Genomic DNA, 68,226 nt, shown 5'->3' on the forward strand with positions numbered 1-68,226 from the left:
AAAAAAACCAAACAAAACAAAACAAAAAACTAATCCAGAAAGCAGGAGGAATAGAGAGGACCTAAAGCTGTCACTGGAGAAAAAGCAGTAATGACTCACACCAGCTGAAGAAGGGATGTTTATTCTTCTGTGTGTGTGGTTGCGCAGTGCGTTTTTATTTATGCAGAGAAGATTACTGATTGGAATTATTTTCTCCTTCCCTCAGTCACAGAGAGAACTCGTCTGGATCTTCTGTGAACCTGTTTATGTTCAAGTAATCCAGGCCAGCTACCGTGGGTCTCAGGGCTTATTTTTTTTTGGGACAGTGTCTCGCTCTTGTTGCCCAGGCTGGAGTGCAATGGCGAGATCTCGGCTCACAGCAACCTCTACCTCCCGGGTTCAAGTTCTTCTCCTGCCTCAGCCTCCTGAGTAGCTGAGATCACAGGCATGTGCCATCACACCCAGCTAATTTTGTATTTTTTTTTTTTTTTTTTTTTTTTTTTGAGACGGAGTCTCGCTCTGCCGCCCAGGCTGGAGTGCAGTGGCCGGATCTCAGCTCACTGCAAGCTCCGCCCCCCGGGTTTACGCCATTCTCCTGCCTCAGCCTTCCCGAGTAGCTGGGACTACAAGCGCCCGCCACCGCGCCCGGCTAGTTTTTTTTGTATTTTTTAGTAGAGACGGGGTTTCACCGTGTTCGCCAGGATGGTCTCGATCTCCTGACCTCGTGATCCGCCCGTCTCGGCCTCCCAAAGTGCTGGGATTACAGGCTTGAGCCACCGCGCCCGGCTAATTTTGTATTTTTAGTAGAGATGGGGTTTCACCATGTAGGCCAGGCTGATCTTAAACTCCTGATCTCAGGTTATCCACCCGCCTGGGCCTCCCAATGTGTTAGGATTACAGGCGTAAGCCACCACGCCCGGGCTTTTTATTTTTTTTCTTCCAAATGCTGCACCTAACCACATTTAGGTGGCAGGCAAAAGGATATTGCTTAGCAGCTTTGCTACAGAAATGGTAACTCTTGGGCAGGGCGCGGTGGCTCACGCCTGTAATCCTAGCACTTTGGGAGGCCAAGGCGAGTGGATCACCTGAGGTCAAGAGTTAGAGACCAGCCTGGCCAAAATGGTGAAACCCCATCTTTGCTAAAAATACAAAAATTTAACCGGGCGTGGTGGCGGACGCCTGTAATCCCAGCTACTCAGGAGCCTGAGGCAGGAGAGGCGGAGGCGGAGGTTGCAGTGAGCCGAGATCGCGCCATTGCACTCCAGCCTGGGCAACAAGAAAGAAACTTCGTCTCAAACAAACAAACAAACAAGACAACTTTTGATCCCTGAGGCTGCTAATTCCAACTGTGTGCATGTGCTTAACAAATACCTCCGCACCCAGGCCTGGAAAGCTGGCTGCTTTGTTTAGAGCAAATACAGCAGGCCTGATGTAGCAGGAACTGACGATAACGAACTGGACGCGTGTTTCTCCTGCAGCGAAGGTTATGGTGCTGACAGCCTCTGCCTTACACTTTGTCCCTGGGAATCAGGCCTGTGGCCAGTCCTGCCTCCTGGAAAGCCGCGGTGCGTGAGAGGACCTGATGCGGAGAGGGACCCCGTCCTCTCCGTACTTCCCCAAGACCCGGCGGCACAGGCTGCCTGCGCTCCTTAAGCTAGGTCAGTTCTCAGGTCCACAGTTCTCGTTCTCCGGCCCGGAGTTCTCGTTCTCCTAACATCCTCCGCAGAAAACTACGTTCATTTTTCCCTCTTGCGCCGGTCTTGAAACGGGGCGTCCTTTGGGCTCACGTTGCGGCGCTCAGCGGCCTCAACCGTCAGCCGCCTCCCGGGCCTGAGGAGCAGTGGTTGGGGCCCGCCCTCCAGCGCCCGGTGCTCCGCCCAGCCCTGCTCCGAGCGCGTCACAATGGCGTCGCGGCCCCGCCCCCGGACGACCGGGCGCGGTCCCAGCCTCCTTCGGTTTCGTGGGGAAGCCGGACTGCGCCGTGTCTTCTAAAGAAGGTTGGGGGAAGAGTCCGGCCAGCGAACAAGAGGGCAGCTGGTAGCAGGGTGGGATGCCAGTGGCGTAGGGACGAGGCCCAGCCAGGCACGCGGGAGCGGCAGGACTTTCGGAAGCGCAGGCAGCGCTCGACCCGAAGGGGCCCGGGACTGGCGCAGGCCCCGCCCCTCGGAGGCCCCGCCCAGGGAGCGCTGCGGCAGTTTCCATGGTGAGATGGTCAACAGGCCCGAAAGTTCCTCAGCTACGACGACCACCAGGTACCTCGGGTTCCTCCCTCCTCCGAGAGACCGCCGAGGTGCGGGCTGTAAGAGCGGGAGCGTGGAGCCTCCGAGGCTGAGGTGAGGGGCGGCCGGCGGGCAGGGGCCGGGTCTGAGGTCGAGGGCCGCACACCCAGGGTCGAGCGGGGACCGGGCCCGTTAGGGGTGGGGACGGGATTTGGGATCAGGGAGAGTCATGGCAGAGAGAACACAGAGGATCCTTGACTCCATGCCGGAGCGGCCAGCCCACCCTAGAGAGGCGAGACAAGGGCAACCAGAAGTAACCAAGTCTGCGGAAGCGCTTCCTCCGGGCATGGATATTGGGAGAGTCCTGGACCAGTGACCCTGGACCTAGGAGGCATGAGAGGTCTACGCACACTTGCAAGGATACCTTCATGGTTATTGAGTTGTGGTGAGAAAAGAGGCTCTTTTTAGTTTATTTTTTAAGGCAGTACATTCACATACTTAAGAGTCAGAAACTTACACAAGGCTTTATTACTCAAAACTCCCTTTTCCCAGTTCCTTCTGAGGAAATAGTTTCAAATCTTTGAACTTTTTTCTCCAGAAGTTTTATTTCTTTCTCTTACATCGGCAGCTCTTCCCTGTGTTCTTCCTTCATTAGCTTTACTAAGTTTGTATTCTTTGGTCGGAAATATTTATTTATTTATTTATAAATAGAAACATGGGTATCATTAATGTTGCCCAGGCTGGTCTTGAACTCCTGGGCTCAAGTGATTCTTCTGCTTTAGCTTCCCAAAGTGTGGGGATTACAGGCTGAACCACGGCCTCTCGCCGAAATAGTTCTTCATTGATTTCCTTTGCCTCCTAGTCTTACTTTTCTGGTGTGTGTGTGTGTAATAGCCATTTGTTTTTTCTTTCTCCTTTCTAGTCATATCCTTAAATACATTTTGCACTAATTCCTTTTGAAACCTCATCATGGAAAGAACTTGAATTTAGCAGATTAGGGGTGAGTGCAGGCCTTTGTCTTAGCTTCCATATATATATATATATATATATTTTTTTTTTTTTTTTTTGAGATGGAGTCTCCGTCTGTCGCCCAGGCTGGAGTGCAGTGGCGTGATTTTGGCTCACTGCAACCTTCACCTCCTGGATTGAAGCAATTCTCCTACCTCAGCCTCCCAAGTAACTAGGATTACAGGCACATGCCACCACACCCGGCTAATTTTTGTATTTTTAGTAGAGACAAGGTTTTGCCCTGTTGGCCAGGCTGGTCTCGAACTATTGACCTCAGGTGATCCACCCGCCTAAGCCCCACAAAGTGCTGGGATTACAGGCGTGAGCCACTGCACCCAGCCCCCATATATTAAGAAATATATCCTTGTGTATTGTTGGTAAGAATGTAAAATGGTACAGCAGCTGTGGAAAACAGTATGGCAGTTCCTCAAAAAATTACATAGAGAATTGCTATATGATCCAGCAGTACCACTTCTGGGTCTGTATCCAAGAGAAATGAAAGCGGGGACTCAGTTACTTGTACATTCATGTTCATAGCAGCATTATTTGCAGTAGTCAAAAAGTAGAGGTAACCCCAGTGTCCATTGGTAGATGGATAAACAAAATGTGTCATATACAATAGAATATCATTCAGCCTTAGGAAGAAAATCTTGGCTGGATGCAGCAGCTCATGCTGGTAATCCCAGCTCTTTGGGAGGCCAAATGGGAGGATTGCTTGAGTCCAGGAGTTCCAGACCAACCTGGGCAGCATAGCGAGATCCTGTTTCCACAAAAAATAAAATAAAGAATACAAAAATTAGCTGGGCATTGTGGCATGTGCCTGTAGTCCTAGCTACTCTGGAAGCTGAAGTTGAAGGATTACATGCGCTTAGGATGTTTAGGCTTCAGTGAGCCATGATTGCACTGCTGTACTCCAGCCTGAGTGACAGAGCGAGACTCCATTTGTTCAAAAAATAAAAATAAGATTGCCGGGTGCGGTGGCTAATGCCTGGAATCCCAGCACTTTGGGAGGCCGAGGAGGGCAGATCACCTAAGGTCAGGAATTCAGCCTGGCCAACATGGTGAAACCCTGTCTCTACTAAAAATACAAAAATTAGTTGGGCGTGGTGCCGGGCGCCTGTAATCCCAGCTACTCAGGAAACTGAGACAGGGAGAATTGCTTGAACCTAAGAGGCGGAGGTTGCAGTGAGCCAAGATTGCACCACTGCACTCTAGCCTGGGTGACAGAGTGAGACTCCGTCTCAAAAATAAATAAATAAATACATGAAAATAAAAATAAAAAAGAAAATGTTGTCATATGCTGCAACATGGATGAATGTTGACAATATTATGTTAAGTGAAGTAAACCAGTAATGGACAAATATTGCGTGATTCCACTTATATGAGAATCTAAAGTAGTCAAATTCACGTAAACAGAAAAGTAGAATGGTGGTTGCTAGAGGCTGGGGTAAGGAGGAATGGGAAGTTGTTTAATGGGTAGAGAGTTTCAGATTTGCAAGATGAAAATGTTCTGGAGATCTGTTTCACAACAATGTAAATCTACTTAAGATTGAACTGTACACTTTTAAAAGGTTAATTGGCAAGTTCTGTTACTTGTTACCCAGGCTGGAGTGCAGTGGAGACATCTCAGCTCACTGCAGCCTTTGCCTGCCTGGCTCAAGCAGTTCTCCCGCCTCAGCCTCCAGAGTAGCTGGGATTACAGGCGCCCGCCACCATGCCTGGCTAATTTTTTACATTTTTAGTAGAGGCGGGCTTTTTTTTGGCATGTTGGCCAGACTGATCTCGAACTCCTGGCCTCAGGTAATCCGCCCACCTCAGCCTCCCAAAGTGCTGGGATTACAGGTGTGAGCCACTACGTCCTGCCTATATTTCTAATCAAAAGAGTTTAAGGACAGGCACAGTGGCTCACGCCTGTAATCCCAGCACTTTGGGAGTCTGAGGTGGTAGGATCACCTGAGATCAGCAGTTTGAGACCAGCCTGGTCAACGTTGTGAAACCCTATCTGTACCAAAAAATACAAAAATTAGCCCAGCATGGTAATGCCTGCCTGTAGTCCCAGCTACTTGGGAGGCTGATGTGGGAGAATCTCTTGAATCCGGGAGGCAGAGGCAGCAGTGAGCTGAGATTGCGCCACTGCACTCCAGCCTGGGCAACAGAGTAAGACTCTGTCTCAAAAAAAAAAAAAAGAAACAGAAGACTACCCTCATATTTATGGTCCTTTGTGTAGTTTTTCTTCATGGCTCCCTCCTTTGCCCTAGGGTAACCACTGTCTTCAACTTTATGCTTGTCACTTAAGTTGCCTTTCTTTATAATTTGACTAAAATTGTTTGTATCCCAAGAAAAAGACATATTGAGTAGTTTTGCATGACCTTGGACTTTTTTTTTTTTTTTTTTTGAGACAGTCGCTCTGTTGCCTAGGCTGGAGTGCAGTAGTGTGATCATAGCTCACTGTAGCCTCGATCTCCTTGGCTCTAGAGATCCTCCCACCTTAGCCTCCCAAGTAGCTGGGATCACAGATATATGCCACCACACCGGGCTACATTTTTTTTTTTTTGGTGGAGACAGGGTCACCCTGTATTGCCCAGGCTGATCTTGAACTCCTGGGCTTAAGCAATCCTTCCACCTCAGCCTCTCAAAGTGCAGGTATTACAGGTGTGAGCCAGGCTGCTCTCAAACTCCTAACCTCAAGTGATCCACCTGGCTTGGCCCCCAAAGTGCTGGGATTATAGGCATGAGCCACCACACCAGACCAGTTTGCCTTTTTTTTTGTTTGTTTTTTGAGACGGAGTCTTGCTTCTTCGCCCAGGCTGGAGTGCAGTGGCAGGATCTCGGCTCACCACAACCTCCGCCTCCCGCGTTCAACTTCCGCCTCCAGGGTTCAAGCAATTCTCCTGTCTCAGCCTCCCAACTAGCTGGGACTATAGGCGCCTGCCACCGTGCCCGGCTAATTTTTTGGATTTTTAGTAGAGATGGGGTTTTACCTTGTTGGTCAGGTTGGTCTCGAACTCCTGACCTCAGGTGATCCACCTGCCTCGGCCTCCTGAAGTGCTGGGATTACAGGCATAAGCCATCGCACCCAGCCAATTTTTGTAGAGACAGGGTTTTGCCATGTTGCCCAGGCTAGTGTCTAACTCCTGAATTTGAGCCGTCCGCCTGCCTTTTTTTTTTTTTTTTTTTTTTTTTTTTTTTTTTTTTTTTTTTTTTGAGACTGAGTCTGGCTCTGTCGCCCAGGCTGGAGTGCAGTGGCCGGATCTCAGCTCACTGCAAGCTCCGCCTCCCGGGTTCATGCCATTCTCCTGCCTCAGCCTCCGGAGTAGCTGGGACCACAGGCGCCCGCCACCTCGCCCGGCTAGTTTTTGTATTTTTTAGTAGAGACGAGGTTTCACCGTGTTAGCCAGGATAGTCTCGATCTCCTGACCTTGTGATCCGCCCGTCTCAGCCTCCCAAAGTGCTGGGATTACAGGCTTGAGCCACCGCGCCCGGCTCGCCTGCCTTTATTATGAGTGCTGAGATTACAGGCGTGAGCCACTGTGCCACACCGAGCCTTCTCTTGCCTTTTCTTTTGCTCTCATGCTCTTTTTTTTTTTTTTTTTTGAGGCAGGGTCTCACTCCATCACCCAGGCAGGAGTTGCAGTGGTACGATCTCAGCTCAGTGCAACCCCTGCCTCCTGGGTTCAAGTGATTCTCCTGCCTCAGCCTCCTGAGTAACTTGGATTATAGGTGCATGCCACTGTGCCTGGCTAATTTTTGTATTTCTGATTGAGACAGGATTTCACCATGTTGGCCAGGCATGTCCTGAACTCCTGACCTCAAGTGATCCACCCTCGTCGGCCTACCAAAGTTCTGGGATTACAGGTGTGAGCCGCCATGCCTGGCCTTCCCCTGCCTTTGCATATACATTTTAGAATAAGGTTGTTTATAAAATATCTTGCTGTGGTTGGTCACATAGGCTTATGCCTGTAATCTGAGTGCTTTGGGAGGTAGAGGCGGGAAAATCAAAGTCAGCAGTTCAAGACCAGTCTGGGCAATGTAGCTAACCCTGTCTGTATGAAAAAAAATTTTTAATTTAGCTGGATGTGGTGGCACATGCCTGTAATCCTAGCTACTTGGGACATTGAGGTGTGAGAATTGCTTGAGCTCAGAAGTTTGAGGTTATAGTGAGCTATGATAATGCCACTACACTGTACCCTAGCCTGGGCTACAGAGGGAGACCGTGTCTCAAAAAAAAAAAAAAAAACAACTCTGCTGTGAATTTGATAGGAAAAATGTTACATTTATATATTGTTTTGGAATTTTGGAGAGCATTGATGTCTTTATTATCTTGAGTCTTTTAATGCATTAATATATTACATCTCTTCATTTGCTTAGATTTTCCTGAATTTATTTTGTAAGCATTTTGTAGTATTCAGGGTATAAGTTGTGTTCAGCATACAAGTCTGATATGTATTTGTTAGATTTATAGCTAAGTGTGCTTGCTTCGACAGCGCATATACTAAAATTGGAATGATAGATTAGCAATTTAAAGTATTTTTAAAATTTATAGCTTAGTAATTTTTTCAGTTATTACAAATGGTGTTTTATTTTTAATTTAGGTGTCCATGTTTTATTGCTAATATATAGAAATACAGTTGATTTTTTAGTTGAGCTTATGTTCTATGACTTTCTAAACTTACTCGTTCTAGCCTTTTTTTTTTTTGGAAACAGAGTTTTGCTCTTGTCGCCCAGGCTGGAGTGCAATGGCACGATCTCTGCTCACTGCAACCTCTGCCTCCTGAATTCAAGCAATTCTCCTGCCTCAGCCTCCCAAGTAGCTGGGATTACAGGTACCCACCACCACACCTGGCTAGTTTTTATATTTTTAGGAGAGACGAGGTTTCACCATGTTAGCCAGGCTGGTCTTGAACTCCTGACCTCAGGTGATCCACCCACCTTGGCCTTCCAAAGTGCTGGGATGACAGGCATGAGCTACCCTGCTCGGCCTAGTTTTTTTTTTTTTGAGACGGAGTTTCGCAGGCTGGAGTGCAATGGCATGATCTCAGCTTACCACAAGCTCCACCTCCCAGGTTCAAACGATTCTCCTGCCTCAGCCTCTTGAGTAGCTGGGGTTACAGGTATGCAGAGACAGGGTTTCCCTATGTTGGTCAAGCTGGTCTTGAACTGCCAACCTCAGGTGATCCACCTGCCTTGGCCTCCCAAAGTGCTGGGATTACAGGCGTGAGCCACTGTGTCTGGCTGGTTTTTTTGTTTTTTGTTTTTTTTGAGATGGAGTCTTGCTCTGTCGCCTAGACTGGAGTGCAATGGAGCGATCACAGCTCACTGCAACCTCCCCCTACCGGGTTCAAGCGATTCTCCTGCCTCAGCCTCCCAAGTAGCTGGGATTACAGGCACATGCCGCTGCGCCCAGCTAATTTTTGTATTTTTAGTAGAGACGAGGTTTCACCGTGTTGGCCAGGCTGGTCTCGAACTCCTGACCTCAGGTAGTCTACCTGCCTCAGCCTCCGAAAGTGCTGGGATTACAGGAGTGAGCCACCGCGCCCGGCCTGTTTTTTTTTTTTTTAATCAATTTTTTTTGTAGAGATGGAAGTCTCACTATGTCTCCCAGGCTGGTCTCAAACTCCTAGTCTCAAGCAATTCTCCCGAGCTCAGCCTCCCAAAGTGTTGGGAGTACAGACATGAACCACTGCACCTAGTGGAGGAGTTGTCTTTTTGTATATTGCTTGAATTTTTTTTTTTTTTTTTTTTTTTTTGAGACAGAGTGTTGCTGTCACCCAGACTGGAGTGCAATGGCACGATCTTGGCTCAGTGCAACCTCTGCCTCCCGGGTTCAAGCGATTCCTCTGCCTCAGCCTCCCGAGTAGCTGGGACTACGGGTGTGCACCACCACGCCCGGCTAATTTTTTGTATTTTTAGTAGAGACGGGGTTTCACCATGTTAGCCAGGATGGTCTCCATCTCCTGACCTTGTGATCCGCCCATCTCGGCCTCCCAAAGTGCTGAGATTACAGGCATGAGCCACCGTGCCCGGCCTTTAAAAGTTTTCTAACAAAGCTCCTTCTCTCCTTGTCCTTTGGCTAGAAAGCGACGGCTCTCCTTAGGCTTTTAAAATCTGTACCCATTGATGTTTTCAGGTTGCTGGCTTCTCTAACATCTAGTCTGGAATATATGAGGCAAAAAGAATACCCAGCGAACCTAGCACCGTGTCATTCTTTGAGTTCCAAGATCCCGTGCTGATCTGCCATTTTCTACCTTTCAGTCCGTATCATGTTTATTTATATATACAATTTCCAGGGTGTTTAGCTTTACTTTATGGGAGGAGTATGAAGCAGTACCCTAAACTGGAAGTGTTGCTTTCATTTTTGAAAGACATTTTTGTTGCCGGGTGTGGTGGCTCACACCTGTAATCCCAGCACTTTGGGAGGCCCAGGTGGGCGGATCACGAGATCAGGAGATTGAGACCATCCTGGCTAACAGGGTGAAACCCTGTCTCTACTAAAAGTACAAAAAATTAGCTGGGTGTGGTGGCGGGCACCTGTAGTCCCAGCTACTGGGGAGGCTGAGGCAGGAGAATGGCGTGAACCCAGGAGGTAGAGCTTGCAGTGAGCCGAGATCATGCCACTGCACTCCAGCCTGGGCAACAGAGTGAGACTCCATCTCAAAAAAAAGAAAAGAAAGAAAGACAATTTTGCTAATCTCTAGAATTAGATTTTGAGTTTTTCTTTCAATATTTTAAAGATTAATTCCATTGTCGTCTTTTTTTTTTTTTTAAGAGATAAGGCCTCGCCATGTTGCTCAGCTGGAGTGCAGTGGCACAATCATAGATCATTGTAGCCTTGAACTCCTGGACTCATGTAAGTTTCCCACTGCAGCCTCCTGAGTAGCTGGGACAACAGACACTTGTCACCATGCCCAGCTATTTTTGTAGAGACCAGGTCTTACTATGTTGCCCAGGCTAGTCTTGAACTCTTGGACTCAAGCAATCCTCTCATCTCGGCCTCCCAGTGCACTGGAATTACAGGGATGAGCCATCAGGCCCAGCTCTGATTTAAGATTTTAAAAATCACTTGTTTTAAGCAATTTGATTATTTGACGTTGCCTGATATCATTTCCTTCATGTTCCTTTGTTTAGGTTTCATTGGACTATCTTGGAATTATAGGTTTACAGGTTGTTGTTTTTTGTTTGTTTTTGAGATTGGGTTTCACGCTGTCACCCGGGCTGGAGTGGCATGATCTCAGCTCACTGCAACCTCTGCCTCAGGGCTCAGGTCAGCCTGTCATCTCAGCATCCCAAGTAGCTGGGACCACAGGCGCACACCACCACTCCAGGCTAATTTTTTTATGTTTTTGGTAGAGATTGGGTTTCACCATGTTGCCCAAGCTGGTCTTGAACTCCTGAACTCAAGTGATCCCCCTGCCTCGGCCTCCCAGGCAGTGTTGGGATTACAGGTGTGAGCCACTGCACCTGGCCTTAGATTTATGGGTTTTTATTTTAAGGGTGGAAAGATTTAGGCCATCATCTCTTCGAATATTTTTTCTGCCCACAACCCCCCATCCTCCTTCCAGTTATGTGTATCTTAGGCTGCTTTATTTATTTATTTTTTTTATTTTTATTTTTTTTTGGAGATGGAGTCTCACTCTGTGGCCCAGGCTGGAGTGTGGTGGCTCGATCTCAGCTCACTGCAACCTCCACCTCCTGGGGGGTTCAAGAGATTCTCCTGCCTCAGCCTCCCAAGTAGGATTACAGGCATGTGCCACCACGCCTGGCTAATTTTTGTATTTTTAGTAGGTACAGGGTTTCACCATACTGGCCAGGCTGTTCTCGAACTCCTGACCTCAAGTGATTCACCCGCCTCAGCCTCCCAAAGTGCTGGGATTACAGGCGTGAGCCACCGTGCCCAGCTTTCTTAGGCTGCTCTAAATCATCACATAGCTCAGTGATGTTCTTTTCATGATGTTCTTTTCATTGTTTTGGATTTTTTTTCAGAAGTGAACTTAGTTGCCTTCAAGTTCAATTATCTTTTCTCTTTTTTTTTTTTTTTTTTGAGACGGAGTTTTGCTCTGTAGCCCGGGCTGGAGTGCAGTGGCCGGATCTCAGCTCACTGCAAGCTCCGCCTCCCAGGTTCCCGCCATTCTCCTGCCTCAGCCTCCGGAGTAGCTGGGACTACAGGCGCCCGTCACCTCGCCCGGCTAGTTTTTTGTATTTTTAGTAGAGATGGGGTTTCACCGTGTTAGCCAGGATGGTCTCGATCTCCTGACCTCGTGATCCACCCGTCTCGGCCTCCCAAAGTGCTGGGATTACAGGCTTGAGCCACCGCACCCGGCCTCAATTATCTTTTCTTCTCTAATATCTAATCTGCTGTTCATTTCATTCAGTGTATTTTTCATCTCAAACATAGTTTTCATTTTCAGAATTTTTTTTTTTTTCTTTAGAGACGAGATCTTGCTAGGTTATGCAGGCTGGTACCAAATTCCTGGGCTCAAGCAATTTTCCCACCTCAGCCTTCCAAAGTGCTGGGATTATAGGTGTGAGTCACCACGCCTGGCCCATTTTCAGAATTTTGAGTGGATGTTTTTATATCTTTCCTATACTGTAATTCTCATTGTAGGTCATGTTTTCTTGTCTGTTTGCATGCCTGGTATCTTATTGTATGTTAAACATTGTGAATTTTACTTTTTGGATGCGGGATATTTTTGTATTCCTGTGAATCTTCTTGAGCTTTATTCTGGGATATAGTTAAGTTATCTGAAAACAGTTTGTTCTCTATGGTTTTTGTCTTTTTAGGATTATTAGGCAGGTCCAGGGCATTGCTCATTCTGGGGCGAATTATTCCTCACTGCCAGGCTAGATCTTCCTGAATACTTTACCCAGTGGACCATGAATTATGACATTTTCTTTTCTTTTCTTTTCTTTTCTTTTCTTTTCTTTTCTTTTCTTTTCTTTTCTTTACTTTCCTTCACTTCCCTTTCCCTTTCCCTTCCTTCTTTTCTTGAGACAGAGTCTCACTCTGTTGCCCAGGCTGGAGTGCAGTGGCACGATCTTAGCTCACTGCAACCTCTGCCTCCCGGGTTCAAGCGATTCTCCTGCCTCATCCTCCTGAGAGCTGGGATTACAGGCATGTGCCACTATGCCCAGCTAATTTTTGTATTTTTAGTAGAGACAGGGTTTCACTATGTTGGCCAGGCTAGTCTTGAACTCCTGACCTCACTCAAGCGATCTGCACGCCTCGGCCTCCCAAAGTGCTGGGATTACAGGTGTGAGCCACCACGTGCAGCCTGAATTATGACATTTCTAATCTGCCTGGTAGGAACAGGCACTATTCCATGCCCTGTGTGAGCACTGGGCACTGTTTCCTCTGATCTTTTTAGATGGTTCTTTTGCCAGATGTGGGTAATGTCCTTATACTCATGTGCTGATCAATATACTGCTGAACTCTCAAGGGGTACACTGCAGGTCTCTGAGGTTTTCTGTCCATGCAGCTCTTTCTTCTCTGGTGCTGTGTTCTATGAATTCTAGCTGCCTGTGTTTCCCCAGACTATCAAATCTATCTTTTCAACTCAAGGAATCTGCCAGGCTCTGCCGTAGTTATTTTTCCTTGTAGCACATTCTATAAACTACCCAAGTCAGTAAGCTGGGGCACTTGTAGGACTCATCTCATTTGTTTCCTATCTCTCAGGGATTCCTCTTTGTTGTCTGATGGTCAGGGTCTTGGAAACTGTTTTTATCTTTATATTTTGTCAAAAAAATTTTTTCAGGTGTAATCTGATCCTTACTCAATTTGTCTTGCGCAGAAGTGGAGAATTGAAGATGGGGCATCAAGCATTCATTTAATCTCTTATTGAATTCTAATAATAAAAGTACAGTTGACCCTTAAACAACATGGGTTTGACCTGTGTGGGTCCATGTATATGTGGACTTTTTTCTTTTTTAAAGAGACGGGGTTGGCTGGGCTCGGTGGCTCCCACCTGTAATCCCAGCACATTGGGAGGCTGAGGCGGGTGGATCACTTGAGGCCAGGAGTTTGAGACTGACGTGGTCAACATGGCGAAACCCCATCTCTACTAAAAATATAAAAAATTAGCTGGGCCTGTGGCACACACCTGTAGTCCCAGCTATCGGGAAGGCTGAGGCAGGAGAATCGCTTGAACCTTGGAGGTGGAGGTTGCAGTGAGCCAAGATCATGCCACTACACTCCAGCCTAGGTGACAGAGGAAGACTCCATTTCAAAAAAATAAATATATGAAAATAAAAAAAATGAGCTGGGCATTGTGGCGGATGCCCATAGTCCCAGCTACTGGGGAGGATGAAGCAGGAGGATCACTTGAGCCGGAGATAGAGGCTGTGGTGAGCTATGATTGCATCACGGCACTCCAGGCTGGGTGACAGAGTAAGAACCTGTCTCAAAAAAATAAAAAATATAAAAAATATAAAAAGCCGGGCACAGAGGCTGATGCTTGTAATCTCAGCACTTTGGGAGGCTGAGGCGGGCAGATTACCTGAGGTCAGGAGTTCGAGACCAGCCTGGGCAACATGGTGAAACCCTGTCTCTACTAAAATATACAAAATTAGGGTGTAGCAGCATGTGCCTGTAATCCCAGCTACCCTGGAGGCTGAGGCAGGAGAATCGCTTGAACCTGGGAGGTGAAGGTTGCAGTGAGCCAAGATTGTGCCACTGCACTCCAGCCTCGGCAACAGAGCAAGACTCTGTCTCCAAAAAAAAAGTGAACTGTATATCTAATGGTACTGAAAACAGAGAAACCACAAGACCCTGGTATATATTGACATACACAAGTTACAGAGAATAGAAATGTACTGGATGTTGAAGCACAGTGATGCGTATATTATTAGTCAAGTCAGCTCACTATTTAAAGCTAATTTCATAGGAAAATTCTACTTAATTCAGTCTAACATTATGTAAGTAACCAAGGAACAGTTAACAGCTGTGTTACAGAAGTGGAACTGTGCGCTTGTGAAATCAGTATTTAAAAAAAATTCCTTTTCAGTATTTTGTAATGCTTCAACATGTATTTTGAGCTTATTTCTGTTTATGTTGTTGTAATGTTCCTCAGCAGTTAACATCTATTGAAGCTTTTTTTTGTTTGTTTGTTTTAATGAGACTGAGTCTCACTCTGTTGCCCAGTCTGGAGTGCAGTGGCACAATTTCAGCTCACTATAACTTCCACCTCCTGGGTTCAAGTGATTTTCCTGCCTCAGCCTCCCAAGTAGCTCAGATTACAGGCACCCGCCACCACGCCTGGCTAATTTTTATATTATTAGTAGAGATGGGGTTTCCCCATTTTGGCCAGACTGGTCCCAAACTCCTGACCTCAGGTGATCCACCTGCCTCGGCCTCCCAAAGTGCTGTGATTACAGGTGTGAGCCACTATGCCAGGCCTGAATGTTTACTTTTAATTTTAATCTAAGTTTTAATTTAAATACTGATACTTGATTCAGTTATTGGAAAACTTTTTTTTTTTTTGAGACGTAGTTCTGCTCTTTTTGCCCGGGCTGGAGTGCAATGGCGTGATCTTGGCTCACTGCAACCTCCACCTCTCGGGTTCAAGTGATTCTCCTGCATCAGCCTCCCAAGTAGCTGGGATTTTTTTGGCATGTGCCACCACGCCCGGCTGATTTTGTGTTTTTAGTAGATACAGGGTTTCTCCATGTTGGTCAGGTTGGTCTCGAACTCCCAACCTCTGGTGATCCGTCCGACTTGGCCTCCCAAATGCTGGGATTACAGGCGTGAGCCACCAAGCCTGGCCTCTTTTTTTTTTTTTTTTTTTTTTTTTTGAGATGGAGTCTCACTCTGTTGCCCAGGCTGGAGTGCAATGGTGAGATCACCAACCTTTGCGGAGACCTCAAAGGTTGAGGTCACCACAACCTCTGCCTCCTGGGTTCGAGTGATTCTCCTGCCTCAGCCTCATGAGTGTCTGGGATTACAGGAGTGTGCTACCACACCTGGCTAGTTTTTTGTGTTTTTAGTAGAGATGGGGTTTCACCAGGTTGGCCAGGCTGGTCTCGAACTCCTGGTCTCAGGTGATCTGCCCGCCTTGGCCTCCCAAAGTGCTGGGATTATAGGTGTGAGCCACCGCATGCCCAGCCGGAAAGCTTTTAAGTGCCCAGAATAATTTGGGTATGTGAATGCCTGTTTATCCATAGTCAATTTAATAAAATCTAATTATAGATCAAGTATTTCTGATGAAAATTTATCATCCAAATTTAAATGGCTGTTAAGTGTGAAATAATAGTAGATATCAACAATTTAGAAGAAAAAGAAGCCTTAACATCTCTATTTCCTTATCTCTAAAGGTGATAACACTTGCACTGTGGTGATCCTACTAGTAATACATTTGGAGCCACGTTGGAAACCTCAAAGTTTGCACCATTATTATTATTATTTTTATTATTATTATTTTTTTGAAATGGAGTTTTGCTCTTGTTGCCCAGGCTGGAGTGCAATGGCGTGATCTCGGCTCACTGCAACCTCCATCTACCAGGTTCAAGCAATTCTCCTGCCCCAGCCTCCGTAGCAGCTGGGATTACAGGCATGTGTCACCACACCCAGGTCATTCTGTATTTTTAGTAGAGATGGAGTTTCTCCACGTTGGTCAGGCTGGTCTTGAACTCCTGACATCAGATGATACACCCACCTCGGCCTCCCAAAGTGCTGGGATTACAGGCGTGAGCCACTGCACCTGGCCAAAGTTTGCACCATTATTATTATTATTATCATTTTTCTTTTGAGATGGAGTTTTGCTCTTATTGCCCAGGCTGGAGTGCAGTGGTGTGATCTCGGCTCACTGCAGCCTCCATCTCTCGGGTTCAAGCAATTCTCCTGCCTCAGCCTCCTGAGTAGCTGGGATTACATGCATGGGCCACCATGCGCAGCTAATTTTGTATTTTTAGTAGAGATGGAGTTTCTCCATGTTGGTCAGGCTAGTCTCGAACTCCTGACCTCAGGTGATCCTCCCACCTCAGCTCGCAAAGTGCTGGGATTACAGGCGTGAGCCACTGCACCCGGCCAGTTTGTACCATTATGGGAGCACTTGCAGAGCCTGCCAACTGATAGTAGGGTGGAAAAGAAGAGGACAACTAGAAGAGAGTTCCTACACCACAAAGTAAACTTCGCTGGCTCTGCGAGGAGCAGGAAACCTGCATGATGAGAACAAGGACTGGGTGGCACTGCAGGAAATGCTCAATTCCAGTTTCACTTCCTGTGTTACGACTTTTTCTTTGCTGCAATTTCATCTTTGTTGGCCAATTCTCTCTTAATTTTCCATTTTTTGTATGTTCTATGTAAATGTAGTTTTTATGAACTAGAGAGTCTGACTTCATATTTGATCTTTGACTACTGACAGCTTTTAAACCCCACCTCTTCCCGCCCCTTCTGTCCCACACCTGGATGACTGATTTGAAAGCCCAGGTGCTTCCTCCTTTGGCTCTAAAGGCAAGTGCAAGCCACACAGGCCCCAGCATGTGCATTGGAGCCTTCACTTCTGCCCCATTCCTTGACCTTAATAACACCCAAAGCCAGTCTCTCCTCCCTGCTCTCGAGCCATTTTTTTTTTCTTCTTTTTCTTTTTCTGGAGACAGGGTCTTATTGTGTCGCCCAGGCTGCAGTGCAGGGCCATGATCACAGCTCACTGCAGCCTAGACCTCTGGGCTCAGGCAATCCTTCCAGCTCAGCCTCCCCAGTAGCTGGAACCACGGGGGTGTGCCACCATGCCTGGCTAATTTTTAAATTTTTTTTGTAGAGATGACGAGTGCCACTATGTTGCCCAAGCTGGTCTCAAAACTCCTGGGCTCAAGTGATCCTCTCTTGGCTTGGCCTCCCAAAATGCTGGGGTTACAGGCGTGAGCCGTTGCACCCAGACTCAAGCTATTTTTGAACCTGTTTGGGATTCATCCCTGTTCTACCCCAGAAAGCCTCATGTGAGTCATAAGCCTTTACATATTCTCTCTGTGTGTGGGGGGCTGTCACCAGTTTTGAAAAACCAGGTTTTGGGTGGGGAATCTATCTCGTATCTTTGGGTAATATCAAAGATAAACACAGCAGACGTTAAAGTGGTGAAAACATTTTATTCAGTAACCACTGACAGTAGAGGAAAGAGCTGAGCTCCATTCTGATTTGTGCAGTGATGATTGGGCTTTTTTTCTTTTTTTGATGGTTGGATATTTCATATCTTTTTTCCATTTTCTTCCCTTTTTTTTTTTTTTTCCAAATACTCTCCACTGAATGTAGTCGATTGGTGATTTTAAAGGGGGAATGAGGGAGTATGGAGGGGTACGAGTGGGGGCTCAGTAGAGTTGTGGATATGAAAAATTACAAGGGACCAGTGTAAATGTGATGAGGCCAGCGGTGTCTGCCTGCTGGCAATGATCAAAGTTAGGATTCTGTCCTCCCACAGAGACTGGGAGACAGAGGCCTTATCTTTCCCAGTCACTACATTTCAAAGCAGTGGCTCCTCGAGGAAGCAGTGTTCCTTGAGAAAGACACTTCTGAGCTGTAGGAGATACACACATGCATACACATACACAACGTGTATCACATAAACATCTCAAAGGGACAGAGGAAAGATTCATAATTGTAAGTCCTTTTTACTAAATGCTCTAAGAGAGGGCAGTCAGGGGCTTATGGTCCGATGTTGGCAAGAACAGTAAGTTACCCTGGCAGCACTGAGATTTCTCAGGGAGGCAGTTTAATGGTGGGGACTGGGGTCATCCTGGGAACACAGGCTATGCTACTAGAAACCATGCCAATTTGTCTCTCAGTGCAGAGTTTCAGATGGAGTTATGTGGGGAGAGTTCTGCAGTTCTCAGTAACCACAACATTGTATATCACTGGAAGATGAAGCCCACACAACTACAGATGTTACTGTTTCTGAGTGAGCTGAATAACAAACTTACAGTGAGCAGTCACCAACAGACAGAAGTGATGTGACTGGTTACTGATCATGACATGCATTTGTTTTTTTTGTTTTGTTTTGTTTTTTACATGCATTTGTTATTAATATAATGATGTGTAGACTGAAGAGCTAGCAGCCAAGCCTGCACTTTATGCGAAGACTCACAGTTAATATACTGTGTACTTGAAATTTGAGTTGTGTTGTTGGGGGACTGGTGTTATTAAATCATGGTGACTGAAATTCGTGTATATTAGAACTGTACAAAGCAAGGGTTGCCTGATGAGTATAATGCTCTCATGTTTTATGGGAATTTATACAGATTTAAAACAACATGAATAAATATTTGAAAGTTGTATGTTATGCACAAGGTTTGAAATAATGCAATTCTTTTAATATTTTAAAAAATTGTTAGGACTCAGATTTTCTTTTATCTCTTTTTTTTTTTTTTTTTTTTTTTTTTTTTTTTTTTTAGGGACGGAGTCTTGCTCTGTCGCCCAGGCTGAAGTAGAGTGCAGTGGCATGATCTCAGCTCATTGCAACCTCCACCTCCTGGGTTGAGGCAGTTCTTCTGCTCAGCCTCCTGAGTAGCTGGGAATACAGGTGCACACCATCATGCCTGGCTCATTTTTTGTGTTTTAGTAGAGATAGGGTTTCACCATGTTGCCCAGGCTGGTCTCAAACTCCTGAGCTCAGGCAGTCCTCCCGCCTCAGCCTCCCAAAGTGGTAGGATTACAGGCGTGAACCACTGCGCCTGGCCCTCGACTCACAGATTTTCAAAGTACTTTTGAACAGTAAGCCGAGGACAGTGTTTATTATGACTATACTGGTCTCCTTTCACTAGCTTACAAAATTTAACTCCATCACTTGTCAGTCTCCTACAAATGCCATCTATGTGCTTTGAAACTTGTGAATGATCTGCTGATTTGTGCTATTTTAATATTCAATGTTGTTGAAAGAATAGTTTTTAAACCAAGTAATGCAAAAATTCATTTAGTGTAACATTAATGCTTGTGCTGTAAAACATGCTGGAAAATCGATAGCTCTGGAATAAACTTTGGATTTTTAATTAAAATTGATTTTGATGTACTTGATGCAGTTAAATTGGTAGAGACTAGTCTGAAAAGCTGAGAAAAGATAAAGCAGAATTAAAACAAAATTTCCCTTATTCGTAGAACCATGTCAAGAATGCATTCTCTCTACACCTATTCCAATGGGAACATTAGCACTTGATTATGCAGGGAGTGAATCATGCCAAGTCTTCACATACACATTGCTTCCATCACCGCTGTGCAGTTAGCCGTGACTGCGCCCCTGCACTCAAGCCTGGGCAACAGAGCCAGACCTTGTCTCCAAAAAAGTCCTTTAAGGGATACGAGGCTGTGTGTGATAGTCGTTTTCTTTTAGTTTGCACTTTTATTCACCCCCAAATTCTGTGTATTGCAAGTAAGTCTCAAATTTTGAGAAGCGAGCACCATCCCATTGGTATTGTGATTACAGCTGCATCACAAAGCCGCTTTGCTTTCCGGAGGAATCCATGCGCCACGGGCTCTTTCGCTTTTCCATGCCTGCCGTGCAGGCGTCCTTTGCGGTCTTTTGTCTGCGACCGGGTCAGCGCCTGACGCGCCCCCGCCCAGCTAGAGGACGCGGGGCGGGGCGGGGCGAGGCGAGGGTTCGTAGCGGAGCCTGACGGGAAACGGCCCCCCTAGGTCCCTGGTGCGAGGCTCGCCTGTGACAGCGCCGGGCACTGCCGCGCATGCGCTGCCCATTTCCCGTAGTGGCAGGGCTGGGCCGCGGTCGGGTCACCTTTGGGGTCAAAGAGCACGCAGAGCTCGCGGGAGGGTGGGGCCGCGGCCTTGGCCCTTTGGTGCGTAGGAGACAGCGCGCCAGGCTGGCAGCAGGTCATGGCGGCATTTGCCGCTCTTGTGCCGACGCTACTGCGCACCCTAGTGGGGACTACGGGGATGCTTCGCGCTCCAGAAGGGAGGCGGGCACCGCCCGCTCTAGCACAGCCCGGGAGCTGGACCTCGGGGCTCACCGCTCTGCCTGCCCACTAAAAGCCCATTCGGCGGAAGTCCAGCGTTGCGTCGTTACAGCACTGAGCGCCAGACATCGTTGCCAAGTATAATGCCAGCTCCGTTTTTTCCTGGGGCACTTGTAGTCAGGGTTTGTGGGCCCGCATTTAATAATGGAGGGCCCCAGGCCTCGTCTGAACCGTCCAGCCAATGTGTCCTCAGTCGTCTTAATGGATTTTTGAAGGACCAACCCGAGATTCTGGGGCACAGGGAGTCCCAAGACTTAGGGCCCTGATGTAAGCCCCAAATAAAATGATTTTGGCCCCTAGGGCCAGTTCCTAATTTCTGAAAACAGAGCAGCACTTGTGAGGTAGAGGAAGCATGGCCCACCTGAATGGAAACCTCTCACCAGAGTTTTCACAGCAGCAGAGGACGAGGCTGAGAAAGAACACGACCCAGGTTTGCACGGAGAGATGCAATATGTAATGCTTGTGCTCCACAAGCCATCCCAGCTGACTCAACGGGAGTTGTGCTCCAGCTGTCAGAGAGGTGAGCTGGACCTAAGGCTAGGGTCAGGCTTGCCCAGGAAATGTCTCTCCATCTTCAGGGTTGAGAGAACCTGGTTGGGAGGGAAAGAAATGCTACCTACTTCTAAGAAAATTATTTTTTTTTTCTTTTGAGATGGAGTGTAGCAGTGTCGCCCAGGCTAGAGTGCAGTGGCACGATCTCGGCTCACTGTATTCTCTGCCTCCCGGGTTCAAGCGATTCTCCTGCCTCGGCCTCCCGAGTAGCTGAGATTACAGGCGCATGACACCACGCCTGGCTAATTTTTGTATTTTTAGTAGAGACAGGTTTTCCCCACGTTGGCCAGGTTGGTCTCGAACTCCTGACCTCAGGTGATCCGCGCACCTCCACCTCCCAAAGTATTGGGATTACAGGCGTGAGCCACCACTCCTGGCCAAGAAAATTCTGTCTTAAACACCCCAACGGCCTTTGAATTTTTCTGAATTATCTACTCTTTCCAGATCCTGAGCTCCCTGTGCTATTCCCGTTACCACAGTGGCCTTGAGAGATGTGGGTGCTTCCACCATGCTTACTCAGAAAGTAGAGGAGGAAACAGCTTCCTGGATTACCAATTTCTGCCTGACATGAAAGATGAAAACCATTGAACTCCAGAGGGGTGAATGTCCAGGTCATCCCATTCATTAGGTATTCCAGAGGCTGAGGCAGGAGAATCCCTTGAGCTCGGAAGGCAGAGGTTGTAGCGAGCTGAGATAGAGCCACTGCACTCCAGCCTGGGTGACAGAGTGAGACTCCATCTCAAAAAAAAAAAAAAAAAAAAAAAAAAAAACCAGGGGGGGGGGCTCATGCCTGTAATCCCATCACTTGGGGGGGCCGAGGGGGGGGGGGGGGGGGGGAGGCTGCAGGATCACAAGGTCAGGAGTTCGAGACCAGCCTGGCCGACATAGTGAAACCCTGTCTCTACTGAAAATACAAACAATAGCTGGGCATGGTGGTGCATGCCTGTAATCCTAGCTACTCCAGATGCTGAGGCAGGAGAATCGCCTAAACCCGGGAGGTGGAGGTTGCAGTGAGCTGAGATCGTGTCACTGCACTCCAGCCTGGGCGACAGAGCAAGACTCCGTCTTGGGAAAAAAGAAAAGAATTTCTCATGAGACAGCTTGAACATGCGAGTTGGAGGTTGCAGTGAGCCGAGATCATGCCACTGAACTCCAACGTGGGCAACAGAGGGAGACTCCGCCTTAATTTAAAAAACAAACAAACAAAAAAGAATTCTTCATGAGACATTAAGATTTACAGCTCTTTGCTGGGTGCGGTAATCCCAGCACTTTGGGAGGCCGAGGCGGGCGGATCACGAGGTCAGGAGCTGGAGACCATCCTCGGTAACACGGTGAAACCCCATCTCTACTAAAAATACAAAAAATTAGCCAGGCATGGTGGTGGGCGCCTGTAGTCCCAGCTACTCGGGAGGCTGAGGCAGGTGAATGGGGTGAACCCGGGAGGCGGAGCTTGCAGTGAGCCGAGAACCCGCCACTGCACTCCAACCTTGGCAACAGAACTAGACTCAAAAGAGTTACGGCTCTTAGAATTTGTCTAGCAGGCTTTCCACTTTTTGCCAGTGTGAACCCAAAATATCTGAGATGGGCCTCAGTTAATTTAGAAACTTTATTTTGCCAAAGTTGAGGACATGCGCCTGTGACAGCCTCAGGAGGTCCTGATCAGACATGCACCAATGTGGGCAGAGCACACTTTGGTTTCATACATTTTAGGGAGACTTGAGACATCAATCAATATATGTAAGATGAACATTGGTTCAGTCCGGAAAGGAAGGACAACTGGAAGCAAAGGTGGGACAACTTGGAGGGCAGGTGGCTTGCGGGATCTTAGGTAGGTAAGAGACAAATAGTTGCATTCTTTTGAGTTTCTGATTAGCCTCTTCAAAGGAGGCAATCAGTTTTGCATTTATCTCAGTGAGCAGAGGGGTGACTTTAAATAGAATGAGAGGCAGGCTTGCCCTTAGCAGTTCCCAGCTTGACTTTTCTCTTTAGCTTAGTGATTTTGGTGCCCCAAGATTTATTTTCCTTTCACACTGGAAAGCCCCTTAAAAAAAAAAAAAAAAAAAAAAAGAGTTATTGGCATTGAAGTCTAAAAAACATTCTTTTTCCAGTTTTCCTGTAGATGGCTTAGTAGACAGTCTTCATTCTTTCAATGAGTACCAGAAATCAGTGCAGTCTGCTGCCTGTAATTGAGTACTTCGTGCGGGTGGAGTACTCCAGTCAGTGCATTTCTAGGGATGGAGGCACCTTGGTCCCATAGACCTCTTTCTGATGGTCCTGCTTGATCCAGGCATAGAAGCTGAGATAGCTGCATGAAAGAATGGATTATATCACCTTCAGATAAACTCCTTAAATGTATGTATAGATTGTACAACAGCAAGGTTAAAGCTGTATTTTCTGGCAAGTATCTCCACGTTTCCCTTTCTCATTTTGAACAACATGGCTTGCTGGTTCTGCCTGGTAGGGGTATCCAAATGTCATGGATACTTTAGTGCTTGCCTTAATTGAGTATTCTGTCCAGTTGATGTTCATGTTTAATCTCCCTAGAATGTCTTCTCAGTTGGTTTCTGATCTATTTCTTCCTCTGTAATTATTTCTTTTCTGTCTTGTCAGTGAAGTCTTCTTCCTCTTCCTGCCTCTCATTATTGCTGTTTCCAAGGTATCTAGTCTCTCTCTCTTCCTCTCTCTCTCTCTGTCTCTCTTTCTCTCTTTTCTTTCTTCTTTTTTTTTTTTTTTAGGCATAGTCCCACTTTGTCATCCAGGCTAGAGTGCAGTGGCATGGTCTTGGCTCCCTTCATCCTCTGCCTCCCAGGTTCAAGTGACCCTCCTGCCTCAGCCTCCCGAGTAGCTGGGACTATAGGCATATGCTACTACACCCAGCTAATTTTTGCACTTTTAGTAGAGACGGGGTTTCGCCATGTTGGCCAGGCTGGTCTCGAACTCCTGACGTCAGGTGATCCACCCACCTTGGCCTCCCAAAATGCTGGGATTACAGGAGTGAGCCACTGCACCTGGCCCTTGGTTTGCTGAGACTTTTTATCATCCAGTGGGTACTGAATTTGAACTTTTTACGAAAAATTTTTAAGTCGGGTCTCACTCTGTCACCCAGTCTGGAGTGCAGTGGTGCGATCACAGCTCACTGCAATCCTCTGACTTTAGTCTCCCAGGTAGCTGGAACTACAGGTGCACAGCACAATGCCTGACTAATTTTTTTATTTTTTCTACAGACAGGGTTTTGCCATGTTGCTCAGGCTGTGAGTTTAATTATTATTATTATTATTATTTTTTTTTTCTGAGATAGAGTCTCACTCTGTCGTCCATGCTGGAGTGCAGTGGCTCAATCTCGGCTCACTGCAAGCTCTGCCTCCTGTGTTCACAACATTCTCCTGCCTCAGCCTCCCGAGTAGCTGGGACTACAGGCGCCCGCCACCACGCCTGGCTAATTTTTATATTTTTAGTAGAGATGGGGTTTCACCGTGTTAGCCAGGATGGTCTCGATCTCCTGACCTCATGATCTGCCTGCCTCGGCCTCCCAAAGTGCTGGGATTACAAGCGTGAGCCACTGCGTCCGGCCGTCTAATTATTATTATTTGTTTTTAGCTAATAGACCAGAAGAATGAATTTAATTATTATTGAGATGATTATATTGTTTTCTTCTTTTTCAGTGGATTGATTGATATTAACCTATGGATCGAGTTAATTTTGTTAATGTTTTGATTTTCAAATGTTAAACCAGCCTATTTTCCAGGAACAAAGTTATATTGTTGTTTTATCCTTTTAAAATATATTCCATGACAAATTGTTAGATATTTTTGTGTCTTTGTTTCTGAAAGAGTCTGTTGTTTTCTTTCTTTTTTTTTTTTTGAGACCAAGTCTTGCTCTGTCACCCAGGCTGGAGTGCAGTGGCATGATCTCAGCTCATGGCAACCTCTGCCTCCTTGGTTCAAGTGATTCTCATACCTCAGCCTCCTGAGTAGCTGAGATTACAGGCGTCTGCCACCATGCCCAGCTAATTTTTTATATTTTTAGTAGACACGGGGTTTCGCCATCTTGACCAGGCTAGTCTTGAACTCCTGACCTCAGATGCCATCCACCTCAGCCTCCCAAAGTGTCGAGATTACAGGTATGAGCCACCACGCCTGGCTGTTATTTTCCTTTCTTAAAAGTCTTTTTTTTTTTTTTTGAGACAGAGTCTCACTCTATTGCCTAGTCTGAAGTGTAGTGGCGCTATCTCAGCTTACTGCAACCTTCACCTCCTGGGTTCAAGCGATTCTTGTGCCTCTGCCTCCCAAGTAGCTGAGATTACAGGCATGCACCACCAGGACTGGCTAATTTTTGTATTTTTAGAGAGACACAGTTTCACCGTGTTGGCCTGGCTGGTCTTAAACTCCTGTCCTCCAGTGATCTGCCCATCTTGGCCTCCCAAAATGCTGGGATAACAGGCGTGAGCTGTCAAACCTGGCCTCTTCTAATATTTATTTATTTATTTTTTGAGACGGAGTTTCACCGTTGTCGCCTAGGCTGGAGTGCAGTCGTGCGATCTCTGCTCACTGCAACCTCCACCTCCCCGGTTCAAGCGATTCTCCTGCCTCAGCCTCCTGAGTAACTGGGATTACAGGGGTTAGCCATCACGCCCGTCTACTTTTTGTATTTTATAGTAGAAACAGGGTTTCACCATGTTTGTCAGGCTGGTCTCAAACTCCTGACCTCAGGTGATCTGCCTGCCTCGGCCTCCCAAAGTGTTGGGATTACAGGTGCGAGCCAACGTGCCCAGCCCAGCCTTTTTGTTTTTTTGAGACAAAAAACAAAACTTGCTCTGTTTTGTTTTTGCTCTGTTTGTAACTTGCTCTGTTACCAGGCTGGAGTGCAGTGGTGTGATGATCATAACTCACCTCTCCCTTGAACTCCTGGGCTCAAGCAATCCTCTGATCTCAGCCTCCTGAGTAGGTGGGACTACAGGCATGTACCATAATGCCTGGCTAATTTTTTATATTTTTTTTAGAGATGGTGTTTTGGTATGTTGCCCAGGCTGGTCTTGAACTCCTGGGCCCAAGTGATCCTCCTGCCTTGGCCTCCCAAAACGTTGGGATTACAGGTATGAGCCACTGCCCCTGGCCTTTGTTAGGTGTTTATATTAATTTTATGCCTGTTTCAGAAAATATGTTTAGTATTTTCTCTTTATTCTCCATAAGTGCTTGTGTAAGTTTGGTGCTATTTATTCCTTATTGCTTGTAAAATTACAGCAGTGAATTTTTCTAGGGTCTGGCTTTTCTTTTTTTTTTTTTTTTTTTTGAGACGGAGTCTCGCTCTGTCGCCCAGGCTGGAGTGCAGTGGCCGGATCTCAGCTCACTGCAAGCTCCGCCTCCCGGGTTTACGCCATTCTCCTGCCTCAGCCTCCCGAGTAGCTGGGACTACAGGCGCCCGCCACCTCGCCCGGCTAGTTTTTTTGTATTTTGTAGCAGAGACGGGGTTTCACCGTGTTAGCCAGGATGGTCTCGATCTCCTGACCTCGTGATCCGCCCGTCTCGGCCTCCCAAAGTGCTGGGATTACAGGCTTGAGCCACCGCGCCCGGCCTGGCTTTTCTTTATGAATAGTTTTAAAATTATAGATTTAATTTCTTTATATTAGGGAAATTATACTTTAGAACTTGATACAAGTCCAAGTTGTTTCTTTCTACCTTGTCATTTGTCATCCCCAGGTGGGTGGCAGGTGTGTTTGTTCCAGGGCAAAGCTATGTCTCACACACACTAATTCGCATAACCCCATTCAGACCAAAACTTGTTCACAGTTTACTTTGCTTTTTGTCTCTTTATCTCCAAGGTTGGTCTGTAGGGAACTCAAAGCCTTAAGGCTATCCCAGTCCTTAAGGCTATCCCAGCAGTGACCTCTAGTGGTGAAATCTTCAGTCTTCCTCTTAACATGACTTTCTTTTTAAAAAATTAATTATCTAGTGAATTACTCTTTCTTTTTGTTTGTTTGTTTGTTTTTGAGACAGAGTCTTGCTCTGTTGCCCAGGCTGGAGTGCAGTGGTGCGATTCCAGCTCACTGCAACCTCTGCCTCCCAAAGTGCTGGGATTATAGGGTTGAGCTACTATGCCCAGCCCGTCTTACATGGCTTTCTAGCCACATTTAGTATCATTGATTACAGGCACACCTCGTTTTATTGTCCCTTGCTTTAATGTACTTTGCAGATATTGCGCTTTTTTTCTTTTTTCTTTTCTTTTTTTTTTTGTTTTTTTAACAATTGAAAGTTTGTGGAAACTCGGCATTGAGCAAATCTGTAGACACTATTTATTTATTTATTTATTTATTTATTTATTTATTTATTTATTTTTGAGACAGAGTCTCCCTCTGTCACCAGGCTGGAGTGCAGTGGCTTGATCTCAGCTCACTGCAACCTTGGCCTCCTGGGTTCAAGCGATTCTCGTGCCTCAGCCTCCTGAGTAGCTGGGACTACAGTTGTGTACAGTTGGCATCAAGTGATCTTCCCACCTTGGTCCCCCAGAGCCCTGGGACTGTAGGCATGAGCCACAGTCTCACAACTATTTTTCTTTTTTAGCATGTGCTCATGTTGTGTGTCTGGGTCACATTTTGGTAATTCTGGCACTATTTCAGACGTTTTTATTATTATCTATTATGGTGATCTGTGATCCGTGATTTCTGTTATTATTGTAATTGTTTTGAGATACCCTAAACTGTATATAAGTCAGTTAAAATTAACAAATGTTGCCTGTATTCTGACTGCTTCACTGACTGGCTGTTCCCCTTTCTTTCTCCCTTTCCTCTTGCCTCCCTATTCCTTGAGACACAACAATATTGAAATTAGGGTAGTTAACTACCCTACAGTGGCCTCTCAGCGTTCAAGTGAGAGGAAGAGTTATACATCTCCCACTTAAATTCAGAAGCTAGAAATAATTAAGCTTGATGAGGAAGGCATATATCAAATGCCAAGACAGGCCCAAATTAGGCCTCTTGTGCCAAACAGCCCAAATGTAAATGCAAAGGAAAACTTTTTTTTCTTTTCTTTTCTTTTTTGTTTTGAGACAGAGTCTCACCGTGTCACCCAGGCTGGAGTACAGTGGCACGATCTCAGCTCACTGAAACCTCTGCCTCCTGGTTCAAGTGATTCTTCTGTCTCAGCCTCGTGGGTAGCTGGGATTACAGGTGCGTGCTACCACGCACGGCTAATTTTTTGTATTTTTAGTAGAGACTGGGTTTCATCATGTTGGCCAGGCTGGTCTTGAACTCCTGATCTCAGGTGATCTACCCGTCCTGGCCTCCCAAAGTACTAGGATTACAGGCATGAGCCATTGTGCCTGGCTGGCATATTGTTTATAGCATAGTTTGCTGAATTTTTTTTTCTTTTCTTTTTTTTTTTTTTTGAGATGGAGTCTTGCTTTGTCGCCCAGGCTGGAGTACAGTGGCGTGATCTCAGCTCACTGCAACCTCTGCCTCCCTGGTTCAAATGATTCTCCTGCCTCAGCCTCCTGAGTAGCTGGGATTACAGGTGTACACCACCACCCCCAGCTAATTTTTGTATTATTAGTAGAGATGGGGTTTCACCATGTTTGTCAGGCTGGTCTCCAACTCCTGACCTCGTGATCCACCCACTTCGGCCTCCCATAGTGCTGGGATTACAGGCATGAGCCACCATGCCCAGCTGGTTTACTGATTATTTTAAACAAATTATTGAGTCCTAATGTTCTGAAAAAAATATTTCTTCAAAATGTTACTGCTCATCAACAACTAGTCACACAAGAGCTATGAGGTATGAAATTAATGTTGTTTTCATGCTTACTAGCACACATACATTCTACAGCCCATGGATCAAAGAGTAATTTTTTTTGTTTTTTTTTTTGAGACAGAGTTTCGCTCTTGTTGTCCAGGCTGGATTACAATGGCATGATCTCGGCTCACTGCAACCTCTGCCTCCTAGGTTTGGCAATTCTCCTGTCTCAGCCTCCTGAGTAGCTGAGATTACAGGTGCCTGCCGGCTAATTGTTTTGTATTTTTTTCAGTAGAGATGGTTTCACCATGTTGGCCAGGCTGGTCTTGAACTCCTGTCCTCAAGTGATCTGCCCACCTCAGCGTCCCAAAGTGCTAGGATTATAAGCGTGAGCCACTGCGCCTGGCCAAGGAGTAATTTTGACTTTCAAGTTTTATTTTTCATTTTTCTTTTTTTGAGATGGAGTGTCGCCCAGGCTGGAGTGCAGTGGCATGATCTCAGCTCACTGCAACCTCCGCCTCCCAGGTTCAAGTGATTCTTCTGCCTGTGCCTCCTGAGTAGCTGGGACTACAGGCACACGCCACCACTCCCGGCTAATTTTTGTATTTTTAATAGAGACAGGGTTTCACCATGTTGACCAGGCTGGTCTCAAACTCCTGACCTCGTGATCCACCCACCTTAGCCTCCCAAAGTGCTGTTATTGCAGGCGTGAGCCACTGCGCCTGACCTTCAACTTTTATTATTTAAGAAATAAATGTGTGGCCAGGCGTGGTGGCTCATGTCTGTAATCCCAGCACTTTGGGAGGCCAAGGCGGGTGGATCACCTCAGGTCAGGAGTTCGAGACCAGCTTGGCAAACATTGTGAAACCCTGTTTCTACTAAAAATACAAAAATTAGCTGGGCATGGTGGTGCATACCTGTAATCCCAGCTACTTGGGAGGCTGGGGCAGGAGAATCACTTGAACCTGGGAGGCAGAGGTTGCAGTGAGCCGAGATTGTGCCGCTGTACACCAGCGTGGGCAACAGAGTGAGACTGTATCTCAGAAAAAAAAAAAAAAGGAAATTTGTAAGGCTATAGCCGCCATGGATAGTGATTCCTCTGATGGATCTGGGCAAAGTAAATTGAATACCTTCTGGAATGGATTCACTGCTCAAGATGCCACTAAGACCATTCATGATTCATGGGAGTAGGTCCAAATAACAACATTAATAGGAATTTGGAAGAACTTGAATCCAACCCTTATGGATGACTTTGAGGGATTCAAGTCTTCAGTGGAGGAAGTCACTGCAGATGTGGAAATAGCAAGAGAAGTAGAATTAGAAGTGGAGCCCAAAGATGTGACTGAATTGCTGCAATCTTATGGTAGAACTTGAACAGATGAGGAGTTGCTTCTTATGCATGAGAGAAGAGAAGAAAATTGTTTCTTGTGATTGGATCTATTCCTGGTGAAGATGCTGTGAACATTGTTAAAATGACAACAAAGAATTTAGACTTAAATAAACTTAATAAGGCAGCAGCAGGGTTTGAGAGGATTGAATCCAATTTTGAAAGATGTTCTATGGGTAAAATTAAACAGCATTTTGTGCTATAGAGGAATCTTTCATGAAAGGAAGAGTTGGCCGAGTGCAGTGGCTCATGTCTGTAACCCCAGCACTTTTGGAGGCTGAGGCAGGTGGATCACCTGAGGTCGGGAGTTTGAGACCAGCCTGACCAGTATGGAGAAACCCCGTCTCTACTAAAAATACAAAATTAGCCGGGGCCGGGCGCGGTGGCTCAAGCCTGTAATCCCAGCACTTAGGGAGGCCGAGGCGGGCGGATCACGAGGTCAGGAGATCGAGACCATCCTGGCTAACATGGTGAAACCCCGTCTCTACTAAAAATACAAAAAACTAGCCGGGCGTGGTGGCGGGCGCCTGTAGTCCCAGCTACTCGGAGGCTGAGGCAGGAGAATGGCCTGAACCTGGGAGGCGGAGCTTGCAGTGAGCCGAGATCGCGCCACTGCACTCCAGCCTGGGTGACACAGCGCGAGACTCCGTCTCAAAAAAAAAAAAAAAAAAAAAAAAAAAAAAAAATTAGCCGGGCGTGGTGGCACATGCCTGTAATCCCAACTACTCGGGAGGCTGAGGCAGGATAATCGCTTGAACCTGGGAGGCAGAGGTTGCAGTGAGCCGAGATTGTGCCATTGTACTCCAGCCTGGGCAACAAGAGTGAAACTCTGTCTCAAAAAAAAAAAAAAAAAAGAGTCAATCAGTGTGGCATACTTGTCATTTTATTTTAAGAAATTGCACAGCTATCCCAGCCTTCAGCAAACCACCACTCTGATGAGTCAGCAGTCATCAACATTGAGGCAAGACCATCTACCAGCAAAAAGATTATGATTCACTATAGGCTCAGATGATTGTTAGCATTTATTTTATTTTACTTTATATTTTGAGACATAGTTTGGCTCTTTCACCCAGGCTAGAGTGCAGTGGTGTGACCTTGGCTCACTGTGACCTCTGTCTCCTGGGTTTAAGTGATTTTCCTGCCTCAGCCTTCCGAGCACCTGGGACTACAGGCGTGCACCACACCCGGCTAATTTTTGTATTTTTATAGAGACGGGCTTTCACCATGTCGGCCAGGCTGGTCTCGAACTCCTGACCTCAGGTGATCCACCAGCCTCGGCCTCCTAAAGTGCTGGGATTATAGGCGTGAGCCACTGCGCCTGGCCAACATTTATTTATTTATTTTTAAAAATAGAGATGGGGTCTCTTATGTTGCCCAGGCTGATCTTTGACTCCTTGGTTCAAATGATCCTCCCACTTCAGCCTTCCAAAGTGCTAGGATTACAGGCATGAACCAGTGTACCTGGCCTGCATTTTTAGGCCATGGAGTATTTTAAAATTAGAATATGTCTGTATGCAGTGGCTCATGCACTTTGGGAGGCCAAAGTGGGCAGATCACTTGAGGCCAAGGGTTTGAGACCAGCCTGGCCAAAATGGTGAAACCCTGTCTCTACCAAAAAATAGAAAAATTAGGTGGGCATGGTGGTGTACTCCTGTAATCCCAGGTACTCGGGAGACTGAGGCATGAGAATTTCTTGAACCTAGGAGGCAGAGGTTGCAGTGAGCTGAGATCACACCACTGCACTCCAACCTGGGCAACAGAGCGAGACTCTGTCTTCCAAAAGAAAAAAAAAAAAATTAGGACATGTACATTGGTTTCCTAGACATAATGCTATTGCACACTTAATAGACTATAGTATAGTGAAAACATACCGTTCAAATGCATGGGAAACCAACATACTCATGTGACTCAAGTGACATTTGCTTTATTGCGGTAGTCTGGAACTGAATGCACATTGTCTTTTAGGTATGCCTGTGTTTTTCCCTTCTGGTTGATTTTCTTCACTTGGCTTACAGGACACCACACCCTTTTAACTTCCCCTTTTAATTTTGTTTTGGTTGGGGGAACAGTGTTTTACTCTGTTGCCCAGGCTGGCATGCAGTGGTGCCATCACGGCTCACTTTAGCCTTGAGCTCCCTGGGCTTCGGTGATACTCCCACTTTAGTCTCCTGAGTAGCTGGGACTACAGGTGCATGCCACCACGCCCAGTTAATTTTTCTATTTATTTATTTAGAGACAGAGTTTCGCTCTTGTTGCCTAGGCTGGAGTGCAATGGTGTGATCTTGGCTCACTGCAATCTCCACCTCCCGGGTTCAAGCGATTCTCCTGTCTTAGCCTCCCGAGTAGCTGGGATTACAGGCATGCGCCACCACACCTGGCTAATTTTTTTGTATTTTTAGCAGAGATGTGGTTTCTCCATGTTGGTCAGGCTGGTCTTGACCTCTCGATCTCAGGTGATCCACCCACCTCGGCCTTCCAAAGTGTTGGGATTACAGGCGTAAGCAAGCACGCTGGGGCAATTTTTCTATTTATTGTAGAGATGGGATTTGCCATGTTGCCCAGGCTGATGTGGAAGTCCTGGGCTCAAGCACTTTTCCTAACTTGACCTCCCAAAGTGTTGGGATTATAGGTGACAGCCACTGTACTTTGCCTTAACTTTTTCCTTTCTTTTTTGAACAGCGTCTCACTGTCACACAGGCTAGAGTACAGTGGCATGATCATAGCTCATTGCAGCCCCGACATCCCGGGCTCAGATGTAGGTGTTCAAGTGATCCTCCCACCTCAGCCTCTCAAGTAGTTGGGACTACAGGCATGCACCACCACACTAATTTTTGTATTTTTTTTGTAGAGACAGGGTTACACCATGTTGCCAGACTTAACTTTTAACTTTCCTTCTCTCATTGTTTGCTGGTTCCTCCTTTTCTTCCTGCCACTGAATGTTTATGTGTAGTCCTTGGTCATTGCGATGCAGGATTTTTCTTGGCCCCTTTGTTGGACTCGTGACAGGGCTGTCCCATTTAGTCAGCCCACCGCGCTCAACCCCTTGCAGGATGGAGCACGTGAGTGAGTGCAGGATCTGGCTGGCTGCTCTGGGCACTGGCAGGAACAAGCTCCGTGTCCAGAATGGCTAGCCAGATCCCGCACTTGCTCGCACACATGGATGGCGGTGCCAAGGTGAGGGTGCCCACAACCCCAGAACCCTAGAGGAAGTATTACAGTGCTCTCTTAGTTTTGCTGTCTGCAGACAGCTGTGTGTTAGCAGCTTAGTTGGCCCCTTGCCTCGTTGCATGGGGTGGCTGCCCTCCTCTGGTGAGGACAAAGGACCAGTGTGACAGTCTTTCTACGTACCCGCACTCGGTGGATCCTGAGCTCTCGTCTGGTGTCCAAGAAGAATGAGGTCACACAGGCAAATTGAAGGATAGTGAAGGCAGATAATTTTATTGAGCAAAGAAAATGGCTCTCAGTAGAGAGGGGAACTGGAAAGGGAACGGGAAAGGTAGGTTGCCTTCCCTGAAGTCAGGTTGCCCTTTGCCTGAAGTCAAGCCATTGCTCTGAAGTCAAGCTGTCTCTCTGAAGTCAAATCGTCTCTCTCTGAAGTCAAGCTGTCTCCCCCTCTACTGACTGAGTCGGGGGTCTTTCTTATGGGACTCAGAATGGAGAGTGTGGGCTCATTGGTTTGTGAGTATGCAAAAAACGTTAAAGTGAAGACACCACTCAATGGTGGGCATGCCAGTGTAGAAAACCAGTTAGGAGAGGTCGGGCGCGGTGGCTCGCGCCTGTAGTCCCAGCACTTTGGGAGGCCGAGGTGGGCGGATCACGAGATCTCCTGACCTGGCTAACACGGTGAAACCCCGTCTCTACTAAAAATACAAAAAATTATCCGGGCGTGGTAGCGGGCGCCTGTAGTCCCAGCTACTCGGGAGGCTGAGACAGGAGAATGGTGTGAACCCGGGAGGTGGAGCTTGCAGTGAGCCGAGATCGCGCCACTGCACTCCAGCCTGGGTGACAGCGAGACTCCGTCTCAAAAAAAAAAAAAAAAAAAAAAAAAAAAAACCCAATTAGGAAAGGGTAGCTATATATAAAATAGATGAAAAGCGGGGATTAGAGGAAAGCATGCCAAAGAGGAAGACAAGTTCTCAGTCTGGTCTGAGGATTTAACTTGTATCTTGGCTTTCAGGCTTTAAACTATCTTTGGCTTGGAGGTTGCACTGGGGACCTGCCCCTATTTACCTTGGCATTTGGCTGCCTCCTTTTGTTATCACTTGTACTTTGTCTGGCCGAGGCCTCTCCCTTGGCAGTGTCTTGTCAGCAGTACTCTCTGGGGCCTGATCCCTCCTGGTAATCTCTCCAGCTCAGATTTCTTCTTACACTTTGGATGCATATAATTAACTGTCCACTCCACATCTCTGCTTGAGTATTTCATAGACCCAAGCTCAACATGATTAAAACTGGCCTCTTGGATTTTCTCTCCCAAACCCACAACCTCTGGGGCATTCCTTCGCCTTCTTGTTTGATAGCAGACCCCTTGGAATTATTTTTGACCTGTTTTTTTCTTGTCTTACACATCTTATTTGTCAGAAAAACCTCTGGGGCATACATCCGGAATATATCCACAGAGTCTGACCTTTTGCAATCCTCTCCATGACATCTTTTGCCTGGATTACAGCAACCGTTGCAGAGCAGTCTTGTTGCTGCTCAGACCTTGGCCTCTGGCTTAGCATTTAGAGTGCCTGTGTAGGATGAGTCAGGTTGCTAAACAGCAATCCTCTGCCCAACATCTACGTTTTTTACTGAGTAAAAGCCAAAATTCCACCAGTGGGTTATGTGGTCCATTACATCTCTGACTTCACTTCCTTCTCAGCCTCTTGATCACTATGCTTCAGCTCGACTTACCTTCTTGCTGGATGTACTAGTCATAACACCACCTTTGTCTTTGTACCAAATGTGTCCTTTTCCTGGAGTATGTTTCCTAGGGAGCCTTCCAACTTATTCTGTTATAATTTATAAAGGATTTATAATTTATAATCATTTATAATTAAATATTAAATATGTCAACCATATTTAATAAGTTGATCATTGGCTGGGTAGGTGCAGTGGCTCATGCCTGTAATCCTAGCACTTTGGGAGGCTGAGGCGGGAGGATCACTTGAGTCTGGGAGGTAGAGGTTGCAGTGAGCCATGTTTGTGCCACTGCACTCCAGTCTGTATAACAAAGCGAGACTCTGTCTCAAAAAAAAAAAAAAAAAGTTGATCATCCTTTGGGACTTGACCATATATTAGGACACTTTTTTTTTTTTTGAGACAGTTTCCTTCTTGTTCCCCCAGACTGGAGTGCAATGGCATGATCTTGGCTCACTGAAACCTCTGCCTCCCTGGTTCAAGCAATTCTCCTGCCTCAGCCTCCCGAGTAGCCGTGCCTGGCTAATTTTTTCCTATTATTAGTAGATACAGGGTTTTACCATGTTGGCCAGGCTGGTCTGGAACTCCTGACCTCAGATGATCTGCCTGTTTCGGCCTCCCAAAGTGCTGGGACTAGAGGCATGAGCCACCACGCCCGGCATAGGACACTATTTAACTCTGTTTTGGGACTTTTTCTTTTCACTGGAGTATTTTTATTTTTATTAGAGGAGTTCATAATAAACAGTAATATATAGTAAGATAAGCCCATTTATAATTTTTGTTTTTGACATACCTTTTTTTCCTTTTTTTTTTGAGATGGAGTCTTGCTCTGCTGCCCAGGCTGGAGTGCAGTGGCGTGATCTCAGCTCACTGCAAGCTCTGCCTCCCAGGTTCACACCATTCTCCTGCCTCAGCCTCCCGAGTAGCTGGGACTACAGGTGCCAGCCAGCATGTGGAGCTAGTTTTTTGTATTTTCAGTAGAAACGGGGTTTCACTGTGTTAGCCAGCATGGTCTCGATCTGCAGACCTCATGATCTGCCCACCTCAGCCTCCCAAAGTGCTGGGATTACAGGCATGAGCCATCACACCTGCCCCCCCACTCCCCCACCCCCGCCCCCTTTTTTTTTGAGATGGAGTCTCACTCTGTAGCCCAGGCTGGAGTGCAGTGGCACAATCTCGGCTCACTGCAGCCTCCGCCTCCTGGGTCCTGGTTCAACCAATTCTCCTGCCTCAGCCTCCCAAGTAGCTGGGATTGCAGGCATGCGCCACCATGCCCAGCTAATTTTGTATTTTTAGTGGACGGAGTTTCACCATATTGGCCAGGCTGGTCTTGAACTCCTGACCTCGTGGTCTGCCCGCCTCAGCCTGCCGAAGTGCTGAGATTACAGGCGTGAGCCACTGTGCCCGGCCCCTTTTTTCCCGTTTAAATAGAAATTCAGTGGATCTCCTTCGCCTTTTTTTTTTTTTGAGATGAAGTCTTGCTCTGTCGCCCGGACTGGAGTGCAATGGTGCAATCTCGGCTCACTGCAACCTCTGTCTCCCAGGTTCAAGCGACTCTCCTGCCTCGGCCTCCTGAGTAGCTGGGATTACAGGCCACCTTTTTTTTTTTTCCCCCCAGAACCAAATGTCAGCTTACCTTCTCCACCTTTTATAAAAGCAACTTAAGAACAACAGCCAAGCTGGGCAAGGTGGCTTATGCCTGTAATCACAACACTTTGGGAGGCTTAAGGTGGGAGGATCAGTTGAGCCCAGGAGTTTGAAACCAACCTGGGTAACATAGTGAGACCCCATCTCTCCAAAAATTTAAAAATCAGCCCGGTGCAGCGACTTATGCCTGGAATCGCAGTACTTTGGGAGGCTGAGGCCAGCAGATCGCTAGAGCCCAGGAGTTAGAGACTAACCTGGGCAACATGGTGAAACTCTGTCTCTGTGAAAAGACAAAAAAATTAACGGGATGGTGGTATGCATCTGTAGTCCTAGCTACTCAGGAGGCTGAGGTGAGAAGATTGCTTGAGCCCAGGAGGTTGAAGCTGCAGTTAGCTGTGTTCGTGCCGCTGCACTCCAGCCTGGATGACAGAACAAGACCGTGTTTCAAAAAAAAAAAAAAAAGCAGGGGCTGGGTACGGTGGCTCAAGCCTGTAATCCTAGCATTTTGGGAGGCTGAGGCGGGTTGAGGTCAGCGGTTTGAGACCACCCTAACCAACATGATGAAACCCCGTCTCTATTAAATACAAAAATGAACCAGGCCTAGTGGCGCGCCCCTGTAACGCTAGCTACTCAGGAGGCTGAGGCAGGAGAATTGCTTGAACCTGGGAGGTGGAGGTTGCAGTGAACTGAGATCGCGCCATTGCACTACAGCCTGGGTAACCTTCCTGGAGCCCCAGGTACTTGGGAGGCCTAGGCTATAGCATGCTATGATCATCCCTGTGAATGTACTCCAGCATGGGCAAAACAGCAAGACCTGGCCTCTAAAAGGAAAAATGATTTATTATCTATATTTTGAGACAGGAGTCTAGCTCTGTCACCCAGACTGGAGTGCAGTGGCATGATCTTGGCTCACTGCAACCTCCACCTCCTAGGTTCAAGTGATTCTCCTGTCTCAGCCTCCCTAGTAGCTGGAATTACAGGTGCGCACCACTATGCTTGACTACTTTTTGTATTTTTAGTAGAGACTGGGTTTCACCACGTTGACCAGGCTGGTCTTGAACTTCTGACTTCAAGTGATCTGCCTGCCTTGGCCACCCAAAGTGCTGGGATTATAGGCATGAGCCACCACGCTCAGCCTAGGTTTTTTTTTTAAATCAATTTTCTTTTTTAATCAATCTGCTAAAAGGCTGCCACCTCACAGATTGACTACCAGGCCACCACACAGGATCTTAGGAGGCCAGGCTCCTCCCCCCTGCACAAGGCTCAAACTTCCCCTGCCTCCACCTCATTCTCCCAGTACGCAGGTGGGTCCTCAGTCTGTTGCAGGCATGTGCAGACAAGACCCCGGGCAGATTCCCTTATCTGCAGAAAAGCATCTGGTGTAAACACTTGTGGGGTTGGTCGGAGATTCTCCGGGGACCCCCCCTTATCTACCTCCTGCATCTATCACTAGCGGGACCTCATATAATTTTTGTATGAATTAAGAAAGTAAGCTGGGCATAGTGGTTCACATCTGTAATCCCAGCACTTTGGGAGGCCAGGGCAGGAGGATAGCTTGAGCCTGGAGTTCAAGACCAGCCTGGGCAACATGGTGAGATCTTGTCTCTACAAATAAAAAATTAGCTGGGTGTGGTGGCGTGTGCCTGTTGTCCCAGCTACTTGGGAGGCTGAAGTGGGAGAATTGCTTGTGCCCCAGTGGTCAAGATTGCAGTGAGTTGTAATCATGCCACAGCACTCCAGCCTGAGTGACAAAGCGAAACCCTGTCTAGAAAAAAAAGCAATCAATATACCAGCAGAGTCCTCATACCAGGATTTCTCATTTTCCTACAATGTATAATATTAATAGTAGGCATCTTATGTAGCATTTTCTCTTCAGCTATCAACAGTGAACATGACAAGGTGTTAGATCTCATACATGTTGTGTGTTCTCCACTTCTGATCACTATAGAATGAAACGTACTGTTCTAGGGATCAGTGTCCTTCAGTGATGTGGCTTTGGGCTTCACCCAGGAAGAGTGGCAGCATCTGAACCCTGCCCAGAGGACCCTGTACAGAGATGTGATGCTGGAGAACTACAACCTCCTCCTCTGTACAGAGACGTGATGCTGGAGAACTACAGCCTCCTCCTCTCAGTGGGTAAGGATTGTGTAATTTAAAACTCCAAATAACATTTATTTCCTTTTTAGCTGCTGATTGCAGATGGTTTCTTTGTATGATTATGAGTTAAAGGCTTGAAACTCAGGAGTTGAAGCTTGATTGATCCCTTTTGGGCACTGTAAAAAATATCTGTGGTGTTTTCCGTAATGAAATGCTCAAGTGGACCTATTTTTGTGCAGACACAGCTTTGTCCTCCACAGGCTATCTGGCCCACGTCCTGTGTCATTTTCATTCACAGGGTATTATATTACCAAACCAGTGGTGATTTGCAAGTTGGAGCATGGAGAGGTGCTGTGGATGTTAGAGGAAGAGTCCCCAAGTCAGAGCCACCTAGGTGAGTTAATAAGTATATAGGAATCTATAATCCCAGGGAGAAATTGGATCCTAGGGAGATAGTTCACATATTGACATCTTTGAAATTTTTCAGGAATACATTTTTAGAGTTACCAGAACTTTGGAAGTGACTAAGAAGAGCTGGCCTGCTTGCCTCAGATGTATATATTATTACACACCAGCAGATAACAGCTAAATGATCTTTGTTTTCTTCCAAAAACTTAATCCTTGCCTCTCTCAGTTTTGTCAAATGAATGTCATTTGACTCTTCCTTCTATATCATTTCAGTTATCTTCTTTTCATCATATATTATGTATTTATTCAATACGTATTAATTTGGCAGCTACGATGTTGGCAGTTCCATCTGTGTTAGAGATATAGCTCTAATACCATGGCTGTGTTCTATTGGTAGAAAAGAATGAGATGTAGTGTGCGCTTTGTGGAAGGGCCTTTTTGAAGTCAGTAGTTTAATAAACACAGATTTGAATCATGTGTCAGTGGAATATTCTGGCCAGATGGTATATCCTGTGTCGTGAACCTTAGGCCAGAGTGTCATTTGTGCAGGACAGCAGTGAGCCGGGCTGGGTGGAAGTCGGGGTAATGGGGAGCATGTGAGAGATGCTGTCAGACAGACTGCTCACTGGGGTGCTATATATTTGGAATTTGTAGCCAAAACAGAATTTGCTGCTAAGTTGGATTATGGGCATAAGAAAAAGCTAATAAGCATGATCTCAAAGGTTTTATACTGAGGCACTGGCTGTGTGATGATACCATTAACTGGATGGGAGAAAATGGGGAGAAACAGTTTTGGGAAGAAATAAGAGATAGACACATAAATTTAAACAAACATTCTTTGTATAAAATAGTAATGATGCCCAGTTGGATGTAAAACACTAAAAATAAAATACTGAAAAATAATCCAACATGTGAATCAGTTACCAGTTGATCTGAATTGTGTTCTAAAATCCTTGGTTTTTTTTCTTTTTCTTTTTCTTTCTTTTTTTTTTTCTTTTCTTTTTTTTTTGAGACAGTCTCTCTCTGTCTCACAGGCTAGAGTGCAGTGTTACAATCTTGACTCAGTGCAACCTCTGCCTCCCAGGCTCAGAGATTCTCATACCTCAGCCTCCCTAGTAGTTGGGACCACAGATGGTGTGTATCACCACACCTGACTAGTTTTGGTATTTTTAGTAGAGATGAGGTTTTGCCATCTTGACCAAGCTGGTCTCAAACTCCTGGCCTCAAGTGATCTGCCCCCCTTGGCCTCCCAAAGTGCTGGGATTACAGGTATGAGCCACTGCGCCTGGCCTCTAAATTCCTTTCGTTGTTAAGAAGAAATACTGTTGCATTAAATATAAATGGTAACATGTAATGAGTAAATGCTAAAAGAAAGTAATATGTGTAATTTCTAGACTTTTAAAGAGAAGAAAATGGAAAAGAAAAAAATTAAATGTATTGGATTAGACTAAAAAAAAAAAAAAAAAAAGACCAATGAGGCCGGGCTTGGTGACTCAGGCCTGTAATCCCAGCACTTTGGGAGGCCGAGGCGGGTTGGTCACCTGAGGTCAGGAGTTCGAGATCAGCCTGACCAGCATGGCAAAATGCCATCTCTACTGAAAGTACAAAAATTAGCTGGGTGTGGTGGTGGATACCTGTAATCCCAGCTATTCAGGAAGCTGAGGCAGGAGAAACTTCAACCCGGGAAGCAGACATTGGCGCGAGCAGAGATCGTGCCACTGCACTGCAGCCTGGGTGACAAGAGCAAGACTCCATCTCAAAACAAAACAAAAAAAAAAAAAAAAAAAAATGAAAGAGTGGGGAAAGGCCGGTAAAAATTAGAACAACTGGAAACTCTTAAGTGAAAAAGAGAAAACCAATCCAGTTATTTTAGAAGTCATAATACAGTGAAAGGGGCTAAACCATCTTACTAAAAGATGGATATTGTCAAATCAAAAACCAAGTTATATAAGCTCAGTACGGTGGCTCACTCCTGTAATCCCAGCACTTTGGGAGACCAACCCAAGAGGATTGCTTGAGGTCAAGAGTTTGAGGCCAGCCTAGGCAGCATAATGAGGATCCATCTGTACAAAAAATGAAAAATTAGGCCAGGCACGGAGGCTCCTGCCTATAATCCCAGCACTTTGGGAGGCCAAGGTGTGCGGATCACCTGAGGTTGGGAGTTCGAACCAGCCTGACCAACATGGAAAAACCCGTCTCTACTAAAAATACAAAATTAGCTGGGCGTGGTGGTGCATGCCTGTAATCCCAGCTACTTGGGAGGCTGAGGCAGGAGAATCACTTGAACCCGGGAGGCGGAGTTTGTGGTGAGCCGAGATTGTGCCATTGTACTCCAGCTTGGGCAATGAGAGTGAAACTCCTTCTCAAAAATAAATAAATAAATAAATTACCCAGACATGGTCGTACACCAGTAGTCTCAGTTTTGGGAGGCTGAAGTGGGAGGATCGCTTGAGCCCAGGAGTTTGAAGCTGCAGTGAGCTATGATCATGCCACTGCATTCCAGTCTGGATGACAGAGTAAGAGCCTGTCTGTAACAACAAAACAAAAATCAAGCTATATGGAGTTTGAGAATCATATATGAAATGTGAACAGGAAACCTTAGAATATAAAAGAAGTATAAATGATATATGGTCCAAATAATAAACAAAATAGAATGTTACCTCTCAGTGGACCCAAATTTAACTTTTGAGTTTATTTTTGACACAGTTCTTTTTTTTTTTTTTTTAAATGAGATGGAGTCTCACGTTGTCTTCCAGGCTGGAGTGCAGGTTGATCTCTTTTGATCCTATCTCAAAAAAAATTTTTTTTTTCTAACTTAGATAAACAAAGAGAAAATTTATATATATATATATATATATGTGTGTGTGTGTGTGTATATATGTATCTATATAAACTTGTACTGATGGGGTCTTGCTGTGTTGCCCAGACTGGTCTTGAACTCCTGGCCTTAAGCAATTCTTCCACCTCTGCCTCCCAGAATGCTAGTTTAGAGGCTTGATCCACTGTGCCTGGCCTACTTATATATTTTTTTTTTTTTTTTTGAGACGGAGTCCCGCTGTGTCTCCCAGGCTGGAGTGCAGTGGCGTGATCTCAGCTCACTGCAAGCTCCGCCTCCCGGGTTCCCGCCATTCTCCTGCCTCAGCCTCCCAAGTAGCTGAGACTACAGGCGCCCGCCACCACGCCCGGCTAGTTTTTTGTATTTTTTTAGTAGAGACGGGGTTTCACCATGTTAGCCAGGATAGTCTCGATCTCCTGACCTCGTGATCCACCCGCCTCGGCCTCCCAAAGTGCTGGGATTACAGGCTTGAGCCACCGCGCCCGGCCTTACTTATATTTTTTAATTGAATGAAACTCATTCTGTTTTTGCTGTTATCGTTTGAGTTAATTGGTCCCATTTATAATCTAAGAAGCATGATACTATTTTAGTGATCTATTTTTCTAAAGTTTGAAACATTTTGCTATGTTATTTCCTTAGCAATTATTTCAACATTACTCATCAGTTATGTCCAACTGTGATAAAATAAACTAAAATAGAAAAGAATAGAATGATGGAATTGCTTATAAGGATAATACAATAGTGAAGATCACTGTCACTATTATATCATGCTTCAGTTTTCTTATTGAGCTGCTTGAAGTATTGCATCACTTGTGACAAAAATATAAAAGAAGCCTGGAGAAACCTTATTTGTAGTTTCTTTCTTTCTTTTTTTTTTTTTAATTTTGTTTATTCATTTCTTTTTGAGATGGAGTCTCACTCTGTTGCCCAGGCTGGAGTGGAGCGGTGCAATCTCAGCTCATTGCAACCTCTACCTCTCAGGTTCAAGTGCTTCTACTGCCTCAGCCACCCGAGTAGATGGGACTACAGACACCTACTACTGTGTCCTGGCTTTTTTTTTTTTTTTGTATTTTTACTAGAGATGGGGTTTGCCATGTTGGCAAGGCTGGTTTTGAACTCCTGACCTCAGGTGATCCTCCTGCCTTGGCCTCCCAAAGTGCTGGGATTACAGGTGTCAACCACTGTACCTGACTCTTCCTTTTCTTTTTGTTTTGTTTCTTTTCTTTCTTTCTTTTCTTTCCTTTCTTTCTTTTTCTTTCTTTCTTTTTTCCTTCCTCCCTCCCCTCCCCTCCCCTCCCCTTTCCTTTCCTTTCCTTTCCTTGACACTGAGTCTTGCTCTGTCACCCAGGCTGGAATGCAGTAGCATGATCTCAGCTCACTGCAACCTCTGCCTCCTGGGTTCAAGCAATTCCCCTGCCTCAGCCTCCTGAGTAGCTGGGATTACAGGTGCGCACCACCACACCTGGCTACTTTTTGTATTTTTAGTAGAGACGTGGTTTCGCCATGTTGTCCGAGCTGGTCTGGAACGCTTGACTTCAGGTGATCCACCCTCCTCGGCCTCCGAAAGTGCTGGAATTACGGGCGTGAGCCACTGTGCCCAACTCTCTCTCTCTCTCTTTTTTTTTTTTTTTAATAATTCAATGGGCACAGTTGAAGTTGAGAACTTTTATTTTCTTCCGTTAATTGCAAAGAGTAGAAAATTGACAAGAGGAAGTCTCTTCACAATTATTAGGCAAATCAGAAGATGAAGCAGAAGCATTGTAGACTCTAGTAATTACAGTGTAATTGATCATATAAGTGAAATCTCAGACTATGAGTTACATGATGATATTCTAGATGAATAAAGGTATGCATATGATCCTGTTATAAGAACAGCCTGGGTCGGGTACAGTGGCTTATGCCTGTAATCTCAGCACTTTGGGAGGCCGAGGCAGGTGGATTTCTTGAGCCCAGTAGGTCAAGGCTGCAGTGAGCTGTGATGCTGCCACTGCATTACAGCCTGGGCAACAGGAGTTTGAGACCAGCCTGGATAACATGGCAAAAAACTCCATCTCTACAAAAAATACAAAAAATTAGCCAGGCATGGTAGTACATACATGTAATCCCATTTACTCGAGAAGCTGAGGTGGGAGCATCACCTGAGCCTGGGAAGTTGAGGCTGCAGTGAGCCATGATTATACCACTGCACAATCCAGCCTGGGTGACAGAGCCAGACACTGTGCCAAAAAAAAAAAAAAAAGCATGTGAATATGTCTCCTTTTCATAAGAAATATATTAACATTTATAATCTGTGGTAACTTATTCTTGTTTCTAGACTGCTGCATAGATGATAACCTGTTGGAGAAGAGACAGGAAAATCAAGACCAGCATTTGCAGAAAGTTGATTTTTTTCAGCAACAAAACACTGACTATGGACAGAAATGGTGTATTAGGAAAAACATTTTATCTTGACACAAACCCCATTCTATTAAGAAAAATACGTGGCAACTGTGACTCATATGGAGTGAATTTGAATTATATTTTGGAATTAATTATTAGTAATACAAGCTCCTTTATAAGGAACCCTTCTGAGTGTAATGCACATGGGAAAGTTTTCCTTTGTATGAAGCGTGAAAATCCTTATGCCAGAGGGAAACCTTTGGAATATGATGGAAATGGGAAAGCCGTCTTTCAGAATGAGGACCTATTTAGGCATCAAACTCTGAAGCAGTGTTTTGAATACAATCAGTGTGGGAAGGCTTTTCATGAAGAGGCAGCCTGCATTACCCATAAGAGAGTGTGCTCATGGGAGACCCTGTGAATATAGTGGACATGTGAGAGCCTTTCCGATAGACCAATATTCATTGTTCATCAGATAACTCACATAAGGGAGAGTTCCTATGAATTCAATGAATGTGAGAGGAGGTCTGGTGAGAAGCCACCTGTAAGTAAACACCACAGAGTTAATGGAGATGGAACACTATGAGTGTAATGCGAGAGAATAGTTTTGGCAAGAAATCACTCCTCATTCTACGAAGTTACAGAGGAGAGAAAACTTTTGACTGTAATAGAGATTTGAAAGTATTCTGCAAGAAGCCAAATTTCACTCAGCATCAAGAAACACGTATAGGAAAGAATGCCTATAAAATTAATCAGCATGCTAGTACATTTTGCCGTAAGCCAAAGCTTTCTGTATATCAGAAAACAGAGAGGAGAAAAACTCTATGAATGTAGTGAATGTGGGAAAACCTTCTACCAGAAGTCATCCCTCACAGCACATCAGAGAACACACACAGGGGAGCAACCCTATGAATATAATGAAACCTTTTACCAGAATCCTGACTTTGCTAAACATCAGAGAGACAACATAGAGGAAACCCTTGTCAACATCCTGAAGGCTCAGAAACCTTCACCTTCTTGGACTCATTCCATAGCAGAAACAACCCAGGTTGGGGTGAGAACACCCAATAAAGATGAGAAGTCTTTTGCCTAGAAGTGATGTTTCATTGAACAGCAAATAATTGACATTTTATCTTTTTTTCTTTTCTTTTGTTGTTATTTTTTTGAGACAGAGTTTCGCTCTTATTGCCCAGGCTGGAGTGCAATGGCGTGATCTTGGGTCACTGCAACCTCTGTCTCCCGGGTTCAAGCGATCCTCCTGCCTCAGCCTCCCAAGTAGCTGGGATTACAGGCGTGCGCCACCATGCCTGGCTAATTTTGTATTTTTAGGAGAGACGGGGTTTCACCATGTTGGTCAGGCTGTTCTTGAACTCCTGAGCTCAGGTGATCCACCCGCCTTGGCCTGCCAAAGTGTTAGGATTACAGGCGTGAACCACCACACCCAGCCCTTCTTTTTTTGTTGTTTTTTGTTTTTTTTTTGAATCAGAGTCTCACTCTGTTGCCCAGGCTGGAGTGCAGTGGCACAATCTCAGTTCACTGCAGCCTCCTCCTCCCAGGTTCAAGTGATTGTTGTGCCTCAGCCTCCCAAGTAGCTGGGACTATAGGCATGTGCCACCATGCTCAGCTAATTTTTGTATTTTTTGTAAAGACAGATTTTTACCATGTTGGCCAGGGTGGTCTGGAACTCCTGACCTCAAGTGATCTGCCCACCTTGGCTTCCCAAAGTGCTGAGATTACAGGTGTGAGCCACCATGTCTGGCCAATAATTGATATTTTTATTTATTATTTTGTTGAGATGGAGTCTCACTCTGTTGCCCAGGCTGGAGTGCAGTGGGCTGATCTCGGCTCACTGCAACCTCCGCCTCCTGGCTTCAAGCGATTCTTCTGCCTCAGCCTCCTGAGTAGCTGGGATTACAGGTGTGTGCCACCAGACCCAGCTAATTTCTGTATTTTTAGTAGAGACAGGGTTTCGCCATGTTGGCCAGGCTGGTCTTGAACTCCTGACCTCAGGTGATCTGCCTGCTTCGGCCTCCCAAAGTGCTGGGATTACAAGCATGAGGCACCGCACCTGGCCTTTATTCTCTTTTTATTCTTACCTTAGAATCACAAGATGGTAGTGCAGGAAGATTATACAGTATTTAACTATTTCTGCCTTATTTGAAAGATAAAATATATGGAGCCTGAGAGAATCAGTGAATTATTACAGGTCACTCCTTTGTTACTGATCAAGATAAGAGTTTATTCCGGGCGCGGTGGCTCACACCTGTATCCCAGCACTTTGAGAGGCCGAGGCAGGTGGATCACCTGAGATCAGGAGTTCGAGACCAGCCTGGCCAACATGGGGAAACCCTGTCTCTACTAAAAATACAAAAAATTAGCTGGGCGTGGTGGCAGGTGCCTGTAATCTCAGCTCCTCGAAAGGCTGGGGCAGGAGAATCGCTTGAACCTGGGAGGTGGAGGTTGCAGTGAGTTGAGATCGTGCCACTGCATGCCAGCCTGGGCAACAGAGCGAGACTCTGTTTCAAAAAAAGAAAGTTTCGTGGTTTCTTTATTCCTTTGCACAGCTGAAACAAGTCTTATCAAAAGAGTATGAAACTGTAATGAAATTCGAACAAATATTTAAAAATATTGTACTGAAGCATTCATTCTCTTTTTTAGAGTTTCTGTAAATTGTTCAACAATATTCCCAGTATTATATTCATAGGAAAACAGATAAACAGTACAACCTGAGTGTTTCCTACCACATCAGTTTTAATGAAGACACTTTTATATTAGGATCCTGTCATTTATAAATTGTTTGTATTTTAAATTTTTTTGTCTTAGTGACATAAATTGTTAATCATTGGGATACATGTGTTTACTTTCACCCAGTGAAAAATTGCATGTCTAAACTCAACATAATCTGGTCATAGAGATGTCTCCACATTGTTCAAATGGTCTCTTCTGTGTAGCATTTTAGGAAGTTGGATCCAGGAGCAGCAAGGTGGGCCAGATTTCTCCTAACTTTATTCTTAGCTCCTCTTTCCCAGCATTACCTTTACATTTTCCCAAGACCAGTAGAAAATGAACAGATCCCAGGTGAGTTGTTTAGTTGTTATTATCAGCTTTATTTATAATGCATTGTATGAGGCTTTTAAGGGTCATTAGAATGGAAATGTAGAAATCAACAGGAAAATAGACAATAGCAGACTGATAGCATGATTTAATATATAGGTAAGTACAAGTTTTATGGTCTTTCATAGTTATCAAAATTGAGCTGTAAATTTGAATATTTTTGATAGCCATTGCACAAGGCAGACATCTGTCACATGATTTATATTTCCATAAAGAAAAACAGTATTGATTATGAATGGGGCGTGAAAACTTCCTGGCAGTGAGTCTGAAATTGTTCTCTTTTTGCACTCCGGATGGGCCATGAAGTGTACAACCTTCCAATAACTTCAATAAAAGAAATTCAGCCTCTTTCAGTAGTTCTTCAGTGGGAACAAAGGACTCAAGAGCTATGAGAAAACTCAGTGAATATAGGTTTTCAGAGAATCAAAATATTGTAGTCTGGTATAGTATGTAGATTAGTAGAGTAACCACTAGCCATATGTGGATATTGAAATATAATTAAAATCTGTTTCATAAGTCACATAGTAACATTTTAAGTGCTTAGTTGCCACATGTGGCTAGTGGCTACCAAGTTGGACAGCACTGCTCTAAGCCATTTTCTGGTGTTGCTGCTTGATACAAGGATAAAATATAGAGGATCTGGAGGAAGAAATCAAGTGCATCTTCAGACTATTTCAGTAAATGATTTTTTTCCCCATTTAGGTGTATTTATGGGGTAGTATAGACAGTTCGCAGTTACACTCTCTGGCATTTGTGCCTGTAATTCTATTTCACATTTCAGACCTTTCTTTTCTGAACAAACCAGAAGAGGTAAAGGAACTGAGAAAGTGTGATTTACGGTATAAATTGAAATGGATATATTATGTTCAAATATTAATATAATAGTTGATAAACCAAGATTCAGAGCAAAACCAAAATACATTACAAAAAGTATGAATGGCTGAATTTCTTATCCAAGACAGACTATCATACCGGGTTTAAAAAACCAGAATACAGCCATATTGTTTCTTAAAAACATGCTTTTAAGAAATCTAAAAGGCTGGGCGGGGTGGCTCACACCTGTAATCCCAGCACTTTGGGAGGCCAAGGTAGGCAGACACCTGAGGTTGGGAGTTTGAGACCAGCCTGACCAACATGGAAAAACCTTGTCTCCACTAAAAGTACAAAATTAGCTGGGCGTGGTGGTGCATGCCTGTAATCCCAGCTACTCGGGAGGCTGAGGCAGGAGAATCGCTTGAACCTAGGAGGTAGAGGTTGTGGTGAGCCGAGATTGCGCCATTGCATTACAGCCTGGGCAACAAGAGTGAAACTGCTTCTCAAAAAAAAAAAAAAAAAAAAAAAAAAAAATCTAAGAGATGAAGGAAGGAAAGCAAAGAAATGGGAAAAATATTTTTGGCAAAAGCAATTAAAAGGCAAATAAGAGCACCTTTATTTATATCAAAGTGGAACTTGTACCCATAATGATATGAAAATAGATATCACACAATGATAAATAGCAAAATTAGACAAGAGGATAAAAGTCATCTTTTTATGTAGCCAAATAGAAAAGCAGCTGCTACCTTGGTTATTGAAAACTATTAAGAGAGGCAAAAACCTCTTTCAGCTTATGACAGATCAAAGAGGTTAAAAATAAGGCAAGATAGCTAACTATCCTGTATTCTACCCAATGGAATATTTTACTCTTCAAGGAAAAATTGCAAAGATTGAAGAGATAATCATACCTAAAATTCAGTGGTATTTATTCTGTGTCAGATGGTTTTCTAAATATCTTAAATTTATATAATCTAATCTCTACAGCAAACGTGTAACATGGATATCATTGTTTTCCCAAAATAAAACTGAAGTAAAAAGATTAAGTGCCGTGTCTATTATGGGATCTAGGTCAACAAATTTTTCATCCCTCTTTTTTCATCATTACATCATATTCTGGTCACTAAGAACATTTTTTTGTTGTTTTTTTGATACAGAGTCTTGCTCTATCACCCAGGCTGGAGCGCAGTGGCATGATCTCAGCTCGCTGCAACCTCCGCCTTTCAGAATCAAGCGATTCTCCTGCCTCAACCTCCCGATTAGCTGGGATTACAGGCGCGTGCCACCATGCCTGGCTAATTTTTTGTATTTTTAAATGAGATGAGGTTTCATTGTGTTAGCCAGGATGGTCTAGATCTCCTGACCTCGTGATCGGTCCACCTCGGCCTCCCAAAGTGCAGGGATTAGAGGCGTGAATCACCGTGCCTGGCCCAGCAAAATTTTTTTCTTTTTTTTTTTGAGATGGAGTTTTGCGCTTGTTGCCCAGGCTGGAGTACAATGGCGTGATCTCCGCTCACTGCAGCCTCCGCCTCCTGGGTTCAGGCAATTCTGCCTCAGCCTCCCAAGTAGCTGGGATTACAGGCATGTGCCACCACGCCTGGCTAATTTTTTGTATTTTTAGTAGAGACAGGGTTTCGCTGTGTTAGCCAGGATAGTTTCCATCTTCCGACCTCAGGTGATCCCCCCGCCTGGGCCTCCCAAAGTACTGGGATTACAGACGTGAGCAACTGTGCCTGGCCCGAACATTTTTAATACTAAAAAATCGAAATTTATTAAGAAGTAGAATTTTGAGGCCAGGTGCGGGCCCACGCCTGTATTCCCAGCACTTTCGGAGGCCAAGGTGGGCGGATCACCTGAGGTCAGGAGTTCGAGACCAGCCTGGCCGACTTGGCAAAACCCCGCCTCTACCAAAACTACAAAAAAAAAAAAAAAAAAGTCGGGCGTGGTGGCGGGCGCCTGTAGTCCCAGCTACTCAGGCTGAGGCAGGAGAATTGTTTAAGCCGGGAGGCGGAGTTTGGAGTGAGCCAAGATGGCTCTACTGCACTCCAGCCTGGGTGACAGAGCAAAACCCTGTCTCAAAAAAAAAAAAAAAAAAAAAAAAAAAAAGAATTTCAAGATAATACATCCTTGTGAGCTTTAAAACGGAAAGGAATAGATAGATTACTTACGATATATAATCATAAAATAAGTCATCCCTTAAATAAAACTTTGGACTTAAGATAAATCCAAATTATTAATTATCTGGAATAAATCGTAAGGCGAATACATGACAACTTTAGGGCAACAAGTAAATTTATTGCAGAATACTGTAACTTACTTTTAAAACTAAACTGAAAATAATTATGAATTATATATTTGCTCAAATAAACTGGAAAAAAAGCAAAGCAGGACAAGGTTAGGATAAAATCATAAATGAATATAATTAAAACATAATAAGGAGCAAAGCTAAATGTAAAACTAAAAGCAGTTTGTTGCAACTGGTCATAAAAGTGATTAAATCTAAAGTTGGCATTAATAAGGAAGCAAGGTAATAAAGCAAAAATATAAATAACTTTGAGAAAGTACACCTAATAGCAAAATCTTGTAACACAACAAACAAAAATCACAAAAAATATAGGGAGACTACATCGAGGATTATACCAAAGAATAAATACAGCATGTTCTATTAGAATATCCTCTCCATGAAAGTAGTAATTTTGATCACAACAATCTTTCCAACACTGTAATAGCAGATGCTCAATATATATTCACTGAATAAATGACTGACCAAATAGGGTATATATCAAATAACGTATGGCTTCTTCAACAATAAGAAACTTACAGGAGGCCGGGAGTGGTTGCTTACTCCTGTAATCCTAGTACTTTGGGAGGATGAGGTGAGAGGATCACTTGAGGCCAGGAGTTTGAGACCAGCCTGGGCAACATGGCAAAATCCTGTCTCTACAAAAAAATATGAAAAAATTAGCTGGGTATGGTGGCCTATGCCTGTAGTCCTGGCTACTTGGAAGAATCACCTGAACCCATGAGGTCAATGCTGTGGTGAACAGCGATCACGCCAGCCCAGGCGACAGAGACAGACCCTGGCTCAAAAAGAAAAACCAAAACAAAAACACTCCCCAACTTCTTGGAGATACTACATCAACACATTTAACTTGAATACAGAATAATTATATGAAAGTCACTAGGCTGGGTGCAGTGGCTCATGCCAACGTGGGAGGATTGCTTGAGGCCAGGAGTTCAAGACCAACCTGGCCAACATAGACTCCATCTCTAAAAAAGTGAAAAAAACTTAAAAAGTCACTAGCTAACAGGTAATTAGATACACGTTTATTTATTTATTTTTATTTATTTGTTTTTGAGATGGAGTCTCGCTCTGTCACCCTGGCTGGAGTGTAATGGTACGATCTCAGCTCACTGCAATCTCTATCTCCTGGGTTCAAGCAATTCCCATGTCTCAGCCTTCTGAGTAGCTGAGATTATAGCCGCCGGCCACCACGCCCAGCTAATTTTTGTATTTTCAGTAGAGACAAGGCTTTACCATGTTGGCCAGGCTGAGCTTGAACTCCTGACCTCAGCTGATCTGCTCGCCTCCACCTCCAAAGTGCTGGGATTACAGGCGTGAGCCACCACGCCTGGCCTAGATACAAATGTTAAACATGTTAGCCAATAACAAGTTGCAAATAGAAATGGAAGAAAAATGGGAATACTTGTAATGTCAAAAATGAAAAATTAGGCATAAATTTAGTTTCATTGAGAAAAATACATTGGAGCAAAGTCCTGAAGGAGGAATCATAAAAAATACTAAATCCAATAGAAGGCTTAAAAAGAGAAAAAAGATCAAAGAACAGCTGGAACAAGAAGAAAGATAGAAACAAATAGGTTATAGACTTAAACAGTCACATCAGTATTCATGTTACATATAAATGCCCCAAATATCCAAAGGCAGATATTGCCAAATTGGATTTTAAAAAAAGCAATGCCCATTTATATACTATAGACAAGAAGCTCATATTCATATAAAGACAGAAATAGCATAAAAGTAGAAGGATTGAGGCCGGCGTGGTGGCTCATGCCTGTAATCCCAGCACTTTGGGAGGCCAAGGCAGGCGGATCTCTCGAAGTCAGAGGTTTGAGACCAGCATGGCCAACATGATGAAGCCCCATCTCTACTAAAAGTACAAAAAAATTAGCAGGGCATGGTGGCTGGCACCTGTAATCCCAGCTACTTGGGAGGCTGAGGCCAGAGAATCTCTTGAACCCGGGAGGCAGAGGTTGCGGTGAACCAACATTGAGCCATTGCGCTCCAGCCTGGGCACAGAGCAAGACTCCGTCTCCAAAAAAAAAAAAAGTAGAAGGATTGTACAAGGTATACCTGCTAACACTAATTAAATTGATATGCCAAGCTAACACTAAACAGACAGATTTCTCTTTTTTTTTTCTTTGAGACCGAGTCTTGCTCTCTTGCCCAGGCTGGAGTGCAAGGGTGCCATCTCGGCTCATGGAAACCTCCACCTCCCAGGTTCAAGCGATTCTCCTGCCTCAGCCTCCCCAGTAGCTGGGATTACAGGCAGCCACCACCATGGCCAGCTAATTTTGGTATTTTTAGTAGAAACGGGGTTTCACCATATTGGCCGGGCTGGTCTCGAACTGCTGACCTTGTGATCTGGCTGCCTTGGCCTCCCAAAGTGCTGGGATTACAGGCACGAGCCACCGAGCCTGGCCTAAACAGGCAGACTTCGTATCAGATTAAATATCAGACAGGATATTTCAAAACAGAGCATTACAAATTGAGTATCCCCAACCTGAAACCTGAAATGCTTTGAAACTTTTTGAGCACTGACATGATGCTCAAAATAAATGTTCAGAGGAGCATTTCAGATTTCAGATTTTTGCATTAGGGATGCTGAAGCTGTTTACAAGTAGAAGGCAAATATTCCAAAATCTGAAAAGATGCAAAATCTGAAACACTTCTGGTCCCAAGCATTTCGGATAAGGGATAGTCAATCAACCTGTATCAGGGCTAAAAAGAAACTTATATAATGATAAACAAGTCAAGAGGACACAAAAATCCTAAATGCTTATCTACCTTGTAGTTCTATAACTTTTGCTTATTTGTCTTGTAGTTCTATACAAATCCTAAATGCTTATCTCCCTTTTAGTTGTATATATTCTTCAAAATATTCTTCAAAATATGTGAAACAAAAAGTTACAGAACTGCGAGGAAAAGTAGACAGTTGCACAATTATAGTCAGAGACTTTAAAATCCTTAGTAACTGATAGAACAAATAGAAAACTCTGGACCGGGTGCAGTGGCTCACACTTGTAATCCCAGCACTTTGGGAGGCTGAGATAAGTGGATCACCTGAGGTCAGGAGTTCAAGACCAGGCTGGTCAACACGGTGAAATCCCGTCTCTACTAAAAAAAAATACAAAAAATTAGCCAGATGTGGTGGCATGTGCCTGTAATCCCAGCTACTCGGGAGGCTGAAGCAGGAAAATCACTTGAACCCAAGAGGCAGAGGTTGCAGTGAGCCGAGATTGTGCCATTGCACTCGAGCCTGGGCAACAAGAACAAAACTCTGTCTCAAAAAAAAAAAAAAAAAAAAAAAAAAAAAAAAGAAAAAGAAAAAGAAAAAGAAAAGAAAAGGAAAAGAAAAGAAAAATCTGTAAGGGTATACAATATCTAAGGAAAACTATCAACACAACTAACTTGACCTAACTGACATTATTACTACACACTATAACAGAATATACATTATTTTCATGTGCACCTAGGATATTTACCAAGACAGATCACATTCTGGGCCATAAAACAAATCTTGATAAGTATTAAAGGATTCAAGTCATGCAAAATAGGTTCTCTGACCACAGTGGGATTAAATTAGAAATCAGTAATAGAAAGCTATTGGAAAAATAACCAATCATTTGGAAACTAACACACTTCTAAATCACCCATAGGATGCAGTCAAAATTGAAATGGAAATTGTAAAGTATTTTGAACTGACTGAAAATGGAAGTGCAACATATGAAAATTAGTGATATGTACTAAATAGTATTTAGAATTTATAGCAGGCCAGGCACGGTGGCTGATGCCTGTAATCCCAGAACTTTGGGAGGCTGAGGCAGACAGATCACTTGAGGTCAGGAGTTCAAGACCAGCCTGTCCAACATGGTGTAAACCCCGTCTCTACTAAAAATATAAAAATTAGCCAAGTGTAGTGGCGGGTGCTTGTAGTCCCAGCTACTCGGGAGGCTGAGGCAGGAGAATTGCTTGAATCTGGGAGGTGGAGGTTGCAGAGAGCCGAGATTGCGTCATTGTGCTACAGCTTGGGCAACAAGAGCAAAACTCCATACTGCCCCCCCACCTCCCCCCCCAAAAACCCGAAAGAATTTGTAGCATTAAATACTTGTTAGTAAATAATTTCATTTCAGATCTATTTTTTTGTAAACATATGGCAAGATATTCAAATAAATATATTTGAATATAACATAATAAAATATACCGTTGACCCTTGAACGACACGGGTTTGCACTATGTGGGTCCTCTTACACATAGATTTTCTTCCATCTCTGCCACCTGTGAGATGGCAAGACCAACCCTTCCTCTTCCTCCTCCACCTCCTTAGCCTATTCCACGTGAAGATAATGAAGATAAAGACCTTTATGATGATCCAGTTCCACTTAATTAATAGTAAATATATTTTCTTTTTCTTACGATTTTGTTAATAGCATTTTCTTTAGCTTACTTTATTGTAAGAATATAGTATGTAATACTTATACCAAGTATGTATTAATTGACTGTTTATGTTATTGGCAAAGCATCTGATCAACAGTAGGCTACTAGTAGTTATTTTGACTGCGAGGGGTAGGGGCAGTGGCAGTGCCTCTAACCCCTGAATTTTTGTTTTTCTTTTCTTTTTTTTTGAGATGGAGTGTCACTCTGTCACCCAGGCTGGAGCACAGTGGTGTGATCTTAGCTCACCACAACCTCTGCCTCCCAGGTTCAAGTGATTCTCCTGCCTCAGCCTCCTGAGCAGCTGGGACTATAGGCATGCCCCACCATGCCCAGCTAATTTTTATATTTTTAGTAGAGACAGGATTTCACCATGTTGGCCAGGCTGATCTCAAACTCCTGACCATAAGCATTCTGACTGCCTTGGCCTCTCAATGTGCTGGGATTACAGGTGTGAGCCACCACACCTGGCCAAGATCTGTTATTTCTTACTCTGTCTCCCCTCTTCAGCTTCCTCTTACCTAGACTGGATTGGCAGCTTGTTAGTGTTTCTGTAGCACTTTCCTTGCAGAGATTACATGGGCCCTGCCCATTTCAATACATCTGGTTTTGGGCCCATTATATGAAAGATTATGTATAGGATTCCCAAATTGCAATTCTTTTTCTAAAATTCCATTGTCTTTTTTGTTCTACTACTGCAGAGGAGAAAGCTGAAGCTAGGATACCTCTCTTTCCTGTGTAGTCAGCTCTTCTTTCATCTGGAACTTGTGAGATTTTGTCCTTGTCATTCAGAATTATATAAATGTATGTGTCAGTGTGCCTTTTACATTAACTCTAGGTTGGTATTTTTCTATTCTTTCAATTGTTTAGATATTTCATTCCACTCTTCTTACTTATGTGGATTTTGAGAATTTTGCTGTAATTCTTTTCCTTTTTTTCTAGTGTTCTCCTCCCCTCCTACCCCCTGGTGGGTTCTTTTAAGATTTTCTCTTTGTCTTTGATTTTAAGATTTTCTCTTTGTCTTTGATTTTCTTTGAACGTGATATGTCTAATTGTGTGTTGTATTTATTTTTCTTGGTCCTTGGTGTTTTCTGAGCTTTCTGGATCTGTCATTAGTTTTGGAATGTTTTGGCCATTATTACTTCAGATATTTCTTCTTCATTCTCACTTGCTTTTCTTTTTGGTGTTTTAATTATGAGTATGTTATACCTTTTGATGTTGTTCTACAGTTCTTAGTTTTTTGTTTTTGTTTTTTGTTTTTTTTTTTTTTTGAGACAGTCTTACTCTGTCCCCCAGGCTGCAGTGCAGCGGTGCGATCTCGGCTCACTGCCACCTCCACCTCCCAAGTTCAAGCTATTCTCTTGCCTCAGCCTCCCAACTAGCTGGGATTACAGGTGTGTGCCACCATGCCCAGTTAATTTTTGTATTTTTAGTAGAGATGGGGTTTCACCAGTTTGCTAAGCTGGTCTGGGGCTCCTGACCTCAAAAGATCCACTTGCCTCGGCCTCCCAAAGTGCTGGGATTACAGGCATGAGCCACCACTCCTGGCCTTTTTTTTTTTTTTTTGAGACGGAGTTTCGCTCTTGTTGCCCAGGCTGGAGTGCAATGGCGCAATCTCGGCTCACCGCAAACTCCGCCTCCCAGGTTCAAGCGATTCTCCTGCCTTGGCCTCCCTAGTAGCTGGGATTACAGGCATGCGCCACCACGCCCGGCTAATTTTGTATTTTTAGTAGAGATGGGGTTTCACCATGTTAGCCAGGCTGAACTCGATCTCCTGACCTCATGATCCGCCCACCTTGACCTCCCAAAGTGCTGGGATTACAGGCATAAGCCACCGCGCCCGGCCTTTTTTTTTTTTTAATGCTATTTCTCTTCACATTTCACTCTGGGAAGTTTCTGTGGACCTATCTTGACCTATTTTCCCTCCTTTGCTAGTTCTGAGAGTGGATCTTTCTTGGATTTTCTCCATAAGAAATTGGTGAGGTTCCTAGAGGGGAGCTCCATGAATGTTTGTACCCTACTAAGAGTGTTGTTCCCAGGAGTTTCTCACATTCAGCCTCTAGCAGTTTTCATATTAAACATTTAAGTGCCCCTACCGATTTATGGCTCTGGTAGCATCTGCTCCAGGTAAGCAGATCTTGGCTGTGACTCTGGATGTGCCAGCCTCTCCACATTTTAAGGCGTCGGTTTGACTTGCAACCTCAATTTTTGATGAGTTCAAGGAAAGTCATTGACTTTGTCCAGTTTTTCTTGTTGTAAGGATGGAAGTGACAACTTCTAGGCTTTTTATAAGTCAGAGATGAAACCAAAGTGTTTTTCATTAATTCTGATCTCTTTTATTAATGTATCTTTCAATATAAAGACTCAAATCTTTAAACTCAAAATATCTTAGTTTTTTTTTTAAATTTTTTTTTTAATTTTTTTTTTTGAGATGGAGTCTGGCTCTGTTGCCCAGGCAGGAGTGCAGTGGCATGATCTTGGTTCACTGCAACCTCTGCCTCCTGGGTTCAAGCGATTCTCCTGCCTCAGCCTCCCGAGTAGCTGGGATTACAGGTGTGCACCGCCATACCCAGCTAATTTTTGTATTTTTAGTAGAGATACGATTTCACCATGTTGGCCAGGCTGGTCTGGAACTCCTGACCTCAGGTAATCCGCCCACCCCGGCATCCCAAAGTGCTGGGATTACAGGCGTGTGAGCCACGGTGCCCGACCTTAATTAGCTTTGGATTAATTCTCTTCCATCTGTTCCTTTAATTTCCTGGAACTCTTAATATTTACATGTTGGGGCCTCTGGTTATGTCAGCCAAACCACTGTCTTTGTGTACTAATTACTTAGCTTGGACTTAGTTTCTCAGGATTTTGGTTTATTTTAAATGGGGATAGTCATTGCTTTTTTCATTTTTGTTTTGGGGATAATGTCTCACTTTGTTTCCCAGGCTGGAGTGCAGCGACATGATCACAACTCACTGTGGCCTTGACCTCCTTGGCACAAATGATCTTCCTGCCTCAACCTCTTCAATAGCCAGGACAGCCACACCTAGCTAATTTTTTCAACTTTTTGTAGAGGTGGAGTCCTTCTATGTTGTCCAGGCTGGTCTTGACCTCCTGGGCACAAGCAGTCTCCCCATCTCAGCCTCCCAAAGTGCTGAGGTTACAGGCATGAGCCGCTGCGCATGGCTATTGTCCTTTTCATGAGCAAGGCAGTATCTTTCCTGAGTCTTTGACAGACAGGCTGTCTCTTGAGCAGGTGACACCCAACAGACAGTAAAGGACAAGTCAGTTTCTACTTTTGCTGGTGACAAATCAGTTGGAAAACTTACTCTTAGATTCTGAGGAAAGAAGGTTTGGATCTCCTTGTGTACTTGGCAGTCTCTATCTTCTGTTCTTTGTTTTAGGAGATTTTTACAATTTTTTCATACACAGCAGGTCCTTGAATAACTTCATTTGGTTCAGTATGATTTCCACCAATGTCATTTCATTATAATGTTGATGAGGAAAAAGATCAATTCCTGGTTGAGGACCATTTACTGTATAGAGTTTACATGTTCTCCTAATGTCCACGTGGGTTTTTCCCAGCTATCCCAGTTTCCTCCCACATCCCAAAGATGTACAAGTTAGGCCAATTGGTGTGTCTAGATTGTTCCAGTCTGAGTGAGTGTGGGCAGGTATGTGAGTGTGCCTTGCGATGGGATGGTGTTCTGTCCAGAGTGGGTTCCTGCCTTGTGCCCTGAGATGCCAGGAGAGGCTCTGGCCACCTGAGACCCTGATCTGGAATAAGGAGGCTGGAAAATGAATGAATAAATCCAAATTATTATAAAATACAAATCTGTAAAGTATGCAATAATCATACAGATGCACAACAGCAGATGACGTGGCATGAAAGTACTCAGGGAGCTGGTCATATTTGTGATTGTTTTTGAACTTTGTGGTTGGGGGAGGTGCTTTTATGATTTTTGCTTTGTAAACACTTATTGCTTGTTTTAACCTATCACTTCTATGACCACTGTCACTCACTGGTTTACCAAAAATCAGGTAATTCTATTTCTTGTTTTTTATATTTTTAAAATTTATTTTTTTCTGTGGGCAGCCATCTTGAGGAGCGCTGGGCTGGGCCCCAGGGGGTTGCTGGCTGTTTTTCTTGTTTTTATTAATCTTTCTTAAATGTATGTATAGTTCACATTTATTTCAATGCTTTAAGTGTATTGAGTCTTTATTTAGAAATTTTATGATAGTTTTGTGACCAGAAATATACCATAAGAACTTAACTCTTGTTTTTATCAACTAGCCTGTGGTAAAATTGGTTTCCTTATATGCCATTTGGCTTAATTGCAATTTCTAAGAACCTGTTAATGACGATAAATGAGGACTTATTGTACATACATTAATATTGTATTTCATGCCTTCAGTTGAGAGGTTTGATTTGGGGCTTCACAATTTAGTGTCAAGTTTTTCAATTTTTGAGAATTCTTTTTATTTTTTTTTGAGACGGAGTCTCGCTCTGTCACCCAGGCTGGAATGGAGTCCCACGATCTCAGCTCACTATAATGTCTGCCTCCCAGGTTCAAGTGATTCTCCTGCCTGTCAGCCTCCCTAGTAGCTGGGATTACAGACGTATGCCACCACGCCTGGCTGGCTATTTATTTATTTATTTTTTTTTTAGTAGCCATTTTGGCCAGACTGGTGAGACTTTTTTTTTTTTTTTTTTCCTGAGACGGAGTCTCACTCTGTCTCCCGGACTGGAGTGCAGTGGTATGATCTTGGTTTACTGCAACCTCTGCCTCCTGGGTTCAAGCAATTCTCCTGCCTCAGCCTCCCCAGTACCCGAGATTATAGGCACGTGCCACCACACCCGGCTAATTTTTGTGTGTATATATATAGTAGAGACAGGGTTTCACCATATTGGCCAGCTGGTCTCAAACTCCTGGCCTCAGGTAATCCACCCACCTCAGCCTCCCAAAGTGCTGGGATTACAGGCGTGAGCCACCGCACCTGGCAGATGAGAATTCTTATTTTCCCATGGCTCCTTGTAACTGAAGTCAGTTTTACTTTAAGTAGTTTTCTATTCAAATACGTAAGTGTATAATTTGGAATTAAAAGCAGATTTTCGAGATTTGGGAGGCTGAGATGGGAGGATCGCTTGAGGCCAGGAGTTCAAGACCTTGTCTCTACAAATAAAAAATAAAGGCCAGGCACAGTGGCTCACGCCTGTAATTCCAGCCCTTTGGGAGGTCAAGGTGGGCAGATCACTTGAGGTCAGGAGTTTGAGACCAGCCTGGTCAACATGGTGAAACCCCTGTCTCTATTAAAAATACAAAAATTAGCCAGAGGTGGTGGCAGGTGCTAGTATGATCCCAGCTACTTGGGAGTCTGAAGTGGGAGGATTGCTTGAACCTGGGATGTGGAGGTGAGCTGAGATCACACCACTGCACTCTAGCCTGGGCAACAGAGCAAGACTCTGTCTCACAAAAAAAAAAAAAAAAAAAAAAAAAAAATGCTCCTCAGGAGGCTGAGGCAGGAGAATGGCATGAACCCGGCAGGTGGAGCTTGCAGTGAGCCGAGATCGCGCTACCGCACTCCAGCCTGGGCGACTGAGCAAGACTCCGTCTCAAAAAAAAAAGAAACAAAAAAAAAAATTAACGGGCCATAGTGGTGTGTGCCTATATTCCTAATTACTTAGGAGGCTTAGTTGGGAGGATTGCTTGAGCCTGGGAGTTGGAGGCTGCAGTGAGTTATGATTGCACCACTGCACTCCAGCCTTGGTGACAGAGCAAGACCCTGTCTTTAAAACAAACAGGCCAGGTGTTGTGGCTCATGCCTGTAATCCCAGCACTTTGGGAAGCCAAAGGCAGATGGATCACCTGAGGTCAGGAGTTTGAGACCAGCCTGGGCAACATGGTGAAACTCCGTCTCTAATAAAAATGCAAAAATTAGCTGGTGTGGTGGCAGACGCCTGTAGTCCCAGCTACTTGGGAGGCTGAGGGAGGAGAATTGCTTGGACTCGTGAACTGGAGGTTACAGTGAGCTGAGATCGTGCCACTGCACTCCAGCCTGGGTAACAGACCAAGACCCTGTCTCAAACAAAACAAAACAAACAAAAAGAAAATAAATAAAACAAACAAACAGATTTTCTGCCATTTCTTCCTGTGATTTTTCCCTCCATATTCAGTTGTTTTGCTTATCTTAGTTCTTACTGTTATAGCCTCAATTTTCCTAAGGCAGCTCTACTTCTTCTTCTTTTTTTTTTTAGATGGAGTTTCGCTCTTGTTGCATAGGCTGGAGTGCAATGGCACAATCTTGGCTCACTGCAACCTCCACCTCCTGGGTTCAAGCAGTTTTCCTGCCTCAGCCTCCCAAGTAGCTGGGATTACAGGTGCCAGCTACCACACCTGGCTATTTTTTTTTTTTTGAGATGGAATTTCACTCTTGTTGCCCAGGCTGGAGTGCAATGGCATGATCTCGGCTCAACACAACCTCTGCCTCCCAGGTTCAAGCTATGCTCCTGCCTCAGCCTCCTGAGTAGCTGGGATTACAGGCATGCACCACCATGCTTGGCTAATTTTGTATTTTCAGTAGAGATGGGGTTTCTCCATGTTGGTCAGGCTAGTCTCGAACTCCCAACCTCAGATGATCTGCCTGCCTTGGCCTCCCAAAGTGCTGGGATTATAGGCATGAGCCACCATGCCTGGCTTTTTTTTTTTTGAGACAGAGTCTTGCTCTGTCCCCTAGGAGCATGATCTCGGCTCACTGCTACCTCTACCTCCCGGGTTCAAGCGATTCTCCTGCCTCAGCCTCCCGAGTTGCTGGGACTACAGACATGGGCTACTATGGCTGGCTAGTTTTTAATTTTTGTATTTTTAGTAGAGATGGGGTTTCACCGTGTTGGTCAGGATGGACTCGAACTCCTCACCTCAGGTGATCCACCCGCGTCAGCCTCCCAAAGTACTGGGACTGCCGGTCCATGAACCGCCGCGCCCAGCCTCTACTTCATTTTTTATTCATTTTCCATAAGTGAATAACTCTATGTTTAGTGTAGGTTGCTAATTTTATTGTTATGTTTTGGAGAATTTTATTCTTATTCTTTGTGTCCTGTTCTCCAGGCACCTGTGCGGGTTCCCTCAGACCTGGCCCCAGTACTTTTGCCTTTCCTTGGGAGCCATCTGATTCACTGCTGGTTTCAGCAACCACCAACACGCCAGTGACTCCCCAGTCCTCAGCTTCATTACGGGCTTCCCTTCTGAGCTCCAGAACCACTCATCCAGCTGCCTCCTGAAGATCCCTGCCTGCCCGTTCCACAGACACTTGAAGCACAACATGTCCGAGACCCCTCTAGCCCTTACCTTTTGTCCAACCTCTTTCTTTGCAAATGGCACCTGGATTTACCTGGAGGCTCATAAAGAGGCTCTGGGAGATAATTTCCCCATCTTTCTTTTGCACCATGAATTTGGGACCAATATCTCTTAAGGTCTTATTTTGTAGGATCAATTATTCTTTCCAGGAGTTAGCTAATATCTTTTGTAAAGAGCCAGATAGCGAATATTTTATGCCTTGTGGACCAAGAAATAAAATCAAGGGTACATGTAGGACTTACTGAGCAAGAGACAAAAGAAATTTCCACCAACTTTTTTGTTTGTTTTTGTTTTATTTTGTTTTGTTTTGATGTGAGGTCTTCGGCCTCACTCCGTTGCCAGGCTGAAGTGCAATGGTGTGATCATGGCTCACTGCAGCTTAGACCTCCTAGGCTCAAGTGATTCTTCCACCTCAGCCTCCTGAGTAGCTGGGACCACACAGCACCATGCTGCCACATCCCACCACGAGCTACTAATTTAAAAAAATTTCTGTGGTTTTGCCACATTGCCCAGGCTACCACCAAGTTTTGTTGATGAAATTCAGAATGTAATCATGATTGTGGTATAGTGTTTTGCAATACAGGTCTACTAATGAGAAAAGTGGAATTATTTTGGGGTGGTTAACATTTTGCTTTGTTCTTCATTAGTATTCTATGTCATCAAAATCTATTGCAAATCATCACCTGCTAATGTTGAATTGTAATGAGCTTTCACATATTTCATCTTTGAAAATGTGTTTCACATCGGTACTACCAGTTACTGACATCAGTCCACAAACATGATTTTATTTTATTATTTTATTTATTTTATTTTTTTTGAGACCTAGTCTTGCTCTATCGCCCAGGCTGGAGTGCAGTGGCGTGATCTCGGCTCACTGCAAACTCTGCCTCCCAGGTTCACGCCATTCTCCTGCCTCAGCCTCCCAAGTAGCTGGGACTACAGGCACCCGCCACCACAGCCGGCTAATTTTTTTGTATTTTTTTAGTAGAGATGGGGTTTCACCATGTTAGCCGGGATGATCTCAATTTCCTGACCTTGTGATCCACCCACCTCAGCCTCCCAAAGTCATGATTTTATTTTTAAAAAATAAATGTAATGTGTATTTTTGAGGCATACAACATGTTATGGGATATATATATAGAGAGATAGTGAAGTGTTTACTATAGTGAAGCAGACTAATGGATCAGTCATCTCACATAGTTACTTTTTTTGTGACAAGAGCAGCTACGGTTTACTAAATAAAAATCCCTAATAGAATTTTACTAACTTTAGTCCTTATGTTGTACATTAGAACTCTAAAGGTGTGGGCGTGGTGGCTGGGCGTGGTGGCTCACACCTGTAATCCCGGCACTTTCAAAGGCCAAGGTGGGTGGATCACCTGAGGTCAGCAGTTTAAGACCAGCCTGACCAACATGGAGAAACCCCATCTCTACTAAAAATACAAAATTAGCTGGGCGTGGTGTCGTATGCCTGTAATCCCAGCTACTCAGGTGGCTGAGGCAGGAGAATTGCTTGAACCTGGGAGGCAGAGGTTGTGGTGAGCTGAGATTGTGCCATTGCACTCCAGCCCGGGCAACAAGAGTGAAACTCCTTCTCAAAAACAAACAAACAAACAACAACAAAAAAACTCTTAACGGTGTTCATCCTACATATTTAAAAGTTTGTATCCTTTGACCTACATTTCCCCATTTCCTTCACCACCCCTCCAACACCTGTGGTAACCACTGCTTCACTCTCTGTCTTTGTATTTGAGCTCTTTTTAAAAATATGGCTAATAGCCTGGTGTGATGGCTCAAACCTGTAATCCCAGCACTTTGGGAGGCCAAGGTGGGTGGATTGCTTGAGACTAGGAGTTCAGATCAGCTGGGCGACATGGCAAAACCCTGCCTCTACAAACAGTAAAAATATCCAGGTGTGGTGATGTGTGCTTGTAGTCCCAGTTACATGGGAGGTTGAAGTGGGAGGATCACTTGAGCCTGGGAGGTCGAGGTTGCAGTGAGCCATGATTGTGCCACTGGACAGCCTGGAAGACAGAGCAAGACCCTTTCTCAAAAACAAAACAAAACAAAAAAAAGGTATATGGCCTCCAAATAAGCTGTGATGAAATATTCCAGCTAATTAGATAAGAAAACTACCCACACTCCACAGTTCCAGCACATTGGGGAAGCTTAGATCTTTTTCCCCACAAATCAATAAATTAATACATGGTTAGGGTACTTTTGTGATTTGTTCTCCCACAGGATATAATGCCAAATAAAGGACAGAGTAGGTATGGTGTGTGACATTTTTTCTTTGGGTATCAACAGTGAACATGACAAGATATTAGATCCCAAACATTGCATAGTGTTTGTTGTAGTCACTGTAAAATGAACACAGATGTACTTTTTCAGGGATCAGTGTTGCTCAAGGATGTGACTGTGGGCTTTACCCAGGAGGAGTGGCAGCATCTGGGCCCTATTGAGAGGATGTGATGCTGGAGAACTACAGCCTCCTCATCTCTGTGGGTAAGGATTGTGTTTTATATACTTCAAACAGCGTTCATTTCTTTTTTAGCAGTTGATATATGTGATCCTTTATAGAGATGAATTATTTTTAGGGTTGAAATTTAGGGTTCAAAGGTGACCCTGGGCTGTAGGTATAAGGTGACCTTTTTTGGCCACTGGAAACTTTTTTCCCCTCTCCTAGTGAAAAGTTTAAATGGGCCTATTGACTACAGCTCCTAGAACTGTACCTTTTTTCTTCAGAAGCCCTGAAGCTATAAGCCTGGCCGAGTCCTGAGTCATTTCTCAATCACAGGGTATTGCATTAGCAAGCCAAACGTGGTCTTCAAGTTGGAGCAAGGGAGGAGGCATGGATATTAGAGGAAGAGTCCTCAAGTCAAAGCCACTTTGGTGAGTAGTGAGTACCTACCCACTGTAAGCCCAGTGAGGTTGGTCCCTGTTCATTCAGGTGTTTGCTCTTTGCTGTTTTAAAGGAATTTTATTTTCATTTAATTAATTCATTTATTTTTTGGGTTACAAACAACTGAAATTTATTTCTCACAGTTTTGGGAGCTAGAAGTCCAAGACCAGGGTGCTATCATGGTCAGGTTCTGGTGAGAGCCCTCTTCCAGGTTGCAGACTGCCAACATCATATTACATCCTCACATAGTGGAGAGGGAGCTAGAGAGCTCTTTGGGGTCTTTTAAAAAATACTTTTATTTTAGATTCAGTGGGGTATATGTGAAGATTTGTTTACATATTTAAACTCATGTCATAGGGGAGTTTTATTTTTTAGAGGCACCGCTGTAAAAGTGGCCTAGAATAATCGATCTGCTTTCCTTAGATACATGTAATACACTTGCAAGTAATGACCTCATAGCTGAGTGTTCTTGGGTTTTCACTTGAATTTTTTAGACAGAGTTATTATTCTCAGCATTTACAAAAATCTAATTCTTGCCTATCTCATTTTAGATCCTTTTTTATTCCCTTTCTATTGTCTTCTTTTAATTGTGTATCATTTATTCATTCAACAAGTATGAAGTTTTTTATTAATTTACCTGCCAGTTAGGTTTACAGCTGGGGATAGACCTGTGGAAAATATAATGATCCTACTGTGAGGAAGTTTATACTTTTGTTTTTGTTTTTTTTTTTTTTTTTGAGACGGAGTCTCGCTGTGTCTCCCAGGCTGGAGTGCAGTGGCGTGATCTCGGCTCACTGCAAGCTCCGCCTCCTGGGTTCAGGCCATTCTCCCGCCTCAGCCTCCCAAGTAGCTGGGACCACAGGCACCCACCACCACGCCCGGCTAGTTTTTTGTATTTTTAGTAGAGACGGGGTTTCACCATGTTAGCCAGGATAGTCTCGATCTCCTGACCTCGTGATCCACCCGCCTCGGTCTCCCAAAGTGCTGGGATTACAGGCTTGAGCCACCGCGCCCGGCCAATATACTTTTGTTTTCGAGGAGAGTAAAATGTGTTGTGATATTTTAGCAAATGCTTTTAAACCCCTTTGGGGTCAAAATCAGAACACAAATTTTAATGATGTGAGGGAGAATGTGAGCCATGTAGTTTCCGAATATTCTAGGCATTGTAGGATTTTGAACAAAGAAGTGACAGGATCTGACTCACCTCTCTCTGGCTTCCATGAAGAGAACATGCCAGCTGAGGGGTGGTAGACTGGGGAGCAGGCAGCGATAAATCCTGCAGTGACCCACAACAGTGATGGCACCTGCACTAGCTCAGTAGAGTTAGGGAGGTCATGTGAAGGGTTTGGTTTTTGGATGTTTGTTGAAGGTGTTCCCCAAACAGTATTTGTTAGATTGGGTTTGGAGTATAAGAGAAAGTGATGTTTGATACGTATAGGCCAGGCGCAGTGGCTCACGCCTGTAATCCCAGCACTTTGGGAGGCCCAGGCGGGCAGATCACGAGGTCAGGAGATCGAGACCATCCTGGCTAACACTGTGAAACCCCGTCTCTGCTAAAAATACAAAATAGCCGGGTGTGGTGGCGGGCGCCTGTAGTCCCAGCTACTCAGGAGGCTGAGACAGAAGAATGGTGTGAACCCGGGAGGCGGAGCTTGCAGTGAACCGAGATCGCACCACTGCACTCCAGCCTGGGCGATGAGCAAGACTCCATCTCAAAAAAAAAAAAAAAAAAAAAAAAAAATTAGCTGGGCGTGGTGGCGGGTGCCTGTAGTCCCACCTACTCCGGAGGCTGAGGCAGGATAATAGCGTGAACCCGGGAGGCAGAGCTTGCAGTGAGCCCAGTTCGTGCCACTGCACTCCAGCCTGGGCGACAGAGCAAGACTCTATCTCAAAAAAGAAAAAAAAAAAAAAGATATGTGTGTGTGTATATATATATAACTGTGTATATATAGATATATAGAGATCTCTCTCTCTATATATATAGAGAGAGAGACAGACATCTCTTATGTCACACAGCATACCTACTCTGTCCTTTATTTGGTATTTTATATATATATATGTGTGTGTGTGTGTATGTGTGTGTGTGTGTGTATATTTTTTTGAGATGGAGTCTCACTCTGTTGCCCAGGCTGGAGTGCAGTGGTGCAATCTCGGCTCACTGCAACTTCCACCTCCCGGGTTCAAGTGATCCTCCTGCCTCAGCCTCCCAAGTAGCTGAGATTATAGGTGTGTGCCACCATGCTGGCTAATTTTTGTATTTTTAGTAGAGAAGGGGTTTCACCATGTTGGCCAGGCTGGTCACGAACTCCTGACTCAAGTAATCTGCCCACCTTGGCCTCCCAAAGTGCTGGGAATGGAATACAGACGTGAGCCACCGTGCCCAGTCCATAGAGATATAATAGAGTTGGCAAAAAATGGGGCAAAATAGTGCTGGGAGGAAATTGATTAAAATGTAGGTAAATCTAGGCCGGGCGCGGTGGCTCATGCCTGTAATCCCAGCCACTTTGGGAGACCGAGGCGGGTGGATGACTAGGTCAAGAGATCGAGACCATCCTGGCTAACACGGAGAAACCCCATCTCTACTAAAAATACAAAAAATTAGCCGGGGTAGTGGCGGGTGCCTGTAGTCCCAGCTACTTCGGAGTCTGAGGCAGGAGAATGGCATGAACCTGGGAGGCGGAGCTTGCAGTGAGCTGGGATCGCGCCACTGCGCTTTAGCCAGTCTCCGTCTCAAAAAAAAAAAAAAAAAAAAAAGAATGTAGGTAAATCTAGACAAACATTTTCTTTGGTGAGTAATACTTGTTGCATGTAAAAAGGACAAAAACATAGTACTGAAAAATAGCACATAGGTCAATTAGCAGTTAGACTTCTGTTCTAAAATGTTTGTTTTTCTGAAGACACGTTAAGAAATATGCATGGCAGGCCGGGCGCGGTGGCTCAAGACTGTAATCCCAGCACTTTGGGAGGCCGAGGCGGGTGGATCACGAGGTCAGGAGATCGAGACCATCCTGGCTAACATGGTGAAACCCCGTCTCTACTAAAAAATACAAAAAACTAGCCGGGCGTGGTGGCGGGCGCCTGTAGTCCCAGCTACTCGGAGGCTGAGGCAGGAGAATGGCGTGAACCTGAGAGGCGGAGCTTGCAGTGAGCCGAGATCGCGCCACTGCACTCCAGCCTGGGTGACACAGCGCGAGACTCTGTCTCAAAAAAAAAAAAAAAAAAAAAAAAAAAAAAAAAAAAAAAAAA

The 68,226-nt window shown here is 44.8% G+C and overlaps 1 protein-coding gene and 1 non-coding gene across 2 annotated transcripts; both read left to right on the forward strand.

Annotated features, from left to right (window-relative positions):
• Window positions 1–22,208: 22,208 nt before the first annotated feature.
• LOC112632262 lies at window positions 22,209–22,270 on the forward strand. The gene has a single exon (XR_003121327.1). It is a non-coding gene; the product is annotated as a U7 small nuclear RNA (small nuclear RNA).
• Window positions 22,271–38,458: 16,188 nt separating this feature from the next.
• ZNF487 (zinc finger protein 487) lies at window positions 38,459–44,807 on the forward strand. Its single transcript, XM_025397341.1, is given in 4 exon segments — window positions 38,459–38,492; window positions 38,752–38,847; window positions 44,012–44,082; window positions 44,084–44,807. Coding segments are annotated over 4 exon segments (615 nt in total). The 3' UTR covers window positions 44,498–44,807.
• The last annotated feature ends 23,419 nt before the right edge of the window (window positions 44,808–68,226 follow it).

Source organism: Theropithecus gelada, chromosome 9 (genome assembly GCF_003255815.1).
Source record: "Theropithecus gelada isolate Dixy chromosome 9, Tgel_1.0, whole genome shotgun sequence".
In the NCBI taxonomy this organism is placed as follows: Eukaryota; Metazoa; Chordata; class Mammalia; order Primates; family Cercopithecidae; genus Theropithecus; species Theropithecus gelada.